The 72,089-nt window shown below is 38.2% G+C and overlaps 2 long non-coding RNA genes and 2 pseudogenes across 2 annotated transcripts; 3 read left to right on the forward strand and 1 right to left on the reverse strand.

Annotated features, from left to right (window-relative positions):
• Positions 1 to 315: 315 nt before the first annotated feature.
• LOC140691572 (uncharacterized) lies at positions 316 to 25,278 on the forward strand. The gene is made up of 4 exons (XR_012067314.1): positions 316 to 441; positions 13,559 to 13,722; positions 19,151 to 19,257; positions 25,022 to 25,278. It is a non-coding gene; the product is annotated as an uncharacterized lncRNA (long non-coding RNA).
• A 3,802-nt stretch (positions 25,279 to 29,080) lies between these two features.
• Positions 29,081 to 30,991, forward strand: LOC102536883 (ankyrin repeat and KH domain-containing protein 1 pseudogene; annotated as a pseudogene).
• Positions 30,992 to 32,122: 1,131 nt separating this feature from the next.
• On the forward strand, positions 32,123 to 39,755 carry LOC140691534 (uncharacterized). Its single transcript, XR_012067244.1, has 3 exons — positions 32,123 to 32,393; positions 32,771 to 32,867; positions 36,966 to 39,755. It is a non-coding gene; the product is annotated as an uncharacterized lncRNA (long non-coding RNA).
• Positions 39,756 to 44,855: 5,100 nt separating this feature from the next.
• LOC102536649 (beta-1,4-galactosyltransferase 7 pseudogene) lies at positions 44,856 to 46,030 on the reverse strand (annotated as a pseudogene).
• Positions 46,031 to 72,089: the final 26,059 nt, after the last annotated feature.

Here is a 72,089-nt window from a genome sequence, read left to right on the forward strand (position 1 = left end):
AATTGAGCCCAGCTCTTTTGACTCAAAATTCTGTTATGTAAGACAAAACTGTTGCCCTTAAGTGTCTTAAAGGGTGCAGAACTTCTAAAAACTTCCGCCCATGGGTTTAGTCAAGGATATCCTACTGCACAGTACTGCTTTGGGATCTTTTCAGGTTCTGCTGAGCTAACCTTTGTGCTATCTTGTCTGTTACCGTGAATCCTATTTTTGTTTTGGGCCACTCTTTCAGACATTTTCTCAAGTCCTGATTCCTTCTTCCTTGGATACTAGTTGGTTCTCCTTTATTTTTCACCAGTTTGCTGGCTGGTTCCCCGTTGTTTCTGATGTGAGCCATCTGCGTCAGCTCCCACATACTACTTTGCTCCTGATTTCTTGGGTCAGAACCCTGGACCTCCTTTTATCTACTAGAAGGTTAGGTGTTAAGGACGTTATATTTAGCAGGTAAGAATGGTTCTGGATAATTTATTGTAAGATAGAAAGTGTTAAGTTCTAAAGTTGGGTATGGGTAAAGTTCTAGAAAATTTGGAGGTTTGGGACCATATCTAGCTTGTAAAATCAGTGAAGCTTTTGGAGGACATGGTGTTTGAACAAGAGTTCAGTAGATAAGTAAATTTGGAGTTTCTGCTACAAATTGGTATATACACTGATAAATACCACCAACTTGCTTAGCAACAGGTACAGGACAAAGCAGATGCAAAAACTGAAGGTATAACTTTTTATTAAGAATAATATTTTATTAAAGTTACTCAGTTAATTTCTTCATTCAAGTGATTTGAAAGTAGACCTGGAATCACACAGATTCCAGTGAAGTGTACAATCTTTCAACACTTTTTGCCATGATATTCTTAGCGTGTTTCTCAAGAAGAAATTGTTGAAACTAGTGATTGGGGTGGGGGTGGTAGGAAGAGGTGTCATTGATAAATTATTAATATTAGAGGATAATTTTTAACTATTATGTTTAGGTAGATTAATATCTTTCCATATCTTTGGGTTTAAAACTTTCTTATTACTGTAGTTTAACTCAGAAGCCATAGTTCATATCAAAAATGGATTTCATGATTTTTTAGAGATTAAAAGTTAAACTTGAGAAAGTTTAATGCAAATCCTTGGTTTGACATTTTCATTTGGGGAGGTTTAATTTTAGTATACAATGTTTTTAAAAAACGATGCATACAGTGGAGAACTGCTCTTGTATTTATTGTTCATAAAAGGCAATCCTGCTTAGATGTGTGCATGCAACTTAAAATAGTTTTGGTTGCTCAAAGAATGAATTTTTGGCAAATCAGTTAGAGAAAATTATTTTGATGTTAATTTCACCCTGCAGTAAGATTCCATAAAGATATTGTTGAATAATATCACAAAATTGTTATTAAGGAGTCTGACATTATTTAACAGTGGTAAAATTCTGATAGCTAAGGCTTACTAAGGACTTTTTCAGATTGAAAAACTATGAATTCTACAAGTAGGTTGAATCATAACTTTTGTTCTATTCTTTTTGTTACCCCATAACAAGAGGAAAATTTGGCCACCAAATTATTATAATGGTCGAAGTACATAAATTAATATAAAAATGTAGAAACTGCCTTCAGACTTCATTCTTCATGAGTAGGCAGATAGTTTAATGGCAAGTTTATTTAATCTTCTTATGGATTCTGTTTCTCACAGTATCCAACCAGAGGATTTTTGTAAGAACTCAGTTTTACAATGTGTGTTCAAGTCTTCATAGACTGTAAATCTCAGCATTACTGTCTCCACTACTTCAATACTACCATTATCAAATTGAGGTTGGGAGTGGATAAGGAGACCAGAGCAAGATAAAAGTTAATTTCCAGCCTAGTTTTTTTTAAGCACTTAACATTCTTTTGACTTGTTAAAAGGTAAGGTTAGAAGGACAATAGAATTCATTCCCAAAGACTGATACAACATATTTATTATTGGGAACAAAATGCATTGTTAATTTGGAGCAGGCTGTGTCAGAGGTGTGGGTTAAAATTTTGAGCTAAGAGGAGTGAATTCAACTATTCTTCCAGGTCTTTCTGCAGGTCCTATGCAGAAAATTTTGGCCCAAGTAGCTAGGCCTTCCTGTGTTAATGATTTGGTTATTCCAGGAGCTAAGTATCACAGACAGTAATTTCCACTGTCAGGGCATAGGAGTCCTGAGATCTTTCCTGGCTTAGAAAAGGGCAGCTCCTTTCTTCTGCAGTGTGATTAGAACCTTCCCCCTCACCCCTTAGCTTGAAATGAGGTGCTCAAATTAGACTTGGATTCATGGAGTATGTCCTCTTTGGTAAGGAGGAGATTAGGAGTCCTAAGAACTGACCTTTTCTTTACCCTTCCTGAGACTACCAGTAGGTGAAAGCAGCATTGTGCCCTTCTCCGCCCATATTGTCCTATGCTATGTTGCAATGTTGAAGAGGGAGGCTGCTTGATGCTTAAACCTTAAAAGTAGGAGGAGAACAACTCTATGAAACTAGTACTATGATACTTGAGGTAACCGGAGAACAATGGCATAATGTGCTTCGAAGTGGAGACATAGAAACACCAGGAGGCAGGAGAGGAACCCAGCATGGAAAGTAGGAGAGAACGAAAGACAGCCTTTTCTTTCGGCGTTTTTGTATTTTCATATGGAGGAATAAAAACTAAGTAAGCAAAGCTCATCTCCCTTACCCTGGACTTATATGTCCCTTTATTGACTAGAAGCAAAATAGAATACAGTGCTGAAAGGAATTCTGGATTGATTGGAGTTAGGAGATCTGGATTCTAGTCCTATTTGTTATAGGAAAGTCACCTAACTTTTTACCTTATTGTGAAAATGGGGATTATGATACCTGTGCTGACGTAGTCATATGTTATGGTTATGACAGATAACCATAACCATATTTGTCATGATTAATGTAAGGGTCAAATGGTATTAGACACATGAGCTAAAAATAAAGTATTTTATATATGTGTGTGTATGTATAATTTCATTATTATTGCTTTTTTCTTAATCCTTTAAAATTCCTACCATGACTGCTATTTTACTTTGTTCCCTGCCTGCCTTGCCTGGAGTGGTGAGGAATGGGATGAGGAAAGATGAGTCAGCTCCTATTGCCCATGGCATGAATTTCTTGTTTCTTGGGAACCAGAGCTACAGATCTTCCCTTCTTAGAGTTGTGTCCAGACCTCACTCGGGAGCTCCCTCCCATCTTTTCACCGCTAATCTCTCAGGAGAGTGTTGAGGACTAGGGAAGTTGACTCTACCTTAAGAATTGTATATCCACACCTATTACATTCACCCAAAGATAAATGAGTCAGAACCAGTTCCACACTTTGATTATTCACTTACGGAGAAATTGAGATTTTTTTTTCCTTATGGTAATTTAGAGAGTCATTTGGCCAGTTGAAATTTTTTTCATTGACAAATATTTAACCTAGGTAGTAATAGCTACACTGATAGGACTAAAATCTTGAATGATTTGGAAATGTGGACCTGGATAAGTTTACCTTAGTTAAATTATATTTTAGATAGAACCAATTTATAAAAATCTTAAGGAAAACTCTTCCCTTTAATGTGTATTTTAATCTTAATGACCAGTATGCATTATACTGAGAAAAAGTCTGCCAGTTTAGATTCCTTACGTGTTTAGAAATAACTGACAGAGACACAGAATTTCCAAGCTGGTTGTGAGCTCAGTACATACCTGTTTCAAAAGCATTTTTCAAAGATTTTAATATATAACAACTTTGGATTCAGTTTCTTTTGGGTACTCCTCTAGTCATAAAAATTGGCGTAATGGTGTTCCATGTGTGGATGGTATTCATAGTCATACATGTAAAGCTCTTAATTTTAGAAAAAAATGGAATTATGTTTTTATTTTATAGATTTTTTTGTAAAATACTCTTAGTTTAGTATTGATAAAGACTGAAGGGATGTTACATCTTACCTTTTTGTTCCATCTGAGAGTCTTCGTGATTAAGTCTGATTTTTTTCAAGGACAAACCAATCTTGGTGGTTTCTGCTTTGCTAATGATATGTTTCTCTTGTGATTAAGTACATTATAATACCTTAGACTTCTCACAGTTACAAACAATTTGATTAGGTATTGCAGGAAATAGTTCACTGTCCCAGGTGAATAGTCATGGCGACCAGAATGAAGAAGATGATGGGGAGGACAAGTAGGTCAAGCACTGCTTTAGTAGTTAGAGTTAAGAGGTCAGTCTCGGGGCAATGAAATTAGGGCTGATTAATTTGCCTATTTCTTGGTTACTAAGCTAGTGTGTCATTGCAACAGAAAAGGAAGAGTATAAATCCATCATGAATTTATATGATTTAAAAAAAATAGGATTGTTGACATGTTCATACTATATTCAACATACCTAAAAATCCTATTAAGTGTCAAGTACTGTGCTAGCCTGGGAGGTACAAAGAGGAAAAGAAACCACTGTCTTTTTCAGGGAGATATCACCATCTACTAGGAGAAGAAAACACATGAGAAATAATTACAGGGCTGTATAAGGAGTGCTAAAATAGCAGGGGTAGAGAATGCATAAAGCAAAGGATGATCACATCTGTCTCAGGTACGGTATTAGAGGAAACTTTACATAGGAACACTTGAACTAGCTCTTGAAAAATGAATCAGGTTTGCATAGATAGAGAACAAGAAGATGCTATTCTAGGCTGAGAGAACAGCTTGCACAGAGTGAGAAAACAGCACACTGGGGAATACTTGGTAAAGGAAGGGAGGAAAGAAAGTTAAGTAATAAACAAGAGAAAGAGGACTATCTATGCCTGTTTAAGTGATTCACCAACCAATTATGAGATAATATGAATAGGTTTATTGTTTACAGGGATTGGAAGAGGTAGAAACAAAAGACATAAAGCTGAATGAGCACTCTGTTGAGTAATCCAGTTGAAAAATGATGTGGCCGTGAAGTGGAGTCAAAGAGGAAGCAGAGAACCAGTAGGAGGCAGAACCAGTAGGATTGGTAATCAGTTGGCTGTGGAGGACAAGGACTTGGAAGATGACTCCCAAGTTTTCACAAAGATGAGTAGAATGGCAAATGGCTCACTGCCTGTGTCTTGAATTAATGCTAAAATGAGCTAGAAGTCCCAGAAAATATCTTTTTTAAAGTCCTGTCTCTCCTCTTACCATTCTCTCTAAGCCATCAGGGAATTCTGCAGTCATAAACCTTCTTGAAGTAAATCTGTTTGGACCACACTTCTGCTAAGATCCTGGAGTGTAAGAGGGTGGTCTTAAAGGTTTCCCTGGCAGAGGCATCCCTGTTTCGTGGGCAGAGTCAGAAAACACTCGAGTCAGGGAGATTAGGGAGCCTTCTCCAACCACAACTTGTCTACACAGAGTCATATCCCTGCCTGTGGGAGTGCCTTCCATCTGTTTATTCTGCAAGGAAAGAATGATCATAGTGGCAGAAGACTGACTTATGATGTCAGCTTGTGCTGAGCACAGGAGAAGGGAGATAGATGTCAGGGCTAAGGAAGGAGACAACTGGCCCGTGGAAAACACAGACTTTTTCTAAGAGAGAAGCCTAGGTGTAAGGGATTGACACCACGGAAGTGAAGCGTGCTTTGCTCTTGGACCTCAGAAGTGCTCATCCCAGTCTGCTTTGCGTCAGTTATTATGTACTTAGGGCTTGACTTGTAGGTTGTGAATTTCAAGAGGTCAGGAACCTGTTTTTCATCTTTCATTTGCTAGGAATTTTAATACATATCTGTTGAACATATTCTTTCCTCAGCGAATCTATAATACGAATGGACAAGGGATTTATTTCAAAGATGAAGCAGAGAACAGAATCTGGTAAATGACCAATTGTGTGACTCAGACTCATATTTAAGTATATGTCTTCAGAATTGATATATGCATTATTAAGATTTACATTTGGCTGGAAAGAAACAGAAATCTGTCAGTATATTAGTTTTCTAAGGCTGCCATAATAAAGTACCACAAACTGGAGTGGTACTCAGATAACACAGAAATGTCCTGTCTTACAGTTCCAGAGGTTGGGAGTCTGAAATCAAGGTGTCAGCAAGGTTGGTACCTTCTGTGGGCTCTGAGGAAGAAACTGTTCCATGCCTCTCCCCTAGCTTCTGGTGGTTGGCTGACAGTCTTTGGCATTCTTTGGCTTAGAGAAATCACTTCATCTCTGCCTTTGTCTTCACATGGTTCTCTCATGTGCATCTTTCTCCAAATTTCCCTGTTTTCTAAGGATGCCAGTCATATTGGATTAGGCGCCCACCCTAATCCAGTATGACCTCATCTTTACTTAAGTAATTACATTTGCAATGACCTTTTTCCAAATAAGGTCACATTCTGAGGTACTGGGGCTTAGGACTTCAATATATGAATTTAGGGATGTGCTCAGTTTAACCTTTAACAGATAGGAAAATGGTAGATTTTGTTCTATTTTGCCAATTTGGTACCTTTAGATTTTCATTTAGTCTCCCCTGCTTAATTCACTTAACAGTTGGGATCCACTGTAAATTATGAATAATAAAATGACTGGTTATAAATGACAAGGATTCCACTTATCATACTACTGTTTACCTAACAGGATTTATACACAGGTTTTAAGATTAATAAGGCCTTCTGATAAGAGCAGCTAACATTTAATGAATGCGCATTGTCTAATGTCTACCCCATTAGATTCTTATTTATCTACATTTAATCAATGAAGAATCCAATATGCAGTTGTAAAGTAGCTAGCCTGAGGGCACACAGCAGTAGAGTTGGCATTCAAATCCAGGCTGACTAATTTGGGCCTCACCACTGGGTCTATACTGTCTCCTTAGTCTTATTATAGCCAGGTAAAGCAGGAATTATTCCCATTTCATGGATGAGGAAAACAAAATTTAAAGTAACTAGAAACTTGCCTGGGTCACCGGACCAACAAATGTATAGTATTCGTAAGTGTGTAGTATTTGGAATTTGAGCTTAGATGTTACCCTCCCTAGAGAAATCCTTCCTATGTTTGATTTCAAGCTCCGCTTGTGTTCTGTCCCCAAACATTTTTTTAATTGAACTATAGCCAGTTACAACTGGACAGCAGTATGTAAATCAATGAAGTTAGAACACTCCTTCACACCATACACAAAAATAAACTCAAAATGGCTTAAAGACTTAAATATAAGAAAAGACACGATAAATCTCCTAGAAGAAAACATAGGCAAAACATTCTCTGACATAAATCTTAGCAATGTCCTCCTAGAGCAGTCTACCCAGGTCATAGAAATACAAGCAAAAATTAGCAAATGGGACCTAATTAAACTTACAAGCTTTGCACAGCAAAGGAAACCACAAGCAAAACAAAATGACAACCTGTGGAATGGGAGAAAATATTAAGGTTTAATTTCCAGAATATATAGACAGCTCATACTTCTTAATAACAAAAAAAAAAACCCAATCTAAAAATGGGCAGAAGACCTAAACAAGCAATTCTCCAATGAAGACATACAAATGGCACATGAAAAAATGCCAGTATCACTAATTATCAGAGAAATGCAAATCAAAACTACAATGAGGTATCACCTCACATCAATCAGAATGACCATCATTCAAAAGTCCACGAATGATAAATGCTGGAGAGGCTGTGGAGAAAAAGGAATCTTCCTACACTATTGATGGTAATACAGTTTGGTGCAGCCATTATGGAAAACAGTATGGAGATTCCTCAAAAAACTGAAAATAGACCTTCCACATGATCCAGCCCCCCACTCCTTGGCATATATCTGGAGGGAACTCCAATTCAAAAAGATACATGCACCCCAGCATTCAGAGCAGCACTATATACAGTAGCCAAGACATGGAAGCATCCTCAAACATTGTTGCATTGACTTTACATAAAAACCATCACACTGTTGGTGACTCAGGATAAGCCTGTCTTAGACACCAGTGAGCTCCTTGAGGGTTTGTAGGTTCTTGTCTGCATCCCTAGACTCTTGCCTAGTCTCTTGTATATGATAGCTATTTAATAGATATTTAATAAATATTTGTTAACTAAATGCATGTAACTAAAGGCAAAAGGGCCAAAGAAAAGGGGTACCAGTTGAAAACACAAGAAATATGGGTTAATAAAATGAGTAGCTGAGGTGACAGAAGATGGCATTTGGGTGCATTTGGGGTAATGATTAAAATGTTATCATAGGAAATTAGTATGACTATCTTAGAAAAATAAGCTAAAAATAAGGAAAAGAATATGGAATGCTGAAGTTATGAGAGGAAGCTCATGTCTAAATTCCTTGATTTCCTTGGTTAATTAGGAGGATCATCAACTACAAGTGTTTGGGTGTAAGGAACTGTAGGGGTTGGAGTGAGGTTTATGAATGGGTAGAGGAAAAGATTTGACTATTGAAATGGATTAGAGACATGTTTCCCAGTATAATTTTAGGTGTACACAGCAAACATTCTTGTTAACGTGTGGGTTCATCACCAGTCGTGGGTTCTGGCCAGCAGAAGTCCCACTGAAACAGAATGAATTACTCAAGACTCTGTGGAAAAAGTCAAGAGAGCGAGAGGGAGTCGGGAGCCAACTGCCCTAACCTCTCAATTGCTCCCACATTTATTGTCTACAAAGGAGAAATCACTGACCACTGTGAGATGGAATGCAGGAGTTTAGGGAAAGACAGGGTGGGATTTAGATTGTAGAGTCCGGCTCAAGGTCAGAAGGCCCTCGAGGTTTTAGCAAGTCTTATTTGAGCCTTACAGCTTATCAGGGCAGAACATCTGAGAAGTAGCTGCTGTAACATTTGTCTTGGACTCAGGCAGCTGTGCTTGTCTTAGGTTGCCCCTCTCTGGGGGTCTTACCCATCATTGGCTAACCAGCCTTTTCACCTGAGTCTGCAGCTTTTTATAACTTGTTTATCATTCTAGCCCAAGACTCATTTCTTTGGGGGCCTACAGTTTACCTTTAAGGAAGTCATGGGGAGAGTGGGGAGAGGGGAATAATATACATTCTTATAGATGTGTTAAAGCAGACACCAGCCCAGAAGCAGCTGGGGTCTGTTACAATTTGTTAACCCAATTGTGGGCTCCTACATTAACATACATTTAAAAACAATCTAATTAGTACATCATTCAGCTATAACATTTTGAAGGGAGCTTGGCTTTGATGTTGGTTAGGGGTTAATTCTGAAATAGTCATGCTCCCCTGAGTAAACCAGGTGGATTTTTGTTTTATTCAAATATACTTTGGGCAGCCTTTGACTTTGTAAAAACAATTTTTTTTTTTACCTTTTCTAAGGAATTATCCTGATTACAATCTGTTGATAAAATAAGACCTTTTGCTTTGGGAGCAACTGCGAGCAGACAGGTTCTGGATGACACGGCTTTGGCTGAGACCAGCTGTGCAGGAACCCTTAGGTCCTCTGGGTTCCTCAGGCTGCTTGCTTCCTTTCCCGGTGGTTGCAGTAGCTCTCACTCTGCCCTACCCTAACACCCAGATGCTTTCTCTCCAGCTTACATCTATTCCTTGTTCCTTCACAAAGCCCTACTTTATCCTCTCCCAGTTTATTGCCACCTACTAGTTGTGTGATCTTGACCAAGCTACTTTATTCTTATCCACAATCTGTTTTTTTAACTTTATTAAGATATAATTTACATACAGTAAGCTACACTAATTTAAAGTGTACAATTTGATGAATTTTAATATTCCAAGCTATTTTAACCTTAACTTAAAAAACCTTAGTAACAAAACTCCCTTTGGGCTCAAGATGACTACATTATCTTCTTTGAGAGAAAGAATCATAAGGAAAATTATTTGTGTCTCTCACGGTACTTAAGTTTTGAAGAAAGTAGGTGGAGTTCCTTTCCACTTAAGAAATGGGACTCAGAAGCCACACAACTGTAAGTGGCAGATCTGAGATTCGAACCCAGATCTGTTTCCTCCCAAAGCTAATATACTTTTTTTATTTACTCACAGATGTTTACTTTGGTCAGGAGGTTACTGCAAGAATTCATGGGTAGTAATTGAGGACTTTATCCTTTGTAATTTTTGGTTGACTGTCCTCAAACAGTTTGAGATTTGTTTTTGTCTTTGAGCACGAAGAGGCAGAAACTCGGTGTGAGGGCTTGTCCCTGAAGAAAGCTGTTTAGTGAAGTGTAAACAATTCCAGTGTCCAGTAGACACCAGCCACAAAACCGTATTTGCATCATAGTAATCATTCTGCTAGCCTCAGACAGATCAGGGAGATAAAAGCAAATTGTTAACAGCGAAGAAAACCAAGGTGAGAGGGAGGATGGGGGCTGTAATGGCGTGCTGTCTTTACATGTGCTTGCCAGGAAAAGTTGTAATTGCAGAGAAAGGACCAGGAAGTGTGAGCCCAGCTTTTAAAGGCAAAGGAGGTCACTTTGGAGCCTGAATGCCTAAGAGGTTTTTTTTTTTTTTTTTTTTTTGTTTGTTTGTTTGTTTGTTTGTTTATGAATGTATATATGTATGTATTTTTTAATTTTTAAAGTACTACCAACATAAAGAATTTTGCTTGGCTGATCACTAAGACTTTCTGGTGGGGAAATCTGGGTTGTCATGGTGTGCAGGTGGAGAGTTCTTGGAGGGCAGTTTCGAGAGACTTCAGCCACTCTCTATCTGGATTATTTTGGGCAAGTAACCAGTTTTTCTGAGCCTTCTTTCCTTCATCTGTAGAATGAAGGGGATGATAGTAACCTTCAAGGTTCCCTTTTAGCTGTAACTTAGGGCTACCAGTGGTACTAAGATGCCTACAGGATACCCAGTTCAATTTGGATTTCAGATGAACAGTAAATAATGTTTATAAGCATATCCCATGCAATAGTCAATTTTTTTAGTATAAGCAAATCCCAAGTATTGCCCAAGACATACTTATTCTAAAAAAAATCATTGTCTATCTGAAATTCAAATTTAACTGGACATCTTACATTTTTATTTGCTAAATCTGAGCACCCTAATATTACTTAGAGTTGTTTAAAAGATCATCAGTGTTTAGAAGTAATAATAATAGCAAATTGTACATTTTCATGGCCAAATGTTCTAGTGTACATCCACATTATTTTTGAGAAAAGAAATTGTAGTGACAGTATTCTAAAAGAAAGGGTGAGGAATGTCACTTGAGAAAGGTATTGCTAGAAAGTGATAATCATATTATCGGTCCACAGTATAAAATTACAGTGATTCATTTCCCCATTCATTCAGTAAATATTTACTGAGTGCCAGTTATGAACAAAGAATTGTGATAAGCATTTTCTGTATAGGATCACCTCTTTTCGCATCAATTTCTCCAAGGTAGTTATTTTTTTCCATTGCGTAGATGAGAAAACTGAGGATCAAAGAATACTTGCCAGCTATTACTGAAGGAAAAAGGTCAAGATTTACATGACTCCTGTTTTATTTTCTTGCCTCTTTCCTTCACAATAAAGTACATTTTGAATAAAACTGGTGAGACGGTGGTATGTTGGATACAACCTAATGATCAACCTAGAATCAGACTGCTTATATTTCCATTCATTTGAATGGAACACAAAAAAGGGAACTGGGGGAGTTACTTTCCCAAGAATGTAAGTTCTAGCAAAACAAGAGGACTCTCTGGTTCCAGGAAAGTCTCATCACCTTTCCTCCAGCTCCTCATCAGCAAAATAGGAGTTTAATGCCACATTCTTAAAGTTTCTTCTAGTTCCTAGTGAATTCTTCTGACTCCATTTTCAGGAAGTCATGTAAGAATTATTTATTAAATATTCCCTCCTGTGGCAGGCAGTGTGCTCGGGTCCAGGGATCAAACAATGAAGATACACCCATCCTTCACCAGCTCTAATTTACAATTTCCTCATCGGTGATTTAAGAGCCCTTCTAGCTTTGGGAGGTGATCAGGAAGTTCACGTTGTTAGAATAGATTGCTCTTTCCTTTTTGCACCTAAAAATACATTATTTAAAAACTTTTCCTTTTGAAATGGAAGAGTTTGGGAGATCCCAGTTGCTCATGATGAGAGTTTGTGTGACAGTTATTCTGTATCACCAGCAGGTTTATTTCTTAGTTTAAAGTATGGTTTTCCAGTTTTAAATTACTTATGTTCCTAGACAAGTTTTAACTTAATTCAGTATTCCCCATCCTTTTTAACATGAGTATAGAAAATGATTATCTTTGTACACACACTGGGTTGAGGATTTCAATTTCTCTCACCCTGCATGTCAAGTGTTCACTACCCAGTTAACGTGACAAGGCAAATGGCTAGGAAGCTCCTATGTATTTAATGTATTTAATGTATATTATAGTGAACAATTGGTTACAGAAAGGAACCACAGAACTCTGTTGTTGGAATCCTGTGTCAGTGAAAATGACAATAGGAAGTATTCTGCTTATTCACAACCAGAAGGTGTTCCTTTCAATCTATAAAGTCATTCATCTGATAAAGATTCTCATATGGAACATCAAGCTGTCACTTGTACTTTTAAAAACCAGTATTAAAAGGGGAAAATCATAGTGATTTCTTCTTTGTTGTCCATTTTATTGGCATGTTCCTAGAAGTTTTTTTATGATCCTTAGTATTTCTGCAGTGTCAGTTATAACTTCTCCTTTTCATTTGTGATTTTACTTGAACACTTTTTTTTTGTTTGTGAGTCCATCTACAGTTTTATTAATTTTGTTTATCTTTTTAAAGGACTAGCTATTTAGTTCCTTTGATCTTCTGTGCTGTTTTTATTTTTAGTCTCTATTTTATTTATTTCTGCTCTGAACTTTGTGATTTCTTTCCTTTGCTAACTTTGTTTTTTGTTCTTCTTTTTCTAGTTCCTTGAGGTGCAAGATGAGGTTGTTTATTTGAGATTTTTCTTGTTTCCTGAAGTAGGCTTGTATCACTATCAACTTCCCTCTTAGAACAGCTTTTAATGCATCCCATAGGTTTGGAAAGCTGTATTTGGAAAACTTTTTTTGATAATTATATATTCATTTAAAACCCTGTAACTAACACATGAAGATAGTGATTTCATAAAAATTATTATTTGGGAAGGAACTAAATATAAAAATAGGTCAAATAAAAATTATAATTAAAAGTTGTACAGGTGGAACATGAATATGACAGAAATCATGGCAGCCATACATGAATCTTTGAAGACCAGGAAACATTGTTTTTATAGAAAACAGTTATTTTTTAATAGCAAAGTTCAGTTAGGTGAGCTACCATTTTTGGGGAGAGAGAGTCTATCTACAATGTTGTCTTCAAACTATAGCCTTCAAACTATAGCTTGTTGACAATTCTATTCTTCTTGAACGGCACAGCTGAACTTCAGAGTATAAGGTCACCTATAGGCAGGAGGGGGCGTGGGGTGGGTAGACTACTCCTATCCTTCTCTTCCTTAGCATCAACAATCAAAGATTGGAATCAAAATTATTATTCTTTAACAAACTAACCTTGGGCGTGGTAATTTCAATGTCTGATAACTGCCTCCCTCTCTACCGGATGGGGAAGCAGCCTTCTCCACAGCTCTGGGAGTACATGTTTGAGTTTGGGTCACCAATAAACATTTGTGAGATGATCACTTTCCCAAAATGTATGAATGGTAACTGTGTACACTTCTTCCCATCTGTGTGTGTGTGCAGGATTCTTTCAACATGAGGGCCTTCCTGCAGGCAGTGGCATTCTGGGGAAAGAAGGCCCCTTCCCACAGCATCACTGCCATCATGATCACCAATGACCAGCAGATGATTGTGACTGGAAGTCAAGAGGGTCAGCTCCGTCTCTGGAATCTCTCATCTGAACCAAAGTTAGTGAAAATGATTAATACTGAAGCAGATAGCACTCACAAAATACACACAGCTTGCTGCTTCTACCTGCAGGGACAGTGGAAGCCTTGCATGATAGTTCACAGTGTGCTACGGAAGTAATAAATTGGTGTTCTGAATTTGGAAAAATGAAGTGTTTTATGGTGAATCAAGATCATATTTGACAATTATGTTGTGAATATTGCTAATCTTACCTACCAGCTAAGTGTTATCATCCTTTAAGCTGAGATTCACTATTTTATATCCTGAATTATATGTTTAAGTAATGGAACTATAGGCATGTAAGTATAATTCTAAAAATTATAGCTCATTAATCTAAACAAAGGACACCCTTGAAAAAAGCCACTATTAACTAAATGAGTAATGTCTTAATTATCTGGGTGTTTCTGTCAGCTTGGCTTTCTCGCTATCCTTTTAATCTCAGTTTGCCTATGATTTTTATAGGTCACATCAAAAAGCTCTAAATCCAGTTTACTACTGTCCTCCTATTTTCAGAACCTGACTTCACCTGGGATTTGGTCCATTAATTAGCAATTAATTGTCCTTGTCCCAACTCATAAACATTTAACAGACTGGAATAGATACTTGCGTAGCTCTAGTAGCCTCTAGACCTAATTTGAACACTTAAACTAATGACATGCTTAAAGTATACTGCCCTCATTAAGAAGCCTTTTAAAGGTCAAAGACTATTTTTAGCCTTTAAAGTTTGTCACTTTAAAATCTAAATTAGCAATTAATTGTAATTCTTACAGTGTAATTAATTAACATCTCCCATCACTGAACAGTGTAGGCCTGCCACGAGCTGCAAGCAGACCAGCTCAGCTCAGTGTTTATGTACATTTCTGAAAGAAGGACTGGGTATTATTGAAACAGTTGAACTTTGAAACTGGCCCTTGCATTTATTTTCCCTTATAGTTTAGACTCAGACTCCTATATGGTTTAAAATACCTTGCTACTTTTTTGAATGTCAAACTGTAATGTTTTTTGTCTGGAGTAGTTGCCTTGTAATATGTAGGTTGCTGTAAGCTTAAGAAATTTGGAATCCTGGCATCTGTATCTTTTTATGTTTGTATCATCTTTCTGTATGTTCCTGATATTTATTCAAAATTTATCCAGCATGTTTTTACTGAGTGCATATTGAAAGTTAGGCAGTATGCTAGGTACCTGCATTCAAAGATGAATGGAAAGACCAGGTGCTGGCTGCCCAAGAGGTTACAGTGCAGTAGAGGAAGGACGCAGGCTACATGTGCAGGTAGGTTCTAATACAGGGTTCTCTTTGTAAGGATCAGTCTGTGCTTCATCTTCAGTGGGAATAGTTGTTTCATGCTTTTCTTAGGAGCAAGTGCTTGGGGTCAGAGCAGTAGAAAGGGAGATGCTACTGGTGTCTAGTGGGTAGGGGCCACGTATACTGTAAACATTCGGGAGTGCATGAGACAGCCCCTCACAACAAAAAAACTACCCATCCAAAATGCTAATAGGTGCCAATAGTGAGAAATCCTCTGTTAGAGACACAGGGTGGGGATGGAAATCAGATCGGCAGGGGTGGAAGAAGAAAGGAGAATCATTGAGGAGACTGAATCAGCTTTACATTTTGGTAACTCACTATGAGGACATCGTGAAAAAGTAACATGAATAAGATACTGATTAGTATCAATGTGAGATTTTCCACATGAGCGTTTTCCCTAAGATTTTCTATGGCTAATCATAGGACCAGAAACAATGAACATCTCTTATTTTTTGAATCTTGCCCTTACATGACAATGGGTCAATGGTTAGTAGGGAAAACTCTAGGCTTTTCAAAATTCAGGGCACTTTTAAGTTCTCAAGAAATCCTCTTGCTATATGTAAGAAAGTCAAGCGAGTAGTCCATCACTGATATTTTAGTGCTTAGTAGTTTAATTTCATTTGTTTTTAAAATGAATATATAAAGGAATAATTCAGTCAAGGGAAGAAGAAGGGAGGCCTTGAAGATGTGGGCTTGTGAGAGAGGTTGCAACTATGTGGGTGACTGAGTAGCTGTCGGGCATCTTGAGGCTGTGGGCATATCACAGGGGAAGAGAGCAGGAGAAGGACACTGGAAGGAGGTGGGATGTATAGTGAACTGAGAGCTGTTTACGTCCTCTTTGCACTAAACTTGGAAAGCCTCTTCTCCTCTCCAAAACGGTGTAGGTAAGAGAATTTATCAGGTTCTGTGGTCTTAAACACTCACTCGCCACTAAATGAAGTAGAAAAAAACAAACCTAAGTACACTCATTTATGCAGTCATTAGATAAACTAGACAGATGCTTTTGTTCTAGGCACAGATTCCTCCTTCAGGTTTCTCAGTCTGGTGGGGGGGACAGACGTGTCATTAGGAAGTTGTAAAGCAGTGGGATGCAGTCTGAATTTGACTACTCTGTGTTTCTCTTATGCATAGAATCATACAGCATTTATCCTTTTGCCCCTGGCTTATTTCACCTAACACAGTGTTCTCAAGTTTCATATGTATTGTAGGATATGCCAGAATGTCCTTCCTTTTAAGGCTCAGTAATACTCCATTGTATGTGTATACCACATTTGGTTTATCCATTTGTCCATGGACACTTGGGTTGCTTCTGGCTTTTGACTATTGTGATTGGTGCTGCCATGAACGTGGGTGTACAGATCTATGTCTGAGTCCCAACTTTCACTTCTTTGGGCTGTACCCAGAAGTAGAATCACGGGGCTATATGGTAGTTCTACTTTAAATTTTTGAGGAACTGTCAAACTGTTTTCTAAGGCAGCTGCACCATTTTATATTCTCGCTAGCAGTGCCCAGAGGTTCCAATTTTTCAACATCTTTACCAACACTTGTTAATTTATATTGCTGCTGCTATTTTTATAGCCATCCTAATCAGGGTGAAGTGTGCTTTTGAAAGGAAAAGTTCCTGAGGGTGATGCTTGACCTGAGTTCTAAAGGATACACCAAACTTGACCAGGAAAGGCAGGTGGGAGGAGATTCCAGGCAGAATAAGTGTGTGTAAGGCAGGGAACTGGTGACAGTAGTTGAGCAGACTTGGAACATAAAGGGTAAGTTAGAGGTGACAGGCACATCTGGAGAGGACAGAGTAGACGCAGCATGGAATCTGACATGCTGAGGGATTTGCATTTATTTTTAACTAGCAAGAACAGCCCATGCTAATTAAAAGCAGTGACAATATTAAGGGGTTTTGAGGATGTTTTATATGAGATGATATATCAAATATCACTTGATATTAAGGACATACTGAAAAGGAGAGGGAGATTAGATAAGAGACAGGGACTGTGGGCAGGAGGCTTTTATAGCAATGTAGTCAGGGAATTTTTTGACTATGAACCAAATCAGTGGCAGTGGGAATGAAGAGGACATGAAACCTGGAATGATGTTAATAAGAGAGAATGGACAGAACCAGTTGGATGTCGGGTAAAGGAGCAGGAACAGCTAAAGAAACCTTCCAGATTTGGGGATTGGGTGATGGCTAGGACTGGTGCAATGACAGTATCACTTGCATAAGGAATAGAGAAGATTAGAGAGTAGGATAGGGAAGGAAAGTCAGTGTGCATCTTGGAGGTATCCAAGCATTCATTAGGGATTGGGTACACATCTCAGACTTACCCTGTCCATGAATGGCAGGGTGCAGGGGAGCCAAGAATAGCTGTCTCCCTGTCCTGGGCTGCTCATCACACATTTAGGTTACACCTTCTGCTTCCAGGCTCAGGGTCTAACTCCCAAAGCCTTCTAGTTACCCCAGAACTTTGTGAGGTCTACCAAGGAGGAGCTTTTCCAAGTCCCATGCTAGGAACTCCCTCCCTGGGGGCTTCTGGTGTTGATTGCTGGTATTCATCACACCTCTGAGCATAGAGAAAGGTGAGCTGAACATCCTCTCAGACATACTGGTCTGCTCTATTTTTCTTCCTGTTTCATACTCATAAGGAAACACAACAATGACAAAATGAGGAATAGCAATACCGTAAAGAGAAAAAGAATGAAGATCTTGGTCAAATTCTAGCTCTGGTATTTACCAACTCTGTGGAATTGGGCAAATGACATATTCTTTGAGCCCTAATTTCCTCAGCTGTGAAATGGGGATGAAATCCTGTTCCTAGTTGCACCAGTGCCTGGACTATGGTAGATCTTCGTCAAGCTGTGTATTCATTTCCTTTTTCCATTGTGCTATTAGAAGTACCTGGGGTGGGAGTTGGGGGGACCAAAGCTTCATAGAGGTGGAGTCCATGAATAGAAGTAAAGTTTTCCTGGATTTCATCATGACAGTGACTAGGTGTGATTGTAGAATTTTTGTTGTTGTTATTCTTCACAGAAGTTGTAAAATGTGACAAAATGAGATTATGATGAATTGTCACAGTTTATTCAACTACGTGTAGAGGTTTAGCAGAGTGAGGACTTCATATGAAAGGCAATGGTGTTCCGTTCTGATATTTTGTCCATAGTGGATTTTCTCTGGGGGAGGAATATCCTTGATTTGCCCTAACTGACTGTTTAATTTGGCCTATAATATACAGGATAAGGACTTAAATTCATAGAGGTATGTATTTCAAAGCAAGATGTTGCAGAAAGATTGTATGTTGTTTTCTGAGAAGAACCTTCTGTACTTCCCAGGACTAAGGTAGGGAACTTGGGTTGTAAGTGGTTAGAACCAAGTGTAAAACCCTCTTTGTAGTGCTAGGAATTTAGTCTGATAACATATTTTTAAAGAAGTATTTCTGATTAGGATATAACTAAGATGAAGGCAGAGAACAATTATGTTACGAAATAGAAATAATTTGTTCTTATTGATAGGATTGGGGTATGAGGAATAGACTTCTTCCACAGATGAGGTAATGGAAGAATTAGTCCTTGGTGTCATGTTTTAAATTCACATACAGGAGAAAAATATTGGCATTTTAAAGAATAGCCTATTGAAAATTTTATTTTTAATGTAGGAAAGTTCATTTTTACTATTTCTGAGGCAGGAGTTCAAATAAGGTAATGGGTACAGAAAGGGTAATGTTTTCTCTGCATTATTTTGTAAACTCATTTCTGAATTCTGAAATTTGGACATTAATATGCTACTATCATCTAGCCATGTTTTGTGCATAAGAAACATCCATACTGATATGTGTTCAAAACCTACATGTTGTAAAACAGGTCTGGCAATCATCTAGGTTTCATGATGAATACAGAACCAAAAACAAACAAACAAAAAATGTTTATATAACACAGTTCCTTTATCTAGAAGTTTGTTATTCTGAGGATTTTGATATGCTATATATCAGTTTTTCTGACACTTATGTAAAGCAAAAACAATATAACAGCATTTCTTAATCGGAATTATGAATGTTATATAATGTCATGTTCATATTCTTCAACTAAAAATTTATAACTGTTTAAAAACTGACCTTCATCATTTTCAGATTTCAGCCAAAGAACGTCTTTTTGGTCACTCGGCTGCAGTAACGTGTTTGGCGAGAGCGAGAGACTTCTCCAAGCAGCCGTTTGTCGTTAGTGCTGCTGAGAACAGGTAGGTGAGAGGTGTGGAAATGACTGTCTCCCTTCCTTCTTCCTTTTAAAAAGCTCTGATGAGGTACAGAACTCTAGGGGTGAAGGAAACTTTAGTGATTAACGTATAGGAGAAGTTGTATCTTGAATGGTTGAATAAAGTGTGTGACAGTCCCAAGGATTGTCATCAGTACTGTGACTCAACCTTTTTTTTTTCTTTTTTAACTGAAGTATAGTCAGTTACAATGTGTCAATTTCTGGTGTACAGCACAATGTCCCAGTCATGCATATACATACATAGATTTGTTGTCACATTCTTTTTCATTAAAGGTTATTACAAGATATTAAATATAGTTCCCTGTGCTATACATAAGAAGTTAGTTTTTTAAGTCTATTTTTATACATAGTGGCTAACATTTGCAAATCTCAAACTGCCAAATTTATCCCTCCCATCCCCTTTCTCTTGGTAACCATACGATTGTTCACTATGTCTGCAGGACTCCCAATCTTTAAACATCTCAACACGTATCAGGCCTCGTGGCAGCCTCACTGTGTAAAGGATGTGGGCACATGCCACCTATTACAGAATTGAAAATGGAAAAGTCTGGACACTTGTCCTTTTTCATGTAGTAACTCTATTTGAGCTATTAAGCAAACCCATGCAAGCCCTTGTAACTTTGTAGAACTATTCAGTAGTTACAGTCTTCATGTTGTACGGTTGTCTGAAATCATTTTTAAATGAACAGAGGAGAGGACTTCATTGTAAGTGGAATGTGGGAGAGAGAAGGGATGTGCACCCATAGTGATGTGGGTGCAATCTCATGGAAGGAGGTTTGTTCCAAGGAAATAGGACTTAGTTGTAGGAAAAAGGCCCACTGACAAAGAGCTACCATGAACTAGACTCTGCTGATGAGATATTTGCCGAAGTATTTTCAGGAATGCGGAATTGATTTAGCGTGTGTTTGTGAATGAGGGATTGGGTTGCTGGTTGAAACAAATCTCCTCCTTTTTCATTTTTAACACAAGGAGAAACTATGTGGCTTTGAATTCTGAGAACCAAAAGAATGAGGAATCAAGTGTCCAACTTGTAGAAACTGAATAGTTAACACAATGGCTAGTGGAACAGACATCAAAGAGGTACATATTCCCATAGCTTATAGCAAAGCCGTAATTGTTAGACTGAACTTTGGATGAGGCTAAAATGAAATGTCCTAGAACATTCTCCTTTTTTAACAGTTGCCTAGCTTTCATACACTGGGGCTGCCACAAAGCCTGCTACACAGGCTGAGATATTTATTCCCAATCGAGAATTTGGGGGATAATGAATTTTTCTGAGACTACTTGCAGAGTTGAGAAAATGAATAGCAAAGTGAAAAGTAGACCTGAAAAGTAACTGAATTCCACCTTGAGGTTTTTGTTCACAGTGGTCTAGCTCCGAAGAAGAAATTAAGGTTAAGGTACAAATTCTTGATGACAGATGAATTCAGCTGTTTAAGTCTTGTAAATATGACTGAAGAGCCAAGGAGTCTGGTTTTCTCTTCCTTTTCCAAGGTCATTTGAATTTTCTAGAACTCTTACTTTTTTGGCATCTGACACTTAACCCTTCTTAGGCAGTACCTACTCTTTTACTACTGCATATTTAGCAAATCCTATTTTAATCTGCTGGAGTTTATTAAATTTATGAGGCATAGCCTATTATTTCCCCAAATAACAATGATTATTTTTAGCTTTGAAGAGTCCCAGGAAGTGACTGTGGGCTTAACATTTCTGCCTCCAAGATGATCAGATTCATACTGATCATGACTTGCTTCCTGACTTAGTTTTTTCATTTTTTCCCCCTAAAGTATCACTTAATCTGCAAACATAAATGTAACATTCAGGAATCCCAGTGAATTCTAGGATAAGTGAAGGGACATAAATATCTGGAACCTGATGCTGAAATGATGGAATGCCAAATAAAAAGGGAAGCTCCTGAAAGTAGTCAGTGAGAAAAAGCAGATTACTTATAAAGAAATGTTAATTGAACTGAAAGCTGACTTCGTAACAGTAAAATGAAGATGAAATAACTTCAAAAAGTTGAGAGAAGATACGTGTCAACTTAGAATTGTATATCTAGGAAAAAATATCTTCCAAAAATTAGGACAAAATAGTAACATTTAAGACAAACACTGAGAGCCTTCACTGCCAGCAGACCCACTGTAAGTTTTGAAATTCTGAGTTATATTTTTCAGTAAGGACAATGATTTCAGAAGGAAGATCTGAGATGGAAGAAGGAATTTTGAACAAAACCCAGCAAATTTTACAAAATTTAAATAAACACAGACTATATTACAGTAATGTTTATGTATACCTCCCATTTACCTCCCTCACACAGACACATGATCCTGATCACCAAGTGCACATAGTAAATGCAGTGACCAGATTCTGTGTGTTCTGGTGTCCTAGAGGTGGGTAAGGATGTTAATTAACTGTAACTTTAGGCTTGATATACATCTTAATATTTCTAGGTTGGCTGCTGAAAGAACAGACAAAAGAAAGAAAAACAAAAGAAGTTGAATATATAACTTCCAATTTAAAATAGAAAAAAAGTGTTTTTAACCCAAAGGGGATGGCAATACATAAGACAAATAGAAAGTACAAAGTAAGATAATTGAAATAAATCTGAATAAACCAGTAATTTCAATTAATTAAAGGGACTAAGCCCATTAGTTAAATTACGAAGATTGTCAGACAATTTAAAAAACAAAAAACAGCATTAGAATATGTAAGAGTTAAAAGTAAATGGATGGCTGGGCATATATGCAGAAGGAACCCTACTTCAAAAAGACACCTGCACCCCAGTGTTCATAGCAGCACTATTTACAATAGCCAAGACATGGAAACAGCCTAAATGTCCATCAACAGATGACTGGATAAAGAAGTTGTGGTATATTTATATAATGGAATACTGTTCAGCCATAAAAATGACAACATAATGCCATTTGCAGCAACATGGATGTCCCTGGAGACTGTCATTCTAAGTGAAGCCAGCCAGAAAGAGAAAGAAAAATACCATATGAGATCACTCATATGTGGAATCTAAAAAAAAAGAAAGACATGAATATAAAACAGAAACAGACTCAGACATAGAACACAAACTTGTGGTTGCCAAGGGGGCAGGGGTGGGAAGGGACACACTGGAGTTCAAAATTTGTAGATAGTGACAGGCATATGCAGAATAGATAAACGAGATTATACTGTATAGCACAGGGAAATGTATACAAGATTTTGTAGTAGCTCACAGTGAAAAAAAAGTGACAATATATGTATGTTCATGTATAACTGAAAAATTGTGCTCTACACTGGAATTTGACACAACATTGTAAAATGACTATAACTCAATAAAAAAGTAAAAAACAAATGAATGGAAAAAGATTTATCAGATGGATACAAATGAAAATTACGTTGCTATAGCTGTGTTAGTATATTAAAACATATGTCAAAAAAGCCTTGACATTGATAAAGAGGGTTATTACTTACTAATGTAACTTCCAACCACCAGCAAGAGCTGAGAGTTAGGCAGGCAGGCACCCAGTCTTAGGGTCTTCTAGGCTAGCGTTCCTCAACCCTGAGCCTGCATCAGGACCACGTTCAGAGTTTGTTTAAGTACAGATTTCTGTGCCCCATCCCTGGAGGCACAGGTTCAGTAGGTCAGGGCTGAGGTTCAAGAACTTGCATTTCTGACATGTTCCTGGAGAATATATGGACAAGGCCAGTGCTGCTGGTTCAGAGGAATATATTTGGAATAGTGAGTGCCCCATGCTTGGGTCAGTGAGAGAAAAAGTGAGATCAAGAATGACTTGGAAAACTCATTGGTAATGATGATACCTTTCACTGAGAATAGAGAACAAAGTAGGGAAGATGTTTTGCTTCATTTTGAATACAAGGAGTGTGAAGTTCTCTACGTCATCCAGGTGGAGACATCTAAGTGCTAGTTGCATGTGGAAAACTAGAGCCCACTGAATAGGTGTGGGTTTCCAACATCTTATAGATGGTACTTGAAGTCAAGAGAGTGGATAACTCACTCAGAGAGAGTGGGAAATATGAGAATGTAAGAAAGCCTAAGATACAAATCTAAGGAAAACCAGCATTTAAGAAACAGGCATAACAAGAAAGGAGTCTGAGAATACCAAAGGAAATCCAAAAGTGTAAAGAGAGTCTAAAGAAAACAATGGACTTGTAAATCAAGATGGCAAACCAAGCATTGATATATATCTCCTTTCCTTCTAGATGTTTCATTAAACTTTGAGCAAAGCAATGAGAGTATGATAATCACACAAATATAAGAAGAGGAAAGGGGCCAAGAGAAAATAGTACATTTCTGAAAGATGGAAAGTGGATGAAAGTGTAGTGACTGATTCATGTATCCACTGAATGAATTTTTATTGAGAGGCTCAGGTGGAGATAAAAAGTTTGAATTAAAAAAAAGGCCCTTTCTCAAGGAACTTTTAGCAGGAATTGAATAATTTTCTAATTGCAATAAAAAAATAAAAAAATTTATTTAATTTGAAATTGTTATATTTATTTTTTTATAATTGAAGGTGATTTAATCTATGTCCAAAGTCTGGGGACAGTGTTTGAAAAGGAAAAGAACATTCATTTTAATAGTTAATTTTCATGTCTTTTTATTAGGTATGCAACTGGTACAGTTTCAGCTAAAATTCTAAAACTACTTTTGATACACAACAAATTTGCTTTTCTTTCTTAAATAGAATTGATTGACAAAGAGTCAATTTTACTATGTGATATTTTTGTATTTTTTTCAATTTAATAAAAAAATAAGATGATAAGCGAACAAACAGGGAAAGCATTAGAATCCAAGAGTTTACAAACATTAGTATCACTGGGAGAGCTTTTATTGATGCTAAGGCTCCAACCCTAGAAAATGTGATTTAATTAGCCTGGTCTGATGCCTGCGTTGGGTCCTAGACATTAGTATTTTTAAAAAGCTCCCTGATGATTCTAATGTGTAGCCAGAGTTTAGAACCACTGGTTTAGAGATACTTATCTAGAAACAGGTTAACCAGCCAGTAGCTTTGCAAAACCCCCGGATGTCAGAACCACAACACAGAGCCATGAAATTAGAATCTCTGAGGAAAAATTTTAAAATATTCACAAAGCTAGAGCTGAGAACCACACTGAGAAACTCAATTTTTTGTACAGCCAAAATTTTGTATCAATGGCTGTGTAAAGTTCCTTTTCTTTACCTTTGATATATCTGTACACACACACACACGCACACACACGTATTACTTTTGAGATACATTATTTCAATTTCTACCTTTCCCAGTCTTATTTTTCATACATACATACACACACACACGCATTTCCCACCTGCCTTCCCCCGTTTTATTTAATTGCAAGCCTTTTCAGATTACCTCAAATCCTTTTTGGAATACAGTTAGATATAGACAGAGAGAAATGATTCTTTGTTGTCGGGGACTATCCTGTGCTGTTAGATGTTCAGCAGCATCCCTGGCTTTCCCCCACTAGATGTCGGTAGTGTGTTCCTAGTTGTGACAACCAAAATTATCTTTCAACGTTGTCTCAAATGTCCTTTGTGGGGTAAAATCACCCCAGGTTGAGAACCACTGACCTAAAGATTAATTTCCAGTGTTTGGCTAAAAGAATAAAAAAATCAGCAAACACCAAATGCGTAGACCATTTACCATTATTAGTCCGTATCTTTTGCTGCTTAATAGCAGCTCTTCCTTAAAGCCAATAAAGTGTTCATTTTTCTTCCACAGAAAATTTTGCTTATTTGTTGAAACTATCAAAACTGAAGAATATTGCCAAACAACTCTGAAACGGCCATTCCGGTTTTTGTGAACTGAAATCATACAGACTTAAACTACCCTATGACAGTTGTATTTGTAACTGTATTTCATAACTGTATCTATATCTTTGTGACATATATATAGCCAAGTCAGAGTTTTCTAAATATTTAGTGGCAGGGATGCTTTCAGGAGAAGCAAAAAAATAAAGCATATCAGTGATAGACCAAGTGTGGCCTCTTGGTGGCACTGTTTATTTTTACAGAAATGATACTTGAGTTCCAGAAGATGCAACACAATGCATTATGCTCTTCAGAATATGTAGTTTAAATTCCATGAAATAAACCATTTTCAAGAGGATGCAGTTTCCATGGAAAGATTGCTGTACTGTCACTCTCACAGGCTCTGATAGCTGTACCCCCACAATTTGTTGTAGGTCAGGTTGTCACTTGAGTACGTTTTGTAGGCTGGTGGAAGGGTGTAATTACTTAAACAAAAAGACACAGATACAGAATGTCATCCCTGCTAATGACCACAACATTTTCTTGCCCAGTAATCTGTAACAAAAAGCCACATAAACAATCAAGCTGCATTTAAGTGCAGCACTAAAGAAAAATTTGGTGGCACAAGAATTATTCCAGCCAATTGAGTGGAAATGACAGAGAATAATACAAAGTTATCTCTGCTAGGGAGATGTGTGTTTGGAATGTCACCAATGGACAGTGCGTGGAGAAGGCCACCCTTCCTTACAGGCACAGTGCAATCTGTGTAAGTACTTTGACTTCCTTCAGAACATCTCTGGATTCTACAACTCCTTTAGTGCATTTGCTAAGGACACATTTAAAGAAATGTCACTTAAAGAGTGTCACTTATCATCTGTTATTTTGAGATTTTTTTCTTTTCCCAAAGTAACTATCCAACCACTTTTTTTAATCTTATTCTTTCTTTTATTGTCTGTATTTTTCTAACACAGACAAATTTGAAAGACAATTTCCTTATATTTCCTTGGTTACACTCGCAAAGCACACACACAGTGACATACACACAAATGATTTTGTTTTATTGACGTACTGTTTAATAAAGAAAAAAAATTTCTTCCCAATTTTAAGCTTTTTGGGGTGGATAAGTTCTTAATTTCTAAACTTCTTATTTATGAACATAGAGCAAGAGACATAGCCATAAAAGAGATTTTGGCTTTTGGTAGATGAACTCCAAACATAAGTAAAGTAGTGGCATGATTCCCATGGTACTGACACTGTTTTTTATATTGTACATACTGCTTTTAGCACTGATGACTTGCATTGAAACATTCATGAACTTCCTTCTGGGATCAAAACCTGAATAGTGAGAGAGCTTGTCAAGAGTAGATTATATTATTCAATCTTTAATAAAAGTCATTCTCAAATTTATTTGGCACAAGAATTCCTCAAACACTCTTTGGACATTTTTCTTTTTTCTTAACATGTAGCAGTATTGCTAGGATAAGGAACTCGATTTTTGTGGTTGTTTAGTTGTATATAGCATTCCAGAATTAATATAATTGTGAGCTTTTCATTATTTGCAATAAGATTATCTCTTTCCTAAAAATCCCCCTTCTCCAGAAAAATGATGACATACAAGTGAGATAAAGTACAAAATTAACACTTTAGAATTGTGAAATAATTGAACTAAAATAAATTTTAGTTGCTATGCAGCCTAATACCTTAATTGAATAGATAAGACTAAAACAAACAAAATATAAATACAAAACAGAAACAGACTCACAGACATAGAATACAAACTTGTGGTTACCAAGGGGGCAGGGGGTGGGAAGGGACAGACTGGGATTTTAAAATGTCGAATAGATAAACAAGATTATACTGTATAGCACAGGAAAATATATACAAGATCTTGTGGTAGTGAAAAAAAAGTGACAATGAATATATACATGTTCATGCATGACTGAGGAATTGTGCTCTACACTGGAATTTGACGCAGCATTGTAGAATGACTATTACTCAATAAAAAAATGTAAAAAAAAAAAGAAAAAACAAAACAAAAAACTAAAATCCAGAGAAGTCTTCACCACAGGCAAAATTATGTTAACTGCTAGTGATAACGAAATTTTTACTTTGAATTCCACTTGCATAGTATCACCACTGCTCATTCCGTATGACAGAAGAAGGCTGGCTTCTATGTTGTGGAGAATATCAAGACGTTCTTAACAATTGATGCCAAAAGTCTGGTTATTATTCACACTTTCACATCGTCTCAGTCTCCTGATTGGATCAACTGCATGTGCATTGTTCACTCCATGATAATTCAAGATAATAGTTAGCTATTATCTAACACTAGAGATAGCAGATAAGAATATCACTTTTGAGCTATTTGTTAAATTATTGGGCAAGAATTCAGAATGCTTCTTTATGTTTATCTGTTGGTGGAGATAGCTCTCTAAGCCAGATCAAGAAAAACTGGGAACACCCATTCCAGTGGTTCAGAATATTGGGAAGTCGGCAAGAGTTCAAGATGAAGTGGGAAAAGGAGACTGCGTTTCCATGACCCAGTTCTGCTTGATACATTTTAAGAGTGACAAGCAAGTGTTTGTTGTGAATTAGCAGGACTCTTGGCTTTGTCCTGCTGTATCTTCTGGATGTAGTCATGAAGAGAATTCAGTTTCTGTGATGAGTGACTTTTCAGTTTCTCTAAGGAGGGAAGGCGGGCTCCTTACTTATTTGTGAGATAGGAAGGTGCAATTAATATTACCAGCATGGTGGCTTGCAGTGTGGTTCTGCTTTTAGTGGTCGTCTCCTTCTACATGGGAGTTACTTTGAAATTTTAGAACAGATTCAAAATGTGATCTAAGATGTTCATTTTTTATTTAAAAAAGAACTGGATATTTTCTACCTACATAGCTCTGCATAACCCTTAGATGACTATGAAATAATCCTTAGAGCAATCAGTTATAATGATGGTTAGCTCATATGTGACCTTTGTTGTTTTTACAGAAGATTCTCTCTTGGTGGTCAGTAGCTGGGGAGCTCAAAGTATGGGATTTATCTTTATCCATCAACAGCATTCAGGTTGGCTTGTGAAACTACTCTTTATTCTCCAATTTCAAGCATATGTATTGAACATTTTTAAATTATAAGGGTGTTACCTTCTCATTTTAAAAATTCCAAATGATGTAGAAAAGTGTAAACATTTTTCCTCCATGTATTTTTCCTCTCTTCCAAGGGGTGGGCATTGGTAACAACTGGATGGTATCTTTCCAGACTTCTCTCTGTGTATACACAAATTTTTTATTTACAAGCATATGCCCCCCCAACAAACACTAATTACAGTTTAATATAAAAAAATCCATCATAGGAGTATATTTCTCTGTCCGTTACAACAGAAGACCCCCTTCCTTCTGGGTATGTGTGAGCTGTGGCTATTGTGGGCAGATTACAATGAATAACTGGGGGTAACATACACTTGGGGCCCAGTATATTCATCTGCTCCCTGGCATCAGGCTACAAGTCAAGGTGATGGGCAAAAAAATAGTCATAGGGATTGTGCTAGTGACAGAACTGTTTTGACTGCCCCATGCTCTGGGCTGTCTTTCAGAATTTCTTGGTTGGGAAAGCGTGGGAATTGTGTTAGCAATACTGAGCCCAAGAAATACACACAGCATTATTAGCAACTTGAGAACATAGTATTCTAGGTGTTCTGTGCTGTCCACTCTTTTGTTTTTACAAAGCATTTTGTTTTTCTATTTTAACAAATAAGATACTACAGGAATTTTAAAAAACTCTTTTACTTTTTTGTCTTATCTTTCTGCCACGTCTGAAAAGCAGTAACTCCTTCATATCTACATTTTCGGTATTCTGCAGCATATTCCCCGACAGGATGTTTGTTAGATGCTTGTGTATAACAAATCCTTGAATTAGAATGAGTTTCCTCTTCACAGTTTCTTTTACAAAGTAACTTCTTAGTTCAGAAAACTCAAAAGGGAAATGGGACGCTTCTTCCTCCTGCTGCTCCTCTTGTTCCCGGGATCGGCAGCGTCTCTGGCTCCGCGTGCGAACCATGCTGACCGACAGCAGAGGCGGCGGCACCTCCTTTGAGGAGGACCTGGACTCGGTGGCTCCGCGATCCGCCCCAGCCCGGGGCCTCGGAGCCGCCTCCGCCGGGAGGGGTCGGGCTGGGGATCCGCACCGTGAGACTCTTTGGGGAGGCCGGGCGCGCTCCAGGGCTCGGTGGCGGCGGGAGCGGTGCAGGCGGAGGGGACGCGGCGCTGGATTTCAAGTTGGCGGCTGCCGTTCTGAGGACCGGGGGTGGAGGCGGTGCCTCTGGTAGCGACGAGGACGAGGTGTCCGAGGTTGAATCATTTATTTTGGACCAAGAAGATCTGGATAACCCAGTGCTTAAAACCACCTCAGAGATATTCTTACCAAGTACTGCGGAAGGAGCAGACTTAGCACTGTGGATCCAGAGACACAGGCAGGGCTAGAAGCATTGCTAGAAGCAGCAGGAATTGGCAAATTGTCAACTGCTGAGGGTAAAGCCTTTGCAGATCCTGAAGTACTCCGAAGACTGACATCCTCAGTAAGGTGTGCACTGGATGAAGCTGCTGCTGCACTGACACGGATGAGGGTAGAAAACAGCCACAATGCAGGACAAGTGGACACTCGCAGTCTGGCAGAAGCTTGTTCAGATGGGGTTGTGAATGCTGTGCGTAAACTGCTAGATGAAGGCAGAAGTGTAAATGAACATACAGAAGAAGGAGAAAGCCTTCTGTGTTTGGCTTGTTCAGCTGGGTATTATGAATTAGCCCAAGTTTTGCTTGCTATGCATGCTAATGTTGAAGATAGGGGGAATAAAGGAGATATAACACCCCTAATGGCAGCATCCAGTGGAAGTTATTTAGATATTATGAAGTTATTACTTCTTCGTGATGCAGATGTCAACTCTCAGTCTGCAACAGGAAATACTGCACTGACTTAAGCCTGTGCTGGAGGATTTGTTGATACTGTGAAAGTGCTGCTTAATGAAGGAGGAAATACAGAAGATCATAATGAAAATGGACGTACTTCCTTAATGGAAGCAGCCAGTGCAAGTCATGTGGAAGTTGCAAGAGTTCTTCTAGATCATAGGGTATGCATCAACACTCATTCTAACGAATTCAAAGAAAGTGCTCTTACACTTGCATGCTACAAAGGCCATTTGGATATGGTTCACTTTCTGCTTGATGCTGGTGCAGATCAAGAGCAGAAAACAGATGAGATGCATACTGCCTTAATGGAGGCTTGCATGGATGGACATGTAGAAGTAGCATGTTTGCTTTTGGATAGTGGTGCTCAAGTGAATATGCCTGCAGATTCATTTGAGTCTCCATTGACACTAGCTGCCTGTGGAGGACACGTTGAATTGGTAGCTTTACTTATTGAAAGGGGAGCAAATCTTGAAGAAGTTAATGATGAAGTATACACTCCCTTGATGGAAGCTGCTCGAGAAGGACATGAAGAGATGGTGGCACTACTCTTAGCACAAGGAGAAAATATTAATGCCCAGAAAGAAGAAACCCAAGAAACTGCTCTGACCTTGGCTTGCCGTGGAGGATTTTCTGAAGTTGCAGATTTCCTGATTAAGACGGGAGCTGATATTGAGCTTGGCTGCTCCACACCTCTGATGGAGGCTTCTCAGGAGGGACACCTGGAGTTGGTTAAATATTTACTGGCTCCTGGTGCTAATGTTCATGCTACAACAGCAACAGGAGACACAGCCTTAACCTACGCCTGTGAAAATGGACATACAGATGTTGCAGATGTTTTGCTTCAAGCAGGGGCTGATTTAGACAGGCAGGAGGACATGAAGACTATTTTGGAGGGCATAGATCCAGCCAAGCATCAGCCAAGAAAAGAAGTTCCAGGACCTTGCTGGGTGACAAAGGAAATCCTTTTCAATTGGAAAAGATTATGAAGTTCCAATAAAAAGGGATTTAATTACTAAAATAAAAAAAAAAGGAAAATGGGATACTTTTTAAAATAATAATGGTGTGATCTACTTCAGGTTTACAGGGGAGCAGTCTTCTCATACAATTTCATATAAATTACACAGAACTATTACTAATAAAATGTTGTTATTCCTTTTGAAGGAAAAGAAAGATGTTTATGAGAAGGAATCCAAATTTCTGAACTGCCAGACAATACGATTTTGCACATATACAGAGAGACTTCTACTGGTGGTATTGTCTAAATGTTGGAAGGTACTCTAAAATAACATCATAAATACTAGGGATATACACATGTAATTTGATTTTTACCTTTAGTGCAGTAATTACCAGAATATATTTTAACTGTGATACAAACTCTATATGATATTAATACCACAGCAAGGAATGATTTGTCTTTCCTGACTGACTTCTATCAGTTTTCCTCTCACTGCATTTAGCAGTTTTGTATGCCAGGATATTGTATATATAAAGTATATACTAATTTTATTAATAACAAACCATAATAATAATGAGCATTTATCTCAGATTATTTTAAAAAGTTGATACATGCACTTTAGAATTTAAAAGAAAACTAATATTTTTCACCTACATACATTGGTCTTATTTTTAGATCTTTTTTCTTTTCCTGCTTTATCACTATATTTATTTTTAGGGAATATGCATTCCTTTCTTGTAAATGTATCTACTAACTTCTCCAAGAAGAAAGAAAAGCTAAGTTACTATCACTTGATAGCATTCTTTTTTCCTTTAAAGTTTCATATACTTGGCTCAGTTAATTAACATATATTGCCTTACTTAGAGGCTGATAACATAGCTTTGAACAAAAATGTACAGTACATGATCTAACAAGATTTCTAGTGCATAAACTTTTTTGGGTGTGATCAATTTTCAAATGTTTAAGTTTGACTATACATATGGAATTAATAAAATTATACAGAAAATTTGGAATTTTTGGCCTCTGTGCTTAATGGGCACATTCTGGAATGATATATCAGATAAAGTTTATCCACTGATACCTACCCTAGGTTAAATGTGAGAAAAATAAGCACTGGTAAAGTGTTATCTTGGTACATGAGTGCAGTGTGGCCTGTTACTAATACTTACTGTGTTGTTGCATCAACACTGTCATCTAAACAGCCTTGATAACCATACTTTGTTTCATTTCCTTGGAAAACTAGATTGGAAGCTTTTGTTAACCTGCATCATTAATTCCATATTTTATGTTTACGACTATTGTGATTTTTCCCCTCTTTGGACTGAAGTTAGTGGGAGCAGGCAGTTGTTTGCTGGTGGAGAGGTGCTTGCTGCTCACAGGATCATCATCTGGACAGAAGATGGTCACAGTTATATCTATCAGCTGCTGAACAGGTGGGCTCAGATGGGAGCAGAATACAAAACATTCAGGTAGCAAGTGAACTTTGGGAGGTTTATTATGGAAAAACCCCTGCACGCTGCCATGATCAAAAACCAGAACAAAACTTTGGCACTGGAAGATTCATTCTAGGCTTGGTAGGCTTCGGCCTTTGTATAAAACAGCAGGGGATGAAGGAATGAGATTAACCATGTATAACTTGTACAGCTGGTGCTGGGTTTTCAAAAAGTCACCTGTAATTATTAACCCAACAATTTCCGACTAGAGTTTAGAAACTTGAATGGTACCATCCGGCTTTTGAAAGTGGGAAAGGAAAAAAACAAATAAAAAACTCCAAAGTTCTAAACTTTGCTTTTTGTTTTTCTCTACGCAGTGGGCTTTCAAAAAGCATATACCCTGCTGATGGAAGAGTGCTTACAGAGACCATTTATCCTCATTTACTGTGCTCTACATCTGGGCAGGAAAATAAGGTAATGCAAGAAAAGAGTGACCGCCTCAAAGCCGTTTCACTCCATTTCTCAGATAAGTGTTGCTTTGTCTGCAACAGAATCAGGCTTGAAAAAATTGAATTGGAGAATCGCATCAAGTTGTTAACGAGAAAATCAAATCTAATTGTTAATGGCTACTAAAGAGAACACTTTGCCTTTAAAAAAATCTTTTTTAAGTCTAATTAACTGAACAATACGTATTTATTATAGAAAAATTATAAGTGTTTAAAAAGGGAGGAATTAAAATTGCTAACTTTACCTCCATGAATATTCACTATAAATATTTTTTGCTTTATGCAATTACTTATTTTAATTGGAAAATTTTCAGATATTTGAAAGGTTTGAGAATAGTACGGTGATCAATCATACACCCTTTACCTAGATTCAACAATTGTCAACATTTGACATACTAATTTCTTCTCTCTCTATATGTGTATGAACATATTCACACATTTTTTTACTGACCCTTTTGATAGATGGTTTAATACAAAGTTACTAACATTTTGATGTATCTACTCCAATTTTTAAACTTTATCAAATGGTTTATATCCTTTTTTTTTTCACTTCACTGCATATTGAGCTCATTCTCACTTGTAGTTTGTTATTCCTCTGAATAAATTTTCTTGTTAAAACAAATATAATTACGATTTCTGGCAGAGAGTTGACGATGTAATTGTGAGCTTTTACTTGACTGAACTGTATATTTGACACTCCATGAAGCCTGAAAATTTAAACAGTTATTTTATTTCAGTAGTGTCAACCAAAGTGGTTTTTTTTAACCTATTGTATAGAGTCATCAGTTAATTATCCAAAAAGGTATTTCATGGAGAATGGAGGAGTTCTGAATTATCAATGTGTCAACAATGAAGCATGTTACTTTTTACAGTGATGGCTTGCTTAATTAGGCAACATAGCTGTTGCAAATCCTATGGTTCAGTAGTATCTCCTTAACGTATCTGTGAGGTTTTATTGCAAAAGCTTGATTATCAAGAAGCTGTCAACCAAAAATTAAAACTCCAAGTGCCTCTGGGGCATAGGCAAGCTTTAGAGTTACAGTACTGAACACTATTTCTAAAGTCATTTATGGGTGGCAGTAGACCCCTGACTTGCTGTTGATTGCCAAAGCAGCATTGTGACTTGCTCAGAAAGGCATTTTTTTAAAAAAATCTGCCCCTTCTTCCTTTTTAGCTCCTAAATGCGTTTTTATAAAGCATAATTTAACATGAAAGCTAAATATTAAGTAGTGTCCTTTAGGAGCTTCTCACCTACAACAAGTATCAGTGTTGTACACAACTGTGAGGGGAAAGAACAACAATTACAATTAACTTTAAAAATACTGATCTTACGGGAAGCCATCCTGCTTGTTTCTCAAAATGTGAAGGCACAGATTTGTGAGTCTTCTATCAGTACCATAATTCTTGTTTAGACAAGTACAGTTGTTTCTGTATCATAAAAGTGGGAAGTACTTGGAAGCCAGTGAAATATGAGTAGAATAATCTGAAACTAAAAGAAGCTGTCTCCCCATCCTTAGATTCTTGCTTGCCCTTTATCCAGCTAATAAGCCAATTCAAACTGTCAATATTCACTAAATACAACACTTCTTACTGTCCCCTGCAGTTACAAGGTAATGAAGGCATTTTGGTGGGTAGGGAGGTGAGTTTGATAGATACAGTGAACTTAGAAAATCATGCTCTGTAAACGTATTTTGGACTGATGCTGCAGAATTAAATCTCAGTGTTTGACAGTAACATGTTCTCAGGTGATGCTGGAAACCTACCTGCTTGATGGCGTTATAGTAGCAAAAATGGGGACTCCTCCTTCATTCCAGTAGCTATATGAGAGTCTCCTTAGCTTCAAATCAGAGCTAATGATCACCAGAGCCTGGGGCAGGAGTCCTGGATGCCAAGACGAGGAACTGGGCTTCCCAGGGCCTTAGCTGTGAAGTAACACTGCAGTGCTGAGATGGGAGTCGGTGGGACAGAAACAACCTGAGGGTTGGGCAGATAAGGAATTTGGATGTATGAACTAAGAGTAATGACAGCAATGATGATGGTAAAGTAACTTTTTTTACATGAGTTTTCACCATGGCCCCTTTTTGAAATTGATGTTCAGAGAGGTTAATTCACAGCATTTGAACTCAGGCAGTTTAGCCCCAGAGTCTGGGAATGGACTTCAGAGTAAGTTCCCCAATTGTTTTGAGAATGGATAATAAGAATAGTTACTGTTGATTGAGTATGTACCAAATGCCTCGTGCCATTCTAAGCACCTTACCTTAATCAACTCATTAATCCTGACAGTAATCCCATATAGTAGGTGCTTTCATTTATTAGCATTCTTTCACACTTAGGGAGAACGAGATATAGCAAAGTTAAGTAAACTGCCTAAATCAAGTAGTTGGCTCTTTTTTTTTTTTTGCATGTAAATACATATATACAGTATACTGCACATTGTTTTTTAGTTTATGTATATGTACTAATTATTGTTTCTAAGCCCACATCTCCCCAAGCCCGCATTGTTTCCCCAAGCCTGCATCATCTCCCCAAGCACACATCTTCCCAAGCCCGGGAATGATCATAAAATTCAAATTGCTAATCAGTATTATTATTATGTAATTTGTGTTATAGCTCCTAAGTTGGAGACAACATCTACTCTTTTCTAAGCATACCTTCTGAGTTTAAAATTTGATTTCCATGCTTCTCTTGGGGTGGAGATTACATATTCTTCAGCCATGTAACCTCCCAGACTGTTGAATACATAGTACAGTTTATGAATTAGACTTCCAACTTCCACTAGCATGACCTGGATGGAAAAAAAAGAGCCTCAGAAATGGGCATTCAATTATTACAATCGGAGTTGTATTTATCCTTGGAATATAATTAAAAATTACAAAGAAAAAGATACTGAAAAAATATCAACTGTAGACTTGGGACCATAACCTAGATATTTAACCCCCAGCTACTTGGCCGTATTAAAGCAACTCATATTCCCCCTACTGCTTGCTTCTGTCAGAATATTTTCCCTCTGATTCTTCACCTTGGAGGCTAAGCATCAATGTCACTTTCTCATAAAGTGAAGTAATGTCACAGCCCACCTCTCATTATTCTCTTTCTCAGCATCCTTTTCATTTAATTGTTTATCTTCCCCACCTTCCACAACAGTATAATCTCAAAAGGGAGCAATGACCTGCTGTCAGTTTATCATGATATCCTCATCACCTAGCACATTTCTGACACAAGGCAGGTATTCAGAAATAGTTGTCATATAAACACATGGACTTAAATGACTAAAGTTGAAACATGAAAAAAACATGGTAAGAAAGTGGAAGATAACTTCCTTTTTGAATCGTAACACCCCCCCATCCCAAATGCATATTTACTTCGCCAGTCAATTGCTTTAAGTCTAAATTGGGTTTTTACATGTGACTAGATCTTACAGAGGGAACTGACCTAGGGAAAAATAGTCAATAATAGCAAAGAGGTTGTTGAAACACAACTGCTACCCCACTGATTTTTAGACACCGGTTTCAATCAATTCAAAAGTTTATAAAGGATATCGCTAGATAGACCAGTCCAAATCCAAAAGTTAAGAAGAAAACATTTGTTGAACATTGTTGATGAACTTTAGGATGTTTAGCACATTAGGGAGGAATGAGTCACTGCAGGTAAGATGGGCACAGTAGTGAGCTGATGGAGACTCAGAAAGGAAGACTAAAAGGCAGTGTGGTTAAATGGTTTCTTACATTCGCAAAGTTTCTATTATTGCCTTATTCACTTGCCTTAAATTTCAGACACCTTTTTCTAGTAACAAAGTTATCTAAAATAAGCACTCAAAAATAGCCTGAGGATTGCACTGTACATCATGAGCCCTCTACTTCCCTCAAATAATTATTTTACTAAGCCCTCGCCTCACTACAGAACCCCTGAAGCCAGCAACAATCTAATCAACAGGTTTGTAATAACTTTTAGAAATGTAAGTGTAATAAATATGAAGAGGCCTGTTCATGTTTCATTTCCCAGATGCAAAGTCTCTAGTACAACCCACCGTCCCTCAAGTGGCAAATATCATTTCCTACTTTCACAGATCATTTGAAAATTGCTGACCCTCTCATCAGAGGTGGATGAAGAGAGGGCTGATTCTACTCTGAGATGTGTATGACAGTAAATGCTGTAGGTAATTCCTTATTGTAGGAATATAGGGTTGCCTGCTGGGTTAGCAGTCCCAGGAGGCACCAAGTCTCCCATGGGATTTGCTCTTCTTCCTTGTAAGATTTGCTCCTCCTCCAGGGAGATGGTGTCTCAGTAATGGCAGGGCAGGCAGTGCACCTCCACATGGCTGCCCTGCTCATTCTACTCTCCACGCATCTCTTCCTGCCTAATCACACCTACAGGAGATGCTCTTCTGTCCACCTGGGCAAATCCTACCCATACTATAATGTCTGTCTGTGCTTTTTAACATGAATCTGCAAATTAAACACTTTTAACTTAACTATGGGTTGCCTAGTTATTTTACAAGTATGTATTTGTCTTATCTTTTCTATTAGAGCTTAAGCTACCTAAAAACGAAGAACTGCTATATCTGTGTGTTATGTCAGTTTTGTAGCATGGAAAGCAGAGCAGGATCTTTTATTTATTCAGCAAATATTCACTGAACACCTACTATGTGCCCGACACTCCTCCTGACACTAGGAATTTCAACAAAGTCCTGGTACTCACAGCACTTGAGGAGAAGAGATAGATTATAATTAAAAAAAAAAAAAAGAACCAAGAATGTCAGTGCAGAAGGCTCTGCAGTGAATTAACATCAGACAGTGTGATAGGAAGTGCCTGGAAATTTACTCTAGGGTGAATGTTCATGAAAGGTCAGAGGAGCAGGTAGCATTTACAGTGTCTGAAGGACAAGATAGGGCCAGCCATGTATCTAGCAAAGGGGAGAACATTCTAGGTGAAATCAACAGTTAATGCAAAAAGCCTAAAGTAAGAATGAGCTTGGTATAGGAAATGAAGTCAGGAAGGCCAGTGCGACTGGAGAGAAGTGGATCAGAGAGAGAATTAGAAGTCAATATTGGAAAGAAGATAAGGGCAGACTCTGCTGGGTGCGGAAATTTAAAGTAACAGAATTTGAGTTCTGCTTTAGTAAGAGGGGAGTCGTTTCATGGTTTATCTGAAAAGGGGTCTGATTGATGTTTTGAAAAGATCACTTTTGTTGCTGTATGGATAATCGGATTAGATGAAGCTGTTGCATAGTTGTAGCAAGAAAAGAAAAGAAAATGACTAGTTGGTGCTGAGTTTTTTAACATCAAATTGGTAAAAGCCATGATACAATACATGTGCTCTAGTAGACCTACATGCCAAAGTACTGCTAGTACCCTGTAGGTGGTTAGACCCATGCTGTTCAGAGTGCAGAAAGTCATGCTGGGTCTAAAGCTTGATGCATGAATAAGATTTTGCTGTGGGAAACAGCAGGTCCAAAAGTCCAGAGTACAAAGATGGATGGTGAGTAGGGGATATATGGGAAGCTGATATGCCTAGAGGTTGAAAATACGGTGGGAACGGTAGAAGATGACTGTCTTATAGTCCTGCAGGAAAATAAAAAGTTTTTGGACCTGGCCTTGGACTTCTGAGAGCAATTTATATTTGTAGTGGAAAATCAGATAAATGGCATAAAAACATCCAACACAACCTTAAGATAGAGTCCTCTTTTAGAATATAATGTACCTGAATTAAGGAAATTTAACACTGTAAATTACATGCTTTATATTTACATCGTGGCTTTGCATAAAAAATGCTTTTGTATACATTTGAAATTACTGTTCATTTAGAATAGGCAAGGATTGTCAAACATTTTCTGTGAAGGGCCAGAGTAAATATTTTTGGCTTTGTGGGCCATAAAATCTGTCACAACTACTCAACTCTGCCTTTGTATAATAGCCATTGACAATAGATAAACAAATGAGCATTTCTGTGTTTCAGTGATATTTTATTTACAAAAAAGGAAGTAGAAGGCGATATTTGGTCTGGTGGCCCAGGTTTTCTAACCCCTGCAGTAGGCAATACTGTGATTAGATTGTTATAATTAGGTATAATAGACCACAAGAAGAGGAGTGTAAATGATAATTATGTGACATGCTAAAGGTGTTAGCTAACACTAAAATGGTAATCATTCTGCAATATACAAATGTATCAAATCAACAAGTTTTGCACCTTAAACTTACACAATGTTACATGAAATTGTATCTCAGCTTAAAAAAAAAAAAGCATGGGTTTTTTAGTCAGGTGGGCCTGAACTTCAATTTGCTCATTTATAAGACTGGATTAATGATGCCTCTCTCTAAGAGGGATTAGAGTATTAAGAAGATTCACATGATGAATTGCCAAACCATTAATAACATTTTAAAAAGATTTTTTACTACCTTTTTCAAGTTGATGGAAATTTAGGAATCAGTGATGAAAATGCCAGGTACTGGGGTTAGGGTGGCAGCTAGAGCAAGATTATTATCACTTTGATTATATGTCCCTTTTGCCATTGCTTTTCTTGGCCATTTGCTTTGTACTCAGCATTTAAACTGCTTTTTCTGATCTGGTTTATGCTTTCCTCTAAAATGTAAAGTTTGGACTATATGTTGATGTATATATTTCATTGATGATTGGTATTATTCTATTGGTCCTTTTCATTTCTGTTGATCCCAGAATATTTGTTTTCAATTTGAAATTTTTACTGGACAGAAATAAGATGAGCAAGCTTAGTTTATTTTGTTAATTTATTGTTACCCTATCCCTTGTATTGAGTTTTATTTTTCAGTGTTTCTGTTATTTTCTCAGTGTTCCAGGACTGTAGTATTGTAATTTTTAATAAAAGGGAATTTAAACTGTTTATTGACTCATTCATTCGTTCATTCATTTATAGTTATTGAACTCTTACTGTGTTAGACTGAGAGTAGGAAGACAAATAAGACAAGATCCTTTTCCTCAAGATGTTGGTGTCAAGTAGAGGAAAGGAATAAAGGGACATAAAAAAGAAGCTTCCCAATGGCATCAAATAAAAAGTACATGGAAATTGTAATTTTTAATTACTGTCACTTTCTAAATGAAATCTTAGCTTTGGTAAATACAACTTGATTTAATATAATTTTATTAAACAAATCTTTTTAAATTGAAATATAGTCAGTCAATTTCTGATGTACAACATAATGTTTCAGTCATGCATATACACACATATATTCATTTTCATGTCTTTTTCACCATAGGATACTACAAGACATTGAATATAGTTCCCTGTGCTATACAAAATAAACTTGTTTATCTATTTTACACATAGTAGTTAGTACTTGCAAATCTTGAACTCACAATTTATCCCTCCCCATCCCCTTTTCCCCTTGGGTAACCCTAAGTTTATTTACTATGTAAGTCTGTTTCTGTTTTGTATGTAAGTTTATTTGTGTCTTTTTTTTCCTTTCTTTTCTCTGTCTTTTTTTAGATTCTACATATGAATGATGTCATACGGTATTTTTCTTTTTCTTTCTGGCTTACTTCACTTAGAATGATGATCTCCAGGTCCATCCATCTTGCTGCAAATGACATTATTTATTTATTTTTTATGGCTGAGTAGTATTCCATTGTATAAATATACCACAACTTCTTTATCCAGTCCTCTATCAATGGACATTTAGGCTGTTTCCATGTCTTGGCTATTGTAAATAGTGCTGCTATTAATACTGAGGTGCATGTATCTTTTCAAATTGGAGATCCCTCTGGATATATGCCCAGGAGTGAGGTTGCTGGATCATATGGTACATCTGTTTTTAGTTTTTTGAGGAATCTCCATACTGTTTTCCATAATGGCTGCACCAAACTACATTCCCACCAACAGTGTAGAAGGGTTCCCTTTTTTCCACACCTTCTCCAGCATTTATAATTTATGGACTTTTAAATGATGGTCTTCTAACTGGTGTGAGGTGATAATACCTCATTGTAGTTTTGATTTGCATTTATCTGATAGTGATATTGAGCATATTTTCATGTGCCTATAGATCATTTGTATGTCTTCATTGGAAAATTGCTTGTTTAGGTTTTCTGCTCATTTTTGGATTGTGCTGTTTATTTTTTGTTATTAAGTTGTATGAGCTGTTTATATATTCCAGAAATTAAGCCCTTGTTAGTCACATCATTTGCCAGTATTTTCTCCCATTCTATAGGCTGTCATTTTGTTTTGCTTATAATTTCCTTTGCTGTGTGAAAGCTTGTAAGTTTAATTGTGTCTCATTTGTTTATTTTTGCTTTTATTTCTATTGTCTGGGTAGACTGCCCTAGGTGTCAGAAATTGTTTTCCCTATGTTTTTTTCTAGGATGTTTATAGTGTCTTCTCTTATATTTAAGTCTTTAAGCCATTTTGAGTTTATTTTCATGTATGAAGTGAGGGAGTGTTCTAACTTTATTGACTTACCCCTGTCCAGTTTTCCCAGCACCACTTGCTGAAGAGACCTTTTTCCATTGTATATTCTTGCCTCCTAAACAAATACTTCTTGAGGACCTACTAGGGTGAGTCCTTGAGGATGAATAAGACTATGTCCTGATTCTCAAGGGGTCCAGAAGTAATGTAGATTTAGATTTCATTTTACACCCACTCTGGCCCCTCCCCCATTGTTAACTGACAAGGTTCTTGGGTAAGCAAAATTGAAGAAATTCAGGATGGTACACACAGGATCATTAAGTTCTCCAGGAATTCCCCTTGTGCTAGTCTCTATAAAATAGACTATTTAAGAATTGATTTGCTTCACACATCTTGACGAATAATTACTGAGATAAGATGTATTTCTCTGAAGTGGAAAATATTGTCTATATTTCCTGCTGAAATTGGCTGATAACAGTTTCAGTAGCTGCTCAAATTCTTGCTGATTTCTCCTGAGTGGATCCTTCAGTTTTGATGGCTTTCGTTTCATAACCATTTTAGTTTCCTTTGGAGAATCTATTACAAGCAAAATTACTTGTTAATATTAGAATAATTCCTTATTCCACTTGGAAGGGAGCTTTCTGCTGATCCCATTACTTTTATCCATCTAAGTATTAAGAAAGCACAGAGCCTGCCCTAGAATTGTAGAATTCATCTTTGGAAAACTATGAAACACGGAATGTTTCTATTGCCTCATGGGAATTCAGTGGGCGCCTCAAAACACCGTTTTTATTACAGGGAATTTCCTGTTGTTTCCTAAATTAAAGCATGGGTTTTCCTCTTAAACCAATAACTTAACACAAGTTTTTTCCTTTAACAATTTAATTATGAAACAGCATTTCTTTAGTTTTGTTGTTAGAAGATTCAATACTTATTTTAAGTTTTTTCTATTTGAAATCAAAACAGCTATTTGACTTACTCACACAAATGGTAAATTGTGAATAAAAGAAAGCAAATTAGGAAACAAACCAAGCCAAAGAAACACACAGTTGTTGTTTTGGCAGTTCATGCTGCTATCCCCCAATCTTTGCTCATTGCAATTGTCACTTCTCAAGCACTGCTGTTTTCTTAAATGGGACATAAAGAAGGTTCTGCACCCAATTATGTCATGGAGATTTTTCACCACCACCAAATATTGTCAGACACCAGTTGGGTATCCTACAATTGAACTCAATTCTGACATTATCTAGCCAGAGATGGAGTCACCTCTCACAGGTTAAAGGCTTAGTCCTACAAGACTGCTATCACCTGTGCTTCAGATTGGCAGTAAATTGGAGGTGCCAATGACCCTCTCCTTGGATTTGATAAATTTGATAGAGCAGCTCACAGAACTCAGATAAACATTTTACTTCCTAGATCACTAGTTTATTATACAGGGATATAAGGCAGGAGAAGCCAGATGAAAAAGATACACAAAGGAAAGTATGGGGAAGGGCTTGAAGTTTCTATGCTCTTTCCAGGCTCCACACTCTTCCAGCACCTCCATGTTTTCAACAACCCGGAAGCTCTCCCAACACTCTCCTTTGGGGCTTTTACGGAGGCTTCATTACACAGGCATAATCAGTTAAGTCACTGACCACTGGTGATTGATTCAACCTCCAGTTCCTCTCCCTTCCCTCAGAAATCAGAGTGATAGTGAAAGTTCCAACCATCTATTTATGGTTGGCTCCCCTGGCAACCAGCCCCCATCCTTAGGTGCCTTCCAAAAATCATTGCATTAATATAAACTCCAATGTGGTTGAAAGGGACTTGTTATAAATAACAAAAGACACATTACATATATTAACTTAAATAAGTTAGAGTTTCTCCATCCTTTCCCAGCTTTCAAGGAGAAAGGATTTAAGGATGACTTAGATTCACTAATGAGTTTTTGTCGTGCTGATAGCAAGAGAGGTATAGTGGATTGGAAGGATCTAGAGAAGTTTAAACTTAGATGCATAAGAGAATGCATAGGGACTCAGTAAGATTAACATATCTTAGAAGAAGCAGCATTTGGAGGAGCTTTTCATTTTCTATTTCAAGGGAAGGACAGGAGGAAATGGAGAGACGGTAAGCAGTTGCCATGATGTGGCATTTTAGGAAAAGTATTGAATTATAAGGAGTTTTGGGAAGTTTTTCTGTGTGCCTTACAACGTAATTTCTCCTTTCCTTTCTACTTATGAGACATTCAGGAAAGACTTATCTTACTTTTCTAGGCTCTTCAGAGTTGAGAATGATTTTTTTTTCCTCACTGTGTCATCCTGCTAAGACCAGTTTCAAGGTAGCCTGATTTAATGGGTCTTTGATCAGCATCCTCCTCTGTATTAGCCTGATGAGGCTGTCATAACAAACTATCCCAGACTGAGTGGCCTAAAGAACAGACATTTATTTTCTCACAGTTCTGGAGGCTCAAAGTCCAAGACCAAGCTACCAGGGTGGTTGGGTTCCACCAAGGTCTCTCTTTTTGGTTTGCATATGGCTGCCCTCCTGCTATTTCTTTCCCTGTCTGCCCCTCTGTGCATTGACACCCCTGGTGTCTCACTGTAAATTCTGATCTCTACTTCTTATGGGGATACCTATCAAATTGGATTAGGGCCCACTGTAACGGCCTCATTTTAACTTTATTATCTCTTTAAGATGCTAGCTCCAGGAAACAGTCACATCCTGAAGTACTAGGGGGTTAGGCATCAACACATGAATTTTGGGGAAACATTTCAGCCAATAACATTATCCATGGAAGGAATATGTAGTTCATAGAAATCTAGGGCATATTCTGGTTAATTAATTCAGGAACATGAATTGTTAGAACTATAAAAAAAAGTCAGACTAATCTACTCTCACTGTATCGATAAGAAGAATAAAGTGGTATGAGTTACGGATTGCCCAAGTTCACTTTGTGACAACTCAGTTTCTACCACTGGGACACTGAATATTTATTTGATACTTCATAATTCAGTTCAGTCATTCTTACTGTGCATGATTCCCTTTTCTGACTAAATCACATAGTTTGTCACTTTGTGCCATCTCCCTAACCATGAGTTCTTTTTGTTTTTTTTGGTTTTTTTGCTTTGGCCTGCCATACTTCTTTTTAAAGTTTCAATTAGTTGCTATCATTTAAAAATTAACCAATTTCACTTAAGAAACCAGATTTCTAGTCTCTTCTGAAAAATCAGAAGATCTGACAACACCAGGCCCACATTCCTGCACAGTGACCACCAGCTAGAGCTGGTCTCACTGCTCCCTTCAGGTGGGGCTTGCATGATGGTCTCTGCAGTTTTAACTCTCCTGATGGCCCTGGCCACCATGTCAGCAGTCTGGCTTCTAAACTGTATTTCGGCATGAGGTGGTTGAGGGGAAGGAACAAAAGCCTCCAGATCTCAGCAGATGAAGGAGGGTAGGGCTGGGCAAGCAGGAAGACAGGTCGGAGAGTTCCAGTTGGCAGCCACATCCCAGCTGCTCCCCATCACTGTTTATTGCTAGCAGCGTCGCAGGTACCCTGTGTGTGTCCTGTCCTGGCTCAAGCCTGCCCTGGGGGCGGGGCTGCTGCAAACACGTGGCTTGCTGTCTGCTACTTAAGGCCATGCCACGTCCTACTGGAGCTGGGCCTGAAGCCTAAGGCTTTGTCCTGGGCTGAGGAACAGTGTGGCCTGTAGGCACAGGCCTCCTTACTGTCCAGCCACCTCAGCCAAATGTACACCAGGGGGTGGCAGCCTTGTCACAGTCCAACATGATGCTGAGAACAGCGCAGGGGGCCCCACCCACAGACAGGGCCGTACGGGAGTCCACACCGTACTTCACGGTGCTCAGGCCTCCCTCCCGGTCCACCTTGAACTGCTCCTGTTTCTGAGCCGCGATGCGCTTCTGGTCCCTCCTCCTCCAGGCTGGGTCATGCAGGTGGCGAAATGGCTTGTACTGGGTTGTGATTCCCAAGGGGCAGAAAAGCTGGAACCCTGCTCCTTTGATGCGCGGGTAGATCTCGTCGTCCTCGCGGCCCCAGCCCCAGAAGTGGTTGGACATCCCGTTGCACAGCTGGCAGTGCTGCTTGGGGAGCTGCAGGATGCCACCGACGTGGGTCTTGTAGTGGTAGAGCGGGTGGAGCTCCAGGGAGGTCACGTGGAAGGGCCCGGCCTCGGGGAAGCCATAGTCCAGCTCCTCGCTAAGAGGGAGCAGGTCCACGCGGTGCATGGCGATGTAGTCCGTGCTGCTGCCGCTCTCCGGGAAGCCGGCGTTGATGGGCGCCGCCCGGCTGAACCTGAAGTGGTTCGCCTGGTTGAGCACGTAGGTGTGGTGCTGGCTCTTCTTCCTGCTCAGGAAGCGGTGCATGTGCGGCACAAAGACCAGGAGCTCCTCGAAGCGTTCTCGGAAGGGCACCAGCACTGCCTGGCGGTGGGGGGCCCCAGGACTCATCTTCTTCCCACTGCTCGCGGGGCGGCTCTGGCGGGCAGGCTCGCGATGGGCCCGGGCTCTCCTGCCCTTGTCCCCTGGCCGCCCGGGCCACGTCCCCAGAGCAGCTGAGCTGCAGCCAGAGCAGGGAGAGGAAGCCCAGTAAGAGACAGGCGACGAAGAGATGGAAGACGGAGCATTTCCGGGGGAGGCTGCTGGGGATCAACCTGGACCTGCCGTCCTCCCAGAGCAGCTGCGCCGCTTTCCTCCGGGAGGGGAACATCGTGGGGGGAGGCGGCGGTGCGTGGGGCTCGAGCTCCCAGCCTGGCCGGCCAGGCCTCCCCGGCCTACACCATGAGTTCTTTTTCAATTGAAATTTGAATATATTTGTATTTGATTTTGTAAGTTTTCACAAGTTAAAGGATTTTGGATCACATCTTTAGGAATTTCTACAGAATCTAAGGTATATATTAAAAAATTCACTTAACTTTTGGGTAAGGACCATATAGAAAAAAATGCTTATTAGTGTACATATTATTTCACAAGTGCTTATCCCAGGCAGCTTATTTCCATGGAGTAAGGGTATTTTTAACCTGATTCCTTAGGAGGGAAAATTATGGGAGGAATAATTCTCTGTCCCTTCACCTGAGGAAGGACTGGATTTACCTGATCAATGAGACTGGAGAATAAACTGAATCTGTATCACTTGGCTCCTTCCTTTTTTTTTTTTTTTTTTTTTTTGATTTGTCTACAGAGGTTTATTGGTTTCTCCTGCAGTTTTCCATGAAGTAAGCCACATGCTCCACCTTTCTGATTATGGGATCATTTCCCTCTTTCCTCATCATTGTGGTCCAGTAAGTGTTAGGCAGCAATTTGGAGGAAAGCTGTTTGCTCTGCAGGTGAAAATTCTCCCTTGGAAAAAAACTGTCCTGATGTCTAGCCTTCAGGTAGTTATTAGAGAGTTGCTTATAGTCTTAAATTAGTTTTCTTTTTTCTCAACCCTTGACTTATTAGAAATAAGGTTAATATTTTGATCTCATGTCTCTAATTACTATATGCATTCTTAATTTCTTCCTGAATTGATATATGGAGGGGGGAATGTTTGATTATTTATCACCCTGAAAACCAGAGCAATTTAAAAGAAAGCAAAACAAGTTCCTATGTTTCTGTTTAAAAATGATATCAGGCTCCAGAGGCATTGTGATCCTCAATCAGGGTAAATATGAAGGAAACCAGATATAAGCTCAACACAGTGAAACTTATGAAAAAGCAAATCCAAAGGGAAATACCAAAAGGCAGCTGGAGGGTGATAAAGAAAAACCTCAAAGAAGCACCAGTATGACTGACGGCTGACCTCAAGGCAGGAACAATGGAAGCTGTAATTCAATGAAATGCCATCTTCTTGGTGATGAAAGAAAATACCTGAAAACCTCAAACACTATATTTAGTTTTAAAAAGCCATTCTCAAATTGTTATGGAATAAAGATATTCTTGGAGAGAACTTATCAGCAGAACTGTAGTAATTTTTTTTAAAGATGAATAAAATGTATTCATCTCTGGCAAGAACAGATCAAGGAAAAAAAAATAGGAGAGAGAAAAAAGAGAAGGCACAACCAATATGAAAAATAAAAAGGAAAGGTAACTCTAGACCTTATAAATAATAAAAAATATGCTAGCAGAACTGTCTACCAAATAAAGTCAACAAACAAGATGACACAGACAGGTACCTTGAAAAACAAAGCTTACCGAAACTGATAGAATAAACAATAGAAAAAGTAAGTAGTAGTATATATACGTAATTGGAATCTATCATTTAAAACCTCCCAACAAAGAAAAATCCAAGACATACAGTTTTATTAGTGACTTATTCTAAACATTTAAGGAAGAGATGATACAAATCATACACAAACTGTATCAGAGCATAGGAAAAGGGAATGCTTTCCACCTTTTTTTTTCTGATAGACTTTATCTTTTTAGAGCAGTTTAAGGTTTACAGCAGAATTGAGCAGAAAATACAGTTTCCACATAGCCCTCCCCACTCACACATATATACTCCCCTACCCTCAACATCCCTCATCAGTGGCATATTTGGTACAATCATTGAACCAACATGGGTACATTATTATCAACCAAATTCCATAGTTTACAGTAGGGTTTACTCTTGATGTTGTACATTCTATGGGCTTTGACAAATGCATAATGACATATAGCCACCACTGTAGTATCATACAGAGTAATTTCATTGCCCTAAAAATCCCTTGTTCTCCATCTATTCTTTCTTCCCTCTCTTCCGCTCCCCAAAGCCCTGGAAACCATGATCTTTTTATTGTTTCTGTAGCTGTGACCTTTCCAGAATGTCATTTGGTTGGAATCATATAGTTTGTAGCCTTTTCAGACTGGCTTCTTTCATTTAATAATATGTCTTTTTAAGTTTCTTCTATGTCTTTCATGGCTTGATAGATCATTTTTTTTTACTGCACATATATTTTTAAATTTACATGTATGTACTGTTCACTGTTTCTAAGAATGGTTAGAGCTTTAGCTTTTTAAACTTAGATAGTTATCAAAGGAATAAAGCCAACCACAAAATGAGAATTAATTTAAAAAGATACATACACTCTGCCGTTAACAGCAACATTATTTACAATTGCCAAGATATGGAAGCATCCTAAGTGCACATCAATAGTTGAATAGATAATGAACATGCAGTATGTGTGTGTGTATAGATATATAATGGACTACAACTCACCCATAAAAAAGAAGGGCCATTTGCGGCCCTTCATTCACTTTTTTTTTCACTTCAAAACCCAGAATTTTATAACTGACAGAGACATTTCTATTACATCAAAAATAACAAAACACTTAGAAATAAACTTAACCAAGGTGGTTACCTATACTCTGAAAACCGAAGTGACACAAAGAAATGGAAAGATTTCTTGTGCTCTTGGATTGGAAGAATCAACACTATCAAAATGGCCACACTACACAAAGCAATCCACAGATCCAACCCAACCCCCATCAAAATACTTGCAACATTCTCACAGAACTAGAACAATTTCAAAGTTTATAAGGACCCATGAAAGACTCTGAACAACCAAAGCAATCTTTTGTAGGTCTCTTTTTTTTCCTCTTTCTTCTTTTTGTTCTCTTTTCTTATGTTTGATGACTCTAGAAGATCCTTTAATATTTGTTTTAAAGCTGGTTTGGTGGTGCTGAAGTCTTTTAGCTTTTGTTTATCTGTGAAGCTTTTGATTTCTCCATCAAGTGTGACCAAGAGCTTTGCTGGATAAAATTCTTGGTTGTAAGTTTCCACTTTGCATCACTTTAAATATATCATGCCACTCCCTTCTGGCCTGTAGATTTTCTGCTGAAAAATCAGCTGATAACCTTATGGGAGTTCCCTTATATGTTATTTGTTGCTTTTCTCTTGCTAATTTTAATATTTCTTCTTATCCTTAATGGTTGTCAATTTGATGACTATGTGCCTCTTTGGGTGTGGTTCCTCTTTGGGTTGATTCTGTATGTTACTCTCTGCACTTCCTTCCAGGACTTGGGTGACTATTTCCTTTCCCAAGCTGGGGAATTTTCTGTTATTATCTCTTCAAAATTTTTCTCAGGTCCTTTCTCACTCTCTTTGCTTTCTGCGACCCCTATAATGGGAATATTAGAGCACTTCATGTTGTCCCAGAGTTCTCTTAAACAATCCTCTTTCCTTTTTATTCCTTTTTTTCTTTTTTATGTTTTGAAGTAGTGATTTCCACTAATGTGTCTTCTAGCCCACTGGTCAGTTCTTCTGCCTTATTCAGTCTATTGTTGGTTCCTTAGAGTGTATTGTTCATTTCAGTGATTTTATTCTTCAACTCTGTTTGGGTATTCTTTATATTTTCCAACTCTTTGCTAAAAACTTCACTCTGTGCATCTTTACTCCTCTTGAGTTCTCTGAACATCTTGGCCATCATTACTTTAAACTCTTTCTTAGATAGATTGCCTGTCTCCTCATCACTTATTTCTTCTTCTGGGATTTTATTGTGTGCCTTGGCCTGGGAGATATTCCTTTGCTGCCTCATACTGTCTATCTTTCTATGTATTTGTGGATTCCTTCCACAGGCTTCGGGATTATTATTTTCTTGATCAAGTCTCTAACAATATGAAAAAATAAACATATTGTCCTTGTCTTTTACAATAATCTGAAATCAATTCCAATATGACAGGTTTAAAAAAAAAACTTTGAGGCAATAACACAGGACAATATCTTCCAGACTTTTGAATAAGGAAAGATTTCTTAAACAGGATATTGCAAATATTGAAAATTAAGAACTTTAAATTACTGAAACCATTTGGAGGCCAGAAAGGAAACCTGAGGGTAGTACAAGATATTTACAACACATATAATTAATGTGTACTGATTTATCAAATATATTAAGAATTGCTACAAATGAACAAGAAAAATACTCATATACACACAACCCAATAGACAAATGGCCTTCAACAGGCACATCCAGAATACATGCAAATGGTCAATAAACACGTATTCATCTCATTTTTAAGCAGGTAAGGGAAAATCAAAACCACGATGTGGTGCCACTGTGCAAATACCAAAATGGTCAAAATTTAAAAGACGAGTCCTGTCAAATGTTGGTGGAAGTGGAGTGATAGTATCTCTCATCTCCCATATGCTGTTAATGGGGATGTAAATTCCAACAATCACTTTGAGAAACCTCCAGGATCTGCTAAAGTGGAACATGGTCATTCCCTATGACTAGGTGACCACACCCTGGTTTCCCATGAAGAGTTTTGGCTTATGTGTATTTTCTTAGCATGTTTTTCATTTAGCATTTGTCCTAGACTTTTTCATTTTTAAACAAATTTTTTGTCCTTAATAGTTGTACTATAGTAAGGCAGGGAAGGTTGGGTGAACTTCTACTTTATTCTTCCAGGTTTTGCTAAGGTTTTATCTAGTAGTGTGAGACAACATGCAGTAAAGAGGGTTCATACTGTAACACCTTGTTGAATCTGAAAGGCAGCCAGAGATAACACACTTTCTAGGACACAAAAGTCTAGGAATAAGCTATTTCCACTTTAAATTGTAGTGAAAGCTCTTGACACTGTTGCCTCTGCTGGCCATTTGGTATAATAATAACCAATTGTGTCCGTTGTGCATTGACCTACAAGAAGCATGAAGCCAGTTCAGTTGCCAGATAGCATGGTTGGCTGGAAACTTGAGAAACTACAGATTAGATGTATTTGAAATATGTGCAGAGAATAGAGGCTGAGAAAACAGAGTGAACCATGTCTGAATACTCTTACTATAGTGGTTTTACTGTGTATCATCTGGTATAAATCTATGACCATTTATTTATGCCATTATTGGGTAATTTTTTTTATTATACAATAAATTTTCTTGAGAGCAGTGAGCGCAAATGAATGGTAGTTCATATTCAGTAAGAAATTAAGTGCTGCTTCAGTTTCTCAAGGAAGGTAATGATATATGTATTATTTTCACAAAATATTTATTTTTCCAGAACATTTTTTCATTTTTCAGTTTTATTAGGTAAGATTGATGCAATTTGCATATATACAATATATTGCATATATATACATACATGCACACACAATGTACTGCACATATTTTAAATTTACATATATGAACTGTTCATTGTTTCTAAAAACAGTTTAGAGATTCAGCTTTTTAATCTTACATAGTTATCAAAGAAATAAAGCCAACCACAAAATAAGTATCAACAGAATGAAGTAATCCAATCATACAGGGCAGTCAAATGTGCTTACAAATATTCAAGAAATCAACCATCTAAATTATATATAATAAGTAGTTCATTTGTATCCATTTTTTAAAATTCCACATATAAGTGATATATGGCATTTTCCTTTCTCCTTCTGGCTTACTTCATTTAGAATGATGATCTCCAGGCTCAACCATGTTGCTGCAAATGGCATTATTTTATTCTTTTTTATGGCTGAGCATCATTCCATTGCAAATATATACCACATCCTCCCTATCCAATCATTCATTGATGGACACCTGGGTGGCCTCCATGTCTTGGTCATTGTAAATAGTGCTCCTATGAACATTGGCGTGCATGTGTCTCCTTGAATTATGTTTTCTCTGGGTATATGTCCAGAAGTGGGACTGCTGGATCACATGGTAAGTCTATCCTTAGTCTTCTAAAGAAACTTCCATACTGTCCTCTATAGTGGCTGCACCAATTTACATTCACACCAACAGTGTAGGAGAGTCCCTTTTTCTCCACACCCTCTCCAGCATTTATCATTTATAGACTTTTTAATAATGGTCATTATGGCTGGTGTGAAGTGATATCTGATTGTAGTTTTGATTTGCATTTCTCTAACAATTAGCGATGCTGAGCATCTTTTCATGTGCTTCTTGGCAAGCTGGATGTCTTCCACAAAATATTTGTTGACCTCAACCATCCATCCTGACGCAAAGTGATATCACTTACCATGAGCGAACCAGAAGACAGCCATGGCACTGTGAAGTGTCTGCACATACATTAAGGCAGTAGTTATCTGAGGAAGCCTGTAAGCAGTCACAGAAGGTGACTTTCAGTGTCACTCCAGGAAGCAGGACTTTTCATTAAGATCAAATGGCCATTGCAAATTAATTGTCCTCAGTTTTAAATTTCAAATTTTCTTGTGCAGACACAAAAAGTGAAGTGATGGCTGTCAATGTGTTTGCCATACCAGCAGAAAAAGAACTTTTCAAACAGTTAAATAACAGTTTTATACCAGCACCACTGATGCCTCAAAAAGAAAATCACTTCAATAATGGCTGAATTTTTCTCTCTAATTGATTAAGTCAAAGTAAAGCTTTTAAAATTCATTCTAGCAAAGGTAAAATGTATGGCATGATGATGAATCCTTCTATAGATTCACTTAAAACATTCAAAACTAGAGATAACATTTCTGTGGTGATAATGCAAATATGCCTTTTGGCAGAATATGGCATTGAGATAAAAACAGTATTATTAAATTAAGAAACCTATGGAGTAGAAATGTAGTTGGAATTGGTTGTAGTGCACACATACTTTGTTAATGTGTCAAAAAATGTCCTTTTTTTTTTACATTTTTTATTGATTCATAATCATTTTACAGTGTTGTGTCAAATTCCAGTGTTCAGCACAATTTTTCACTCATTCATGGACATATACACACTCATTGTCACATTTTTTTCTCTGTGATTTATCATAACATTTTGTGTATATTTCCCTGTGCTATACAGTGTAATCTTGTTTATCTATTCTACAATTTTGAAATCCCATTCTATCCCTTCCCACCCTCTACCCCCCCCCCCCCCGGTAACCACAAGTCTGTATTCTCTGTCCATGAGTCTATTTCTGTCCTGTATTTATGCTTTGTTTTTGTTTGTTTTTGTTTTTTAGATTCCACATATGAGCGATCTCATATGGTATTTTTCTTTCTCTTTCTGGCTTACTTCACTTAGAATGACATTCTCTAGGATCATCCATGTTGCTGCAAATGGCATTATGTTGTCGGTTTTTATGGCTGAGTAGTATTCCATTGTATAAATATACCACATCTTCTTTATCCAGTCACCTGTTGATGGACAAAATGTCCTTTTCTTTTGTGCATCAAAGAACAATATCAAAAGAGTGAAAAGAGAACCCACAGAGAGGGAGAAAATATTTGCAAATCATGCATCTGATAAGCAGTTAATATGCAAAACATATAAAGAACTCCTAGAACTTAACAACAACAAACAAAAAATGGGCAAAATTCTTATATTTATTCAAAAAAGATATATAAATAGCTAATAAATACATTAAAAGATGATCAACATCACTAGTCATTAGAGAAACACAAATAAAAACCACAATGAGATACCATTTCACACCCACAAGAATGGCTATTAAAGAAAATACAATGGAGAATAACAAGTGTTGGTGAAGATGTGGAGAAATTGGAATCCTGTGCATTGCTGGTGAGAAAAAATGGTACCGCTGTTGTGGAAAACAGTGTGGCAGTTCCTCACAAAAATAAATCAAAATTATCATATGATTCAGCAATTCCACTTCTAGGTATACACCCAAAAGAATGGACAGCATGGACTCAAACACATGCTTGTATACTAATATTCATAGCACCATTATTTATAATAGCCAAAAGGTGGAAACAACTCAAATGGATGAATGAATAAACATTTGTTTTATATTTATGTATATATATATTACACCCACACACATATAATGGAATATTATTCAGTCTTAAAAAGGAATGCAATTCTGTTACATGCTACAACATGGATAAACTTTGAATACATTAGTTTAGTATTAAATTAATAAATAAACCAAGAACATAAGGACAAATATTGTATGATTCTACTTACATGAGTTGCCTATAGGAGGCAAGTTCATAGAGATATAAAGTAGAATAGAGGTTACCAGGCACAGTGGAAGAGGACATTGGAGAGTTATTGTGTAATGGGTACACAGTTTCTATTTGGGATGATTAAAAAACTGGAAATAGTGGTGACATTTGCACATTATGAATGTACTTAATGCCACTGAATTGTGTAGTTAAAGTGATACATTTTATGTTATGTGTATTTTACCACAATAAAAAATGTGCTATTCTACCAATCTAAATACATATATAATTGTCTAAATTATATATTTGTATGTGTGTGTGTGTGTATATATATATCCTCTTTTTATTTGCTTCCCATTATTAATTGTTTTAGAAATATTTGAGCATTTGAATGTTACTTTGTTAATTTATCTAATGTCCTGCAATGGTTTTAGAAAAAAGGTTCTTTTATATTTTGGTTGAATTTTTTTTCATAATCTATTGAAAATATTTATGAAAATGTTGAAACAATTGAACACCAAAGCCTTGCAGCTTCTGAAACTTTTACCCATTTGAATTATTGAAAACCAAGTTTGTAATCAGAAAGCCATTGAAATTTATCCCTATAAAAGCAACTGTTGGTGGGGGATTAAACAAATTAAAAGAGGAAAACTTAAATATTGTACTAGGCTTAATTCTGAAATTTGGAACTATATTGACATGTTTGATAGGGTTCTTACTTTTAACTGGATATATTTATATTCTAATCAGAAGTGAACTCAGAAGGCCTATAATTTTTCTGTAAATGTATGTGGCAAAACATTTGAAAGAAATTTAAATGTACTTCTTAAGTTTTGCTTATAAAAGATTTGCTAAAGAAAAAACTATTTTAAATTTTAAAAATATTTTAAATTTCCATAGACAGTATCTATGGAAATATCAGGCATAAATATTTACACATTTCAAGGTGATAAAAACTAGAAGTTAGATTATTCTTTGTTTAGCACTTTGCTGTGAGCTTACGAGGTGCCTCAGAACCTACAAAAAAGCATTTGTATTAAAATACATATGGAGAAGAGTCCACTGAAGGTGTCAACCACAGAATTTATTTGGCATAAAATGAAACATTGATTAAATTTTGCTAGCAGTTTTACAAAACATATTAAGACCAATAAGACTATATTAAAATATATGTTCTTCAGGAAAAAATACTAGATGTGGTTAAAACTCTAACTTACACACATGAATATGTACCAAGAAGAGTTACCCTGTTTTCTATAAAAATACATTTAGATTATTCACATGAATTTTTTTAGAATTTTACTTTAATGTACATAGATATATGTTATTTTAATATTTTAGAAGGGATTTTCTCTTCAAAAATCATTTTTGGATCAAAACCTTCCTATAGGTCTCCCAATTTGTTGACCGAACTTGTTGGCCAATAAATAAATTTTAATTATTTTTAATATCACCCATTCCTCTCAAAAGTGTCTTAGTTTGGATGATTAAAATATATGGTCACTCTATCTTTGGCTCAGCAATTCCACCCCTGGGGATGGTGGGAATAGAGAAGCAACATCAGACATGTAAGAATATTCATAGTGGGATTATTTGTAAAAACCCCACACTGGAAACAGCCAAATGATCAAAAATAGAAATAATTAGACTAGGTCTCCCCTATGGCTCCACATTAGGATCACCAGTTAGGCTTTCAGACCTCATTTCCAAGGATCCTTCCCTCTGTCTCTAAGACACACTGCTAACACCTTCCTCTGGAAGTTATGAGAACCCAGGGGTTCATGTCTTCTTCCTAACTCTTCCTCTTTGTTGAGGTGAAGGCCCAGGCATAAAGCTGAGTGTGAACTCAATTCTCTGAGCAATGATCACTGTGGTTTCCCTTTCCTATAGTCCTTTTCTGATCCCACTACTGAAGATGCAGTTTTGCAATGAGACACGTGGCCAGGTCGGATTCCACGTCAGTCCGTGGGGGGCTGGGGCTGTGCTTTTAGCATTTTGACATCCCTACTGATGAGCTCCGTAAATGAAAGGATTAAGACCATCTTGCAAGGAAGAACTTAAATTTTCCTCACCAAAAACAACAGCTAGTCTCTTTCTCACCTTGGAACACAACCCCCTCCCTCACATTTAGTACTGACAAAATCACATCCCCAGCATCCCCTGTTAGCCCCTTGGGCAGAGATGAGGATGTCCCACTCTTGGCACAGGACAGTAAGTGGAGCTGCTGGGAACCTCCCACAGCCCCTCCTCACCGAGGAAAAGCGATGCTTTCAGAAGTGATGCTGCTGCTCTGCCAGTCTTCCTTTCCTGAATAAATGCTTTCTTCTCTTAGAATTATATAATTTAAGCTGAAAAACATTGGAGTGATGACTTACCATCCTTTTCAGGGATGGGAAAGTTGTACTCACGTGGTAACATCAGGCCCAGGTGGGCGCTGGGGCCTGACCTCTCGCAGTGGCTTCTGGAAGCCTGTCGGCTCCACGGCCCGGTGTCATGTTGGAACGGGCTCTGTGGGAAAGTTTAACCACAGACAAAGTAGCCAAGGCTACTAACCAGGGCTCCCCACCTCCCCAGGAAGCCGACTGCCTGCCTAACACCCTCAATCCCACTTTATGCTGCACAATTCTGAAGTAAAGTATATTTAAGGCTGCCTTCTTACAAGTAGTATCTAGTAGTACGGTAGTTTGTAAAAACAAAACAAGACAAAGCCTCACCATTGGCTACACAACCTTACACAGTACTGCTATGTTACGTATCCCACCTTAATATTTTAATTAGTTTTAAACAGTAAAAAAATATAATGAAATAATTATACAAGTTCTTCCAATGCCCTGCATTTATACTTCATGCTTGACTGTAGCCTCCTTTTTCTGTATCTTAAGACATTTCCCGAGTTCTGTGTCAGGTTATCTGGGGCCCAGTAGATGGCACTGCTACACTGTCTTTTTGGTCAGGTTTCAGCATGGTTGCTTTCCGGGATGCTAATCAAAAACGTGTAACTAGAACAGGAGTTGGGAGGGAAATCCAGACTTCTTAACCTAGTTCTAGGCAGATACCAAGATTCTAAGTCTCTTTTTTTCCCCCAAACCCTTTACAATTCCGTGCCTTGAATAAATAGATGTTGTGAAAACATTCATTCCTTGGGTATTTGTCTAATACTTTTCAGCTGAGAATCTGAAGGTACTCTGCTCACAGTTTCTCTCCAGGCTTTACAATTTAGATGGACAGACGAATCCCCTCACAAATCTTTTACTGTTCTTTTTACACGTAAAACAACAAGGTCCAGAGAAGTCGTGTTACTTGGCAAATTCACTATTTACTTCTGGAAAACTGAGTTTCGATTTTTAAAATATCACTGACACTCTAAGAAGTAAGGCAGACTATGGGACGTGTGAATGAATGTGTAACAAGCTAATAGGCTGCAGCCTCTTCCTTGCCAGAACCAGGTCTATCACTGGAGCTGGAATAACTGGGTCATCCTATTCAATTTTCTCTTTCACCTTCTGATTAAATTTTCAGACTCACAAAATAGGGTAGATAATAATATAACAAACAGACACACACCAACCACTCAGTTTAAGAAAGACAAGATCACGGGGACACTTGGACATTCTGCGTATTGCTTCCACTTGCATTCACTGCCCTTCTCCCTAGTGACATTCAGGATTCGATTTTTCCATTCGTGTCTTGGTCGCCCTCCTCCTGTCTTTTTGCAAGTTGATTTTTCTCTTTCAACATTAGGCTTTGTAAAACTATTCATGCTGATATCTAGTTGATTCATGTTTACCTTAACACGGTGAGTGAGTTCTCTACACTTGGTGTAAACCACTTTTCCCTTGATGCCTATTTATATTCCTTCCAATTTCTTAACGATGGCAGACAAAACACATTATTGTTTATGTATGAGATATTCTTATATCCCTTTATCGTTTATGTGCCTTAAATATTTCATAATAACCCCAAAACATAAAAAGCAGCATTTCCAGTCATTGCAGCCAGATTAGCTTCATCTTCCCTCACTCACTGTAGTTTGTGTGATTTCTTATAGAAGTTGACGATTTTAAAATATTGGAAGGCAGTAGACTAGGGGTTAAATAGCCATTTAGAGGGTAATTCAGCCTCCCTTGAGTTTGGCTTCTAGATATCTAGGAGTGGAATGGAAGGGTGTATGTGTGCACATAGTCATTCCACTTTACTTCCAAATGCCAAATAGCTCTTCAAAGTCATGGCGACCGTTCCTAGTTTGACTGTGTTTGGAAAATCCAGTTGCTCTTCATCTTCTCTAATACTGTCTGTCAGTCTCCTTCTTTTAAAACAACTTTTTTCTTATTGAAAATTTCAAACATATGCACAAACAGAGAGACTAGAAGAATGAAATTTTCTGTTCCTGTCATTCAATTTTAACAATGATTAATTCATGGCCGATCTTGACTCATATAAACCCGTTCTTCTCCCCCAGATTATTGGAAGCAAATCTTCTCATTCCAGGCTATTACCCTACAAGATAAGGATTCTTTCTTTTAAACATGACCACCATACCATGATCACACTTCAATATCATCAATCATCATTCCGTAATCACAGAAAATAACCAGTCGAGGTTCACATTTTCACAATTGTCCAATAACATTTTTGTGGTTTGTTTGACTCAGGATTCAAAGTAGGACGCACACAATGCAACTGTTGCCGTGTCTCTTAAAAGTCTTTATATTTGTGGACTCCTTCCTCCATGTCTTTTTTCCCTTTCCTTGATTTATTTATTATTTATTAAAAACTGGACTGCTTGTCCTACAGAGTTTCCCACATTCTGGATTTTGCTGATTTTTGTCCCAAATTGTTTAATTGGCTCCTTTGTCTCCATCTTTTGTGAAAACTGGTGCCATATTTTGATGAGATTTATGTTACATTTTTCTTGGTTCCATAGTTTGCAAACGTCTCCAATACATCATTTCAGGATCTCTTTCCAGTCAAGGAGTTGGGCTCCCCTGTAAGGACTAAGGTCACATTTCAAACAACGAGAGGCAGCAATTCCCAGTTAGTCACATATATTTTGTACGTAATTTGTTCATTTTTTTCTGTACCTAAATTTGATGGCCATCTGGGAGGGGAGTCCTTAGTTAGAAACATTTACTGCATCAAAATAATAATAAAATAAGCCCAAAACAATTCCTCATAGACTTTGGATCCTGCAACCCCCTGCTTATCCTCACCTGGTAGATCTAATATCATCCTTCATGCATCTAGTGCATTGAGAATTGGAGTCCAGAAAATTAAAAGATTCTCTTTTATTGTTCTGTTTAATTACTACAAAATAAACCAGGTACAGTTCCATGTTTCCAGGCAATATTTGGCTGAATTAGGAGAAGCCAGAATAAATAGAGTGAAAGCTACTTGCTCCAAAAAAAATCCCAGAGAAAAGTAAGTGATATGGCATTTTCCCTAAAATTCGCAGTCTTGGTGAACAATATGTAAAGGGGGGAGAAAAAACTTGAGGTCTATAATATTGTTGCAATTTAATTTCTTATTTATCCATTTTCTCTTAAACCTGAGAAACTGAATGAAACAAAGGAAGAATTTTGGTTTAATTGGATATAGAGATCACAAACCTACAGTGGCATCAGGCATTTCCATGCTCCGTCTAAGTATCTTAGGGATTTCAAATCATCACTGCGAACCTAAAAAGAAAATGGGGAACACTTTCCATTATGCTTCTAAGCCTCAGGTTGGAGTTTTGGACTGAAAATGCACATGTACTACCAGTTCCCTTTGTAAAGCCAGGTTTGGTGGAGCAGGGGAGTGGTCTGTTACTACCAGTATCCTTCTCGCATTTACCACATTATGGCAAGTTTTTCTAGATGTAAATACACTTTTTTTCTGGAGTGAGGAGCATTATTTGAGCCACTGATTGTCATAGTTTTTCAAAAAATTATCTCTGGGTCTTTTTTTTTTTTTGGCTTTTTAAAAATTGTATTGTTGACGTACAATAGTGTGTTTGTTTCAAGGGTACAGCATAGTGATCTGATAGTCAAATACATTACCAAATGATCATGACAAGTCCGGTAACCATCTATGTCTGTACAAATTATTACAATATTATTGAGTATATTCTTTATGCTTTCTATTAATTACATCTCCATGACTTACATAGTTTATAACTGGAAGTTTGTATCTCTCAATCCCTTTCACCTATTTCTCCCAGCCCCTTATCCTACCTCCCTTAAAAAAAAACTTTTTTGATTGACTTTATTATTCTTGTTAAAATTCAATTCAGTGAAATAGCCCTGAAAGCCAAAGTCCAAATATTGATCAATAAATAATTAGGTGGTCGAAGGATTAAAATAAATGGAGGAGACAAATGACACATGTATTAAATGGGTCCATTTCCACACAGCAAAGGAGGAGAAATGCACCAGATGGCACACAGCATGTTAGAACTGAGAGGAACCCTAGAATCATTTCATGATGGGAAAAACACGCATCAAGGGGTAACATCTCATACCTTGTTAGAGGCAGAGCAGGAGTAGAACCAAGAAATCCTGATTCTGAGGCCCTGTCAGTACATGCTGATGACTTAGTAAGCAGGAGGGACAGCGGGGGAAGTCTCTTGTTAGGACCAGACAACGGTGGTTCTGCATGAATGCTGTAGTATGTTTATAGCTACAGAACAGAATACAGACTTCAGACAGAAGGCTGCTTTAAAATAATGTGTTTTTTCCCATGCTTTCCAATTACACACATGAAGATGAATAGCACCTTCAAAATCATCTTTTAAAATGGTGGCAAATAAACAAATACACACATATATTACAATACAAATTCTTCTATTTTGGGAGTCAGCCACCAGAGGGCAACACATATTCTCTTTCTCTCTCTCTCCTCTTTAGATGAGCATTTTCCAATCTGTTACTGAGATAACTTCCTGCTGGGGAGGATCGGGCCCTGTCTCCTTGTTCCGCCTGCCCTTGTGTTCCCTCCTGCCCTCCTCTGCTCTGGGCTGGGCTGTGTCAGAGCATTCCCTCTGGTCTCCTGGTTTCTAGTCTTCCACAGTGCTGCCAGAGAGGTATTTATGACTCCATAGCTTTCCTGTTTAAAATTCTTCAAGGGCATGGTCCCTTCTGGGACCTCATGACATTTTGTACACGTCTCTATTTTAGCCATTTGTCATGTGAAACTGCGATGATTTATTTACATAACCACCTTTCACATGAGCATTCCCGAGGACGGGATCTTAACTCAATCATTTATTTGTTTTTGGTAGCCTTGACTTCAAAACTGATTAAATGAATAGCCAATCATAACTGAGGAACTCTATCATTCCTATACTATTTTGACACACGCATAGAAGTTCACTTGCCTTCTGTGCCCTGCCTCCGATTCATGCAATATGAGACCAAGGAAGGTCTGATTTGCTGCCTCAATGGGGACACCCCTCGTTATATGCACTTCAGAAAGGCTCTGGCATTCACCATTACTTGAAACATATGTTAACATATTTTAAAATGTGAACACCTTAAGGGGGATTAGAGCAAGAAGGAGACTTGGACCAGGAGTGTGAGAAGGCAAGAAGCTGGGAGATTGAGGAGGTGGTGGTACAAACACAGTGTCCCAGGGGAGGTTTCCAACAAAACACTGAGACATCACAGTCAAGATAGCGATGGTCTTGATTGCCCCAGTGGTATCCACTCATCGACCACTCTGACACCAGCACTCTGTTTTGCTAACCCTTGAACAAAACAACTAAGATAAATGGTTGATTTAAAATGTTCCAGTTCTAGGGACAGGGGAATAGCTCAGTGGTAGAGCACATGCATACCTCCCTCAAAAGAAAAAAATAAATAAAGTAAATAAATATTACCCCCCCAAATATAATTCAAGAATAAAAAAAATAAATAAGTCTAAATTTATAAATATTGTGCTAATGATTAATTCTGTAAAATAAATTAGTACATGGGATATAAAAAACAAAGACAAGAAAATAAATGCCCTGACATTAATGAGAAAAAATAAATAAATAAATAAAATGTTCCAGTTCTAGAAATAGACTCACAGACATAGAAAATAAACTGAGCTTACCAGGAGGTAAAGGGTTGGGAGAGAGGGTTAGATAAGAAGTTTGGGATTAACAGACACATATTACTATATATAAAATAGATAAACAATCAGGACCTACTGTATAGCATAGGGAACTGTATTCAATTTCTTGTAATGAGTTGTAGTGGAAAATAAACAGAAAAAATGTATGTACATGTATAACTGTGTCACTTTGCTGTATACCTGAAATTAACATTGTAAATCAACTACACTTAATTAAAAAAAATAAGAATTGGAAAAAAAAATCATCAGAAAAAAACAGTTCTGGTTCTTTTTATGTGGGAACACACACATGATAAAAAAAGAAACTAAAGTGGTCCAAAAGGATAAAATAGAATTTTATTTTACAAAGGACAGGCAAAGATCTCCTATGTTGTCTCTTTCTTCTTCCTTAGTTTTTGTTTTTCCTCATTGAAAATGCTCCCTCCCCCCAATGATTGAAACTATTTTCAAAGCGATTGGTCTATAATCATCATAGTTTTATAAGCTTCCTGAACAGACTTTTAAAGAGGTCATATCTAAAATGTGGTCAGGCATAGGTTACTTATATTTATACACATCCTTCTCAAATCTGGGTTTACAAAACTCATCAGTACACTCAATGACATCTGTAGGGAGCAGCTGGTATAGGGTGTAGGTTGTAAATTAGCGTGATAGGCAAATCAGATGCCCAGTATTTGCACCAATTAGCTGCAAAATGAAAGCTAGATTGAAACCCTCAAGAGTCTTCCTTGAGTTTGCAAACTTTTCACATCTTGCTGGCAAATGATGTCCAGGGTGAAAAAAAAAAAAATCTGGGATTGAACAAGATGATTATTCTGTTTTGTCTAAACATGGAAACTATGCCTAGACTTCTCTGAGTTTAGAAAACTAGGTGAAAGTTATTGCTGTATCTAAGTAAGTCCCAGTTGGAGAAGATCTTGAGACAAAAATATTTTCATGGAATGCTGACATTTCAAAGATGTCCTATGAAGAGACCTCTATTTTGGATTTGATGATTACTTAATACCGACTCCATTTTGAAGACATAAATTTTTAAAGGGTGTTGACAATGTAAATATTTCTTAATGTGATCCCTATTGTATTATTTTTAAAAAGCTGTGGAAATGGAAAAAAGATTCCAGATGACAGGCATACAAAAGCTTTGGGGAAAATCCAGTGTTTCAAAGGCATGTGATACAAAGATTCAAGACAACATATTTTGAGCCACAAACCAAAAGAACCCAATGCATAATGGGATTTTTAAGACAACTTGAGGGTTCCGTGTCACATTGACCTATATGGTTGTCATTCAAGACAAAAATGTTTGGCCTAATGCCATGTGCAGAGAGGCCCCCAGTTAATATTGCTGCTGGGGACAAAACTTTATGGAGAAAAAGGGAATTTTGTGGATGAAGAAAAATAAATTTGTTAGGCAACATGTCCAAATGTCTTAAATAACTTTAGAATATTTTTTGAAATACAGATAACTAATTCTCATAATAACCTGTAATGGAAAATAATCTGACTATATATATTTCTGAATATATATATGTATATATACATATATATAACTGAATCACTTTGCTGTACACCTGAAAAATTGTGAATCAACTATTCTTCAATTTTTAAAAATTAAAAAATATAGATAACTGATTAAAATATTTTCTTCAAGTACACAATACGAATTTGAAGTGATGATCTGAGCAAATAATTTAGTTCATTCTGGCCTAAACCATTTCAGATAGAAATAAAAATTGAATTTCAACAACCTTTCATTTACACACAATGTTCAGTGACTCACCTAAACCTGGTAAAAGGATGTGTTCTAGATAATTCTTCAGACTCAGTGCGGAATTATTTACTATGATTTCTGAATGCACACATGTTGACTATTCTTGAAGAAATGGTTCCAAGTTAGATTCTTCCACTGGGATTCCTTTCTTTGAGGGAGCATCTCTTTTGTTCCAGTGTTTACACAATGTTTACATAATGCCTGGCTATTTCTACATTTGAAGTGAGCAAAGTTTGTCTTAGAGGAGTCCAGAATGAGAAAAACAAAGATAGTTTGAAAGGCATACTCTTTTGGACTTTGCACTGGATTTCCTTTTCTGACAACGTCCAGCCAGCCAAACTTTCAACCCTGTTTTGTCTCCTCTAATTTTGTATGGGATGAAGGAACTGAGAAGGTGGTTGACAAAGAGCTGGACTGGAAGTTGGCAGCTAAGTGAAGCAGGGGGACCTCTCCTGCTCAGGGAAGCTGCCTTTCTTTCGCCACGAGACGTGGAGCCTTCCTGCAGGCAGATCCTACACAGGGCTGTTTCAATTCTCACTGATGTGGGAAGATTCCCTTCCCCTTGTGGCTTCCACTCCATTGCGTCTTCTCCAAATCTCTCCACTTAGCTTTAGACAAACTCGCAATGATGAGCTGCACAGAAGCCCAAAGGTCAGAGTTCACCACCCTACCTGGTGGTGCTGGAATGACAGATGGATGACAGACAGAACTGCCCTCTGCAAGGGAGGGAGGGAAATCGGCCAAGTGCTAGGCATCAGTTTCCCCACATTGTGGTGTGTGGGTTTCTCTGGGACAGCCCCTGCCCAGATAGACACATACACCTCTCTTTACATAGAAAGATGGTAGTCCACGGACCCAGCATAGACTCATGGAAACAGGCTGAGGAGGAACATCACATAGCAGGAACTCCGAAAAAAACTTGCAGCTTTTCTTTCCTTTCATTTTCTTTCTTCCCTTCTTTTTTTTCCCCTTCTTTCCTTTCTTCCTTCCTTTTCTTTTTTGCACAGTAGACCTTGTAGAAGCGGAAGTGCTTCCATGGAGAAAAGCAATCCTAGCAGATGTGAGGTTGGGAAGTTAGTCAACAATGATTTTATTCACCTTTCAATTACTGAATTAAAAAAATATTTCATGAGGGGCCCCCTTTTGTTGCCAGACCACTGTCTAGGACCTAGGACTCCACTAGTAAAAGACTGAATCCCTGCTGTCATGGAATTTACATGTATATGCATTTATTTACACATGTTATTACTTATACATAATAATGCATATATTACTTTGTATAACATATAAATTATATATTTATATATATGTGATATTCCAGTAATAGAGATGGACAATAACCAAGTATTCCATTAAACAAATAAACAGACCATATAAGTTCAACTCATGTTAGATGCTGTGAAATAAAATAAAGCAGCACTAGGGAATAAAGAGTAATGTGTATGTGCTGATCTGATTAGCAGTCAGGGAAGGCTGTCAGGAGGAGGTGACATTTCAACAGAGCACTTGGAATGAGGGATAAACAAGCCATGTGAGTGATTCATCAATAAAACTGGGGAGTCATTTTCTTTTCCACCAGCTCAGGATGGAGGTTGTCCCAAGAGCTGGGACCACAGCCCCACTTGTGGAATTACAGAGAGACCAAGGAATTAGATATCCTCTGCAGCCACACCAGGTTGGGGGACCAATGTCAGAGCTGTGGCTGGGCTGGGAGGGCTGGGTCTGAGATGGTGTGAAGGGGTAGCAATGTCTCAGTTTCCCATGGAGCTGCAGCCCAGTCTGCAAGCTGGGCTGGGGGTATAAGGAGCAGAGCTGAGCCTGGACAGCCAGGACATGAGTTCCAGTACCGTCACTCAGCAGCTGGGTGGCCTGGGCACATTATCTAACATCTCTTTGCATTGATTTCTTTATCTGGAGAATGGGGTTAAAGCAGGTCCCTGTTATAAGGTCACTGTTAGGATTAACTGAGTTTATATATATATAGGGTCCTTAAGAAAGGGCCCAGCACATAATAAATTCTGTAGACATGTTGGCTGCTATTACAGTATCATCCTTTTTCCAGACCCAGTCCTCTCCCCACTTTCCCACACCCCTACTCAGGAGGTTGATTAAAGAGCGCCTACTGTAAAATCATTCTCTTAGGTGCTGTCTTAGCAACTGTCACTTCCCCCATCACTGACAGCATTCGTCTGTGACTCTGAGGGTTCTGAGTACCTCGTCCCACTGCACCCGCAACTGCAATCAGAGTTTATTGACGGAGGCAAGTTCTTTGCTTTCTGGTTTACAATCCATTTGAAGGGAAGGCTGAAGGTGACATTGAACACACATAGAACCACAGAGCCAACAGTTCTATGAGTCTGTCCAGTGAGTGGGTTTCTAGGAAGATTTGGCCCAAATTTAGCTAAAGGGCAGAAGACAGGCAGTGTTGAGAGCAGGGGCTGAGGAAACTAGCAGGGGTCCAAGCACTGAGGCCTTTGTAGGTGAGATGAAAGAGTTTGGAGTCATTGGAACACAGTAGGTGACAAAGAAGGGTTTTAAGCAATGGAGACTGGCTTTCCTTAAAGCCAACCACGACCAAACAATGACACACAGCTTATCGGCAGAGTCTGACCCTGAGGAGCTTCTTTTCCTCCAGGGTATTGTATTGGGAAGCCTCAGTGTTCAGACTCACTCAGAATTGCCACAGTCCAGCTCTGCCCCTCGCCAGCTGTGCGGTCTTGTACAAGTTGGCTCAGTTCTCCAAACATCAGTGTTGTCACAGGGATGACAGGAGCAGTCACAGAAACTGCTTCTCCGGCTTTGTGAGAATTAAAGAGGGTGATAAAGCACGGGGACTGGAACAGAATATGGAAGTGAACTATGTTGGCAGTGGTCTGTAACAGTAACAGGAGTAGTAATAATAGGAGTGCTACAGAAGCCCTTTTAACATGACAACACAAAGGGGCTGCCCACGAGATGACTACCCTGGAAGTTGTGAAAAGGCCCCTCATTGTGCAGATGCCTTTTCCTGAGGGCAGACCCCTGAGGGGGTCTCCTTCCCTTTGTCCCTCCTTTACGTCCCCAGGTTGGATGCCCGTTTAGCAGGAAGTTCATGGAGCTGAAGGATCCCTTTACTAGAGCACAAAGAAGTGGGAACAGGAGGGGATAGAGAAGAGGAGGAAAAGGATGAGGGATCTGGGAGTGTATAAGAGGAGATCAGAAGTCCAGAGAAAAAGAGGGTTTTCTTCTGACCGGCAAGGGTTAGCCGAGCTCCCCCCACATCACACAGCATGCATGTGTGTTTGCATGTGCCTGCGTGTCCACACACACACACACACACACACACACACACACACACACACACACACACAGAGCCCAGTGAAAAAGCATGGGGAAGGGAAGCTTGTAGGAACTGTTAAAAATAACGTATCCTCAGACCTCCTATCTCCTCTAGTGGACAAGGTACTAGAATAAAACACATTTTAAATTGGACTTGAAAACCATTTCCCACATTTTCCTGTCCCCCAGTCAGTGTGAGCCTCTGGGCTAGCGCCACACCTTTCCCCTCCTCTCTCCTGCACCCTAGGGGTGTCGAGCTCAGGTATGTTATTATTACCATGGCAGTAATTATTTCGATGTGGATGCAAGAATCCCCCCATTGAAGTCCCTGGGAGATCTGGATTTCCTTGGTGGATCAAAGGGTAGACCCAAGGTGTGAAAAATGGAGGTCAACTTGGGGTTAATCCTCCCTGGAAATGTGTTTCTATATTTGAAATCAACCTTCTTGAAATAATGATTAGAAAAGGCAGTCATTCTTAGATATTGTCACCCTCCCCCAGACTCTATCTTTCCTCAAGTCTCCCTCCCCCAGCCCTCCCCCTACCCCGAGGCCATTAATCTCTTACCTCTGCTTATATAGATTTGAATCCCTTTTAAAAGAGATTGGCACAGATAAAGATTATTGAAACTAGTTCAGCTTTTTTCTCCACCAGGAACAAGAGAACAAAATGCTTTCGCCTCGTGTCCATTTCAGAGTGACGTGATTGTGCAGAATCCTGGCTTTGACACCATTCCCAGTCGGCTGTGTATACGGAGAGCAAGCATGAGCCACTCACAGAGACCTGGGTAGCAACTGGCTCTGCACTCAGCTCTCAGGAACAATGTTCCCTTCTTTCCAAATTCACAGCCAACAGGTCCCAAACTCTTGAGATGAGCTGTGCATGTGGTGGAAATTAAATGGAAAGTAAAAAGTAGCAGACACCATTGTTTCCAGGCACTCCATAGTTTATTAAGCTGTAGCCTGAAACCTAGTATATTGAGGGGAGGAAAGGGAGTGTGGGACTCACAGGAGGGCTTTGCTGGGGGGTGGGGGGCATGGTGGGTTCAGAAATAGTTGGGGGTCCTGGTGTGAAAGTTAAAAAATAAACAAGTTTTGACAAAAACAAGAATATATATATATTATATACATATATACTAGAATGAGTGCTGAACTCCACTTGAATTTGGTATAACATTCCATTTCTATTACTCAAATTGATTTCATTTTCAATATTGGTTTTAAAGGCTGAAGGGTTTATACGTTTGGATGATTCCATGATGACAGTCTTTACTGAGGACCCAGTGACTGCTATGAAGATGAGCCCAGGGGCTGTCCCAGCTGAAGCTGATCTTCCTGCGACAGCCCCTGGAAACACCTCATGTTTAGAAGACAGAGGCAATTAAACTCTGCTTCAAGTACTTGCACGGAGAGCATCTAAAAGTGCAGAGGCAACTTGGATACACAGCAATCAGACTACTCTAGAATAAGAGATGACTTCTGGATTAATGTCAGCTTAATAAACTATGGAGTGCCTGGAAACAATGGCGTCTGCTACTTTTTAATGCAGCAACACTTGAACCAACCATCTGTGGTATCCTTAAAGAATGGTTAATTTTCCACCCACCTGAATTAGCCTGCTAGCTTTCTCCTGCTCTCTGTTCTCCTCTTCTGTCTTACTGGCTGAGCCTGAGACCTTGCTGCTGGGGGCGGCCACGTGACCAAAACAGGTCAGCGATTTGCAAGTGGGAGTGAGGTGCACAACTTCCCCCTTTGACCTTCTCTTGCCCTCTGCTCTGCAACCTGAAAGGCAGGCATGATAGAGCAACCAACGTGAACCATGAGATGGAAACTGTGGAGGATGGAAGTGCACAGGAAAGAGAATTTGGATCCTTGATGCTTGTGTGGTCTCCATTCTGGCCCTGGATTGCCTTCCTGGACATTTATGTGAAAGAGAAATAACCTACCAGCTTTTGAAAGCCATAGTTGTTTTGATCTCTCTTTTACAGCAGCCAAACCCATATCCTAACCCATATATTCATATCTTAGGTTTACGATGGATGCAAACTACAGCTACTCCTTTGACTCAAAGGATGAGAGTGCCCTCTCTTGCCTTGCCTTTTCAGCACATAGTACCTGTGTGTTCTTATGGAAATTTCAACACAACCGTTAGGTTTTAATGTCATACTATTTCAGTGTTATTTGATTTCTATAGTATCTGGGCAGCAAGTCACCAATAGAAAGCTATGTTTCTCTTCTTCTGTGATGAACCAGATGACCCTATGGATTCATCTTCAGATGTTTGTTGAGTGCGTATCCTAAACTAGACTGACTCTTGGATTTATCAGACACAGTGCACCACAAGCAAAGAAAATGCTATTTTTATATTGACAAGTACTTCAGTTGATTGAGAGGGAATTTCTAGGAGGAAAAGATAGATGGTCTCAAGCAAGATTTTAAAATCCCTTTCCAAATTTCTCAAATTTCCATTCGTAAGCTTAGCTTACTGTAGTATAGACATGCAAGGAACATAGTCACCCACCAGAAAGGTGCTTCATTCAGAATTTCAGCTTTATGTGAACCATTAGAAAAATAACTAAAATTTCCTGTGTGTTCATGTACCCAGAAGGACACGAGGGCTTTACATGCATTAGCTCATGAAGTCCTCACAATATGAGGTGTGTAGCCCTTCTTGCTATTGTCTCCATTTTGCAGATGAGAAAATTGACATTCAGGGAGGCTGAGTAACTTGGGAAAGTTTACTCATCTAGTGGTGGCACAGTCGGCACTGGAATCTTGGTCTGACTTCTAGACTCCAAACTCTTAACCCAACTTTATTCTGCATATTGACACAAATGCTTATAACCAATGGATTTGTGTGTGTGTGTGTGTGTGTGTTCCTAGTAGCTTTTATCCTCTGGTTCATCTATCCTGATGCTATTTTTACATAGCACTTATAAATGTCTTATTGTTAATGTAAAGAAGTTCACAGGCAAGAAGCTGAGAAAAAATTCTAAGAGCAGAATGGTTACATCGATGTTGCCAATGTACAGAAATATTTGTCTTTGTTTCTGACAGTGGGGGATAATCAGTAGCCATGAGAGAGGTTTAATAGCAATTAACCTCTTATTAAAACTAAATGACATCATTATATAGTTAATGCTATTTTTTCCTAAACCAATATATTAAAAATTAACATTGTATTGTTATTCCTGTGCTACTCCTATTGATGAGAACATTTTTAGACCCCTCATTTCTAAATAGAAAAAGCCTTCCATGACTATGCTAATCAAATATTCTCTATGGGTCAAATATTGGTCTTTCTAAAGTATCCTTTTGGTACATTAGTACTCAGAAACAAGACTAGTGAACAAAGTAAGTGTATAAGCTAGAGAATTCTATTTTATTCCATGAATGAAATATAGGTCTAAAGGAATGAGCCTAATTTTCTAATGTGTGAGTGGCTCCGAGGGCATGGTTCCATAACGGCTGTAAGTATGACATTAACAGTAGGATAATTATATAGTTTTTTTGATAACAACTTCAAAAGAATCCTTGGGACACAATGGACCTTTGGGGTGATGATTTTTCAAAAGTAAATTGCAGAAGACTTCATTGACAGTGTAACTGGAGAAACTGACAGCTTCCTCTCTGGTTAAAATTCTTCCAGCAACCAAATTGCTTATCTGTTTTGTGTCCCAGTTGGTGACTGAATAACCAGTACATACCTGCCCTTTGTCTAGTTCTCTATCTTAGACTTAAAAAGAAAAAAAAAATCAGCGATCTTCTCAGGCAGGCTCTGTCAGTCCTGAAACATTACTGGTTTTCCTGTTTAATTCTCCTGTGTTCTGAGAAACATGTGATATTTAAAACTTGGTGATAAAGAGATGTGACAAGCACTGAAGAGGTGACAGGAGCTCAGTTCTCAAAGGGAGTCTGCAAGGTTTTTGTTACTCTCATTCCAAGGGTGTGACAAGGGCACTTTCTGCCCATGTTAATATCCAAGACCAACAGATGACAGCCTGAGAGGATTGAGTCTGATAAGAACCAAGTTGTTTGCTCAGAGCCATCTGCCAGCTGAAGTGTGTTGATAAGCACTCCATAAATTGTAACATGAACAACCCATCCTCCAGGTTTAGAGGGGAGCCTGCTACTCCAACTGCACAGATAACAGTCTCAAGTTCTCAAGTTCAGAGGGAAAAGGTTATAAACAAGTTCCTTCTGTCTCCTTGAGTGAGTTGCTCTGCTCAGGGAACTGGCTGAACACTGACCGTGGTCACCCTAATCACTCCTGGTTTCTGCAAATCACTCTCCCTTAGGGTGAAAACCAACTGTGCACACCCTTCCCATAGCAGTGTCACGTGGAGACCATCAATCACTTTTCTTAGTGTCGGAGGATCCTTTGGTTAGTGGCGTGACTTCCTGAGCAGGGCTTCTCACCATCGGCAGGATTTATGCCTCATTATTCTCTTGGCTAAAGAGTGCCTCAGATTTCATAAGGTTTTCCTCTTCCCACAGGATGGGGAGGAAGAGGACGACTCCCACTCTGTGTTGTGCTTTATTTTTTCCTTTGAATTGTGAGTGATCTCTGCTTTTTGCCCTCTCTAGCCATCACTGTAATTGATGGGCTTCTAGATTTATTGGTGCAATTAAGGTTCCGTCTACATTGACATTAACTGGTGAGTTTGGCCTGGTTCCTGATAAAAGGAGTAAATTGGGTGGTGGGGGAAAAAAGAAGGATCTGATTGCTGATCAGTTGAATAGATCCTGTCAGAGTAGCCCCTGAACTGTGAATGAATAACCCACGGAATATTTGGTGACAGCATGATGGACAGAAAATCTGGAACCTTTTCAAAATATCTTCTTGATGTGA

Source organism: Vicugna pacos, chromosome 35 (assembly GCF_048564905.1).
Source record: "Vicugna pacos chromosome 35, VicPac4, whole genome shotgun sequence".
Lineage (NCBI taxonomy): Eukaryota > Metazoa > Chordata > Mammalia > Artiodactyla > Camelidae > Vicugna > Vicugna pacos.